Here is a 72,089-nt window from a genome sequence, read left to right as displayed (position 1 = left end):
CTTCATTCTTTCAAGACAGTTTCGTCCATGGCCAAGTCCCTTCTCCCCGCTAGGCTCAGGCTCAGTCTGGACCCCATAATAAACTCTACTTTTTGTAGGGGAAAATTGGACAGAATAGATTGTAAGTAACTGAACCGAAGGCGTGACAAACGTAACTATCCTTAAGAGTATTTTCCACCCCTCGATGAACAGTGCAAAGGCTCCAGTGAATACTCTCCCAAGATACAACAGGGATTTTCAAATTTGTTACACTCACGGTATTTGGGAAAGAAATGAGAGCAAGATACACAGTATGAACCCAACTACAGATTGAAGTAACAACAACGTAATAAAGATAGAAAAGAGCAATAGTAGTGATGGGAAGCAGCAAATGAAAGTATAGTAGTAAAGGAGCAGCAAACAGGAAGACGAGCATCAACAGAAGGAACGTAGTAATTAAATAAAACAAAAAATGGACTGTAAACAGAGAAGTAAATGAGAGAAAATGCTTTCTTTCATATTCTGCAAGTGCAACGAGGGCTGCTTTTTATAGGTGCATGAAGATGAACGTTGGGGGGAGGAAGACTCGGCCATAGGATAAGGCAGAGGACCAATTCTGTAGCACAAAAGATAAGCGAATAAAATAAATCGAAGCAAGTGTGAGAGACTTGGTCAGTCACAACCTGGTCTCTCTCATTTGAAATATCAGTATTTTACAACTATCCCTCACATATTTCAAATGAGTTCTAACTTGAGGAATGACTGTTACTGGGTTAAGTGTAACACTTCGAACTTGGTGTCTTTTGGACTATGAACCAAGTCTAGAAAGAATGAGACATAACTTACATGGTCATTGGTGAAACTTATAGTTTCTATGAATCAAGGAACATGCTTGTAAATTATGATTCTCACCAATCATATTACAGCCCTTCAATTCTTGCTACTCATCATGGTTTTGCGCTAATAGACCATACACGCGCCTGGTAATTCATGAGTGCTCTAGAAATTTAGCCACAATTTTATAGGAGCAGCCCCACTCCACACTCATATAGGTGAATCCATCAAGTGTATACTGCAATACTATACACCACCCATAAGAGATATGAAATTCATTAAGAGCTTAGCTCAACCCTCATCCATTGCAATTAATCTAAACTATTTACACCATAGGATATGACACCACAATCAATAATAGTGCTTCACCATAAGATCAACATATGATTTGTTATTACCCATATGAACCTAATTCATGGGATCTCCAATCACATAGGTTGCGTTACCATCACTGTTGATTTCTCTCAGTTGGCAATAGTCTTATTCCCCTTGATGTTTCATTTATTAATTTTCTACCCAATGGTTTAGTCAGAGGATCGGCCAAATTCACTTCTGACTTCACATAATCTATGGAAATAATTCCATCTTTAAGCAACCGCTTTATCACATTATGTCTCAATCAAATATGTTGATTTTTACCATTGAAAGTTTTGTTCTTTGCAATGGCTATTGCCACTTGGCAATCACAATGCATTGACACTGAAGGTGTTAGTTTTATTCCTAATGGAATATCCGTTAAGAAGTTTTTCAACCACTCAACCTCATTACTAGCCAAATTTAGAGCTATAAACTTTGATTCCATGGTGGATCTGGCAATAATGGTTTGCTTGGCTGATTTCCAAGACATTGCACCCCCACCAAAGGTGAACACATAACCACTAGTGGATTTTATCTCATCTAAATCAGAGATCCAGTTAGCATCACTCTATCCTTCTAATACAGCGGGAAATCCGCTATATAGAATACGATAATCCATGGTACCTCTCAAATATCTCATTAGTCTAAGTAAAGCAGACCAATGATCACAATTGGGACTTTGTGTATATCTACTCAGTCTACACACACAACATAAGCTATATCAGGTCTAGTAAAGTTCATCAAATGCATTAGACTCCCAATAATCTGAGCATATTTAGACTGAGGTACGCCATCACCTTTATTTTTAATTAAATGAGTATTAGCATCATAAGGAGTGCTCCCAATAATTTGAACATCAAAATGTCTAAATTTCTTTAGTAGCCTCTCTACGTAATGCTCTTGAGTCAGCATTAGGCTACTATTACATATTATGATTTTAACACCCAAAATTACATTAGCTTCTCCCATATCTTTCATATCAAACTTAGAAGCTAAAAGTTGCTTGGTTTCATTTATAATTTTAATGCAAGTCCCAAAAATAAGCATATATCAACATATAAACTAATAATCACATACTCATTATCAACACATTTTGTATACATACATTTATCTACTTCAACAGAAGAAAAACCATTTGAAATTAAAACAAAATCAAATTTTTCATGCCATTGTTTAGGAGCTTGCTGTAATCCATATAAGGACTTAAGCAGTTTACAAACCTTATTCTCTTCACCAAGAGTAACACAGCCTTCGGTCTGAATCATGTAAATCTCTTCTTCTAAATCACCATTTAGAAATACAATTTTAACACCCATCTAGTGAATAATAAGTTTATAAACAGAGGCTAAAGCAATTAAAACACAAATAGAAGAAATTCAGGTAACTGGTGTAAAAGTATCAAAATAATCAATATTTTATTTTTAAGTAAACCCTTTTGCAACCAATCTAGCTTTATATTTATCAATAGACCCATCAAGATTAAATTTTCTTTTAAATATCCACTTACATCCCATAGGTTTTTCCCCTAGAGGCAAATCAGTCAAAACCCAAGTTTGATTTTGTAAAATAGATTCAATCTCACTTTGAATATCATTTTTTCCAAAATTGATTTTTAGAAAAAGTTGCAGCATCAGAATAAGTTAAAGGATCATTATCAACAAAACATGTATAAAAGTCATTCCCAAAGAAAGACTATTTTCTTGGTCTTTTACTTCTTCTTAAATCATACTCAACATTTTCTAAATCAACCCTTTTTCTGAAGGTGAAGTAGAAATTGTATTAATTTTCAAAGGAAAAATATTTTCAAAAAATTTAGTATTTTTTATTTCAACAATAGTGTTGTATTACATCACTTTTCAATACTATAAATCTATATACAACACTATGATTAGCATAATCAATAAACAAACAATCTGATGTTTTAGAGCCTATTTTTCTTTTCTTAGGTTTGGGAAGCATAACCTTGGCAATACACCCCCATACTTTTAAATATCTCAAATTAAGATAGTAACCCTTCCATAACTCATAGGGCATCTTAGTAGTTTTCTTATAAGGAATTCTATTTTGTAAATGGCATGCAGATAAAATAACTTCACCCCAAAGATTATCAGGTGGATTAGAACTAATTAGCATAGCATTCATCATTTCTTTTAGTGTTCTATTTTTCATTTCAGTTATACCATTAGATTAATGGGAATAAGGAGGAGTAATTTCATGAATTATTCCTTCTTTCTCACTAAAATCATTTATCATTATGTATTCGCCCTCTCTATCTGATCTAACTCTTTTAATTTTTCTATTTAATTGATTTTCTACTTTTGTCTTATAAGAAAGAAACATGCTAAAGGCCTCGTCTTTGTTTATGAGAAAATACACCTTAATATACCTAGAGCAATCATCAATAAAGGTTATGTAATATCTCTTACCACCCCTAGTCATAGTTTGTTTCAAGTCTCCTAAATCAGTATGTATTAAATTTAATAGTTTTGATTCTCTTGCAACTGAAATACATGGTTTTCTAGTTAGCTTTGCTTCAACACAAATGTCACATTTATTCATGCATGAGTCACTAAATCCCGAAATTAATCCTAATGTTTGCATTTTCTTAATATATGTATTGCTAACATGTCCTAGTCTACCATGCCATAAATTAATAGAGTCAAGCATATAAGCAAAAGAAATAGCATTCTCATTAATTATTTCAGAAACATTAAGCACAAAAAGTGTAATACCCCATGTTTGTATGAGCTTGCCACGTAATTTCAATGAATTTAGAATACCGAAAAATTGGCTTAATAGCAATTATAAGTACCGAATCGACTATAGGGAATGCCTTGGAGTGAAATTGTCTAAAGAAAATGATATGGTTTCGATGAGCATTCCGAGATAGGATTTATGGTATCAAAAGAAATTGGATTGGGAACAGTTTTCGGTATAGCTAAAATGCAGCTGCTATTTAGGCTGCAAAATCGAATCATTGTAGGAGGCTCCCGAAAAATCAACGGAACCCTAGGGGGGCTCCAGTTTTTCGTAATAAGCAACCCTTCAGTGGTTTCCGGATGAAACGACAGCCCGGTGAGGGCACTACCATGGGGCGAATCATCCTTTTTAGCTAAGTTTTGAGTTATACTATGATATGTACCCAACACATAGACTGCATCCATGACATGATTATGAAATGCATAAATACACATTGATATCATTGATCACACGCATTTGAGGCCGTAGGGAGTACAAACTGGCATCGCTACTTTACCAAGGGTGCACCCATACACCCCGGCTTCGAAAGAGATGGCCGCAAAAATGGTAGGTAGCATGAGGGGTGCAGTTGACACCTACGAGGTAAGATATTGCATACACATATGACATAGCATTATGTACCCTTACTTAGATGATTCATCATCTAACTTGGGTTTTACCCCTGGAATATTCAAACGTTCCAGGTGGAGATTGTAGCAGATTCGAGGATAAATGAGGCATGAAATGGCACTTAGTAGGGTGCATGAAGAATGAAATGTATGTTATGTAGCCTATGTATTTAAGTTCTGTTACTTTGAATTCTGAACGTTTTGAGGAATGTTGAATTTATTTATGATTAATGTTAAGATATCAGGTTTCGATCTTTGCTTCTGCATTTAATGTGTATAATGATTCTCTTTCGAAATTAATGTATGGGAATTCTGGGATGGATTCGAGGAATGATGTGGTTTAGCTTTAGTGTTTGAAAAAAAAATTATTATCCCGGAATTGTCCCAAGTTATAACACGCTCAGGAAAGCAGGGCGTTACAAAAAGACCCTGACTACAATAGCCTTCGCATACAAACATATTATTTTTTGTTATTACAATCTTTTCAGATTTAAATGACATTTTAACCCCAACCTTGCTTAACAGAGAAATAGAAACCAGGTTAGCTCTAATGTTTGGAACATGAAGCACATCAATGAGAGCTAGAGTTTTGCCATATGTGAGTTTGAGAAGAATCTTCGCTTTTCCAAGAATTGGAGTAGTCCTTGAATCACCAAGGTAGATTGTTTCTTCTCCTTCTCCTACTAGAATGTAAGAGAAAAACACATTTTTATTTGCACAAATATGCCTAGTAACCCCAGAGTCTACCACCCAATCTTTCACATTGGCAACAATGTTTGCTTGAGAAATGATTCCGGCAATAGTATCATCTGCTTCAACCAAATTTGCTTTTGGTTGGGCAGATTTATCATTTCTCACTCTCTTCCTACATTGAGGTGCATGGTGCCCTGGTTTTCAACAAACAAAGCAATAACCTTTCTTTTTCTTAAAATTAGGGTTAGACATTCTTGGCTTATAATTAGTTTTATTTTTGTATTCATGCTTTTTGATGGGATTTTGAGATTTACTTTGTACCAAGTTAGCCTTGTACATCATATCCTTTGCTTTTGTGGATTGTAGCTCTTTGCAGTTTGTATCTTCAATGATGATGTGTACGACTAGGTCTTCGAGTGATAGTTGTTTATGCTTGTGCTTGAGTTGGTTCTTGTAGTCGTTCCATGATTCTGGTAATTTTTCAATGAGCAGGCCGGCAACAAATTCTTCTTGTAACATGATATTTTCAGCTTTTAAATCTTCCAAGAGCTTATGGTATTTGTTTATTTGAACTTTGATCTCCTTGTCATCCACCATTTCCCATCGATAGAATTTTCCAATCACAAACTTTTGTTTGCCCACATATTTGGTTGTATACTTAGCATTCATGGACTGCCAAATTTCCTTTGCTTCCTTATAGGGACAGTAGACATCAAATAATTCATTAAACAATGTACTAATTATCGTGTGCCTACATAACTTATTTGCATACGTCCAATGATCCACTAACTTGGCATTAACACTTTCATTAGGCTTGGATCCACTAAGTGCATATGCCACACCCTGTACATCAAGGATTGAGTATACCCGTTCTTGCCATCTTTTGAAGTTTTTTCCATCGAATAGCTTAATCTTGGACATGTCGAAAAATGGCTTTGCATATTACATGGAAGGAAGAACAAGTGGGGCAATGGGCAACAATGACCCAGCAGCATGGTTGCCGATATGGTTAATGGCATAGTAGATCATAACAGGTTGGTAGGCAGCAACATTGTTGGGCGCAACAACACCAGCAACCGGATGGTGGACAGCAGCTGTAGTACTGGTAAAGGCAACGGCATGAGCGATTGCGATAACGTTGGCGGTATGGGCAGTATCAGTGACTGAACGGTTGATGGTGGCAATGTGGGAAGAAATGTCCATTAAAATACTCTTAAGATTCTAGGGGAAAATTATACATAATGGATTGTAAGTAACTGAACCCGAGGTGTGACAAACTTCACTATCCTTAAGAGTATTTTCCACCCCTCAATGAACAGTGCAAAGGCTCCAATGGATACTCTCTCAGGATACAACAGGTACTTTCAAATCCGCTACACTCACGATATTTGGGAAAGAAATGAGAGCAAGATACACAGTATGAACCCAGCAACAGATTGAAGCAATAGTAACTTAATAAAGATGGAAAAGAGCAATAGTAGTGATGGGAAGCAGCAAATGAAAGTATAACAGTAAGGGACCAACAAACAGGAAGTCGGGCATCAACAGAGGGAACACAGTAATTAAATAAAACAAAAAATGGACTGTAAACAGAGAAGTAAATGAGAGAAGATGCCTTCTTTCATATTCTGCAAGTGCAGCGAGGGCTGCTTTTTATAGGCGCATGAATGTGAACGTTGGGGGAAGGAAGACTCGGCCATAGGATAAGGCAGAAGACCCATTCCGCAGTACAAAAGATAAGCGAATAAAATAAACCGAAGCAAGCGTGGGAGACTTGGTCAGCCACGACCTGGTCTTTCTCATTTGAAATATCAATATTTTACAACACTTTCCCTATACGCTTCCATGGATGCTCTACTCCTTTTCTTTTTCCTTTGTTTTTTTTTTTTTATTGTGAGAATCCTGCAGCTATTACTCTTTGGGTATTCACTGAGTAAATTCACCAAGGACGTGAAATAGCCCACGAATCACGAAAATATGTGCATGGGCTCGACCACAAGCAGGTTTGATCCCTGCATCTTCTAGCTTACACTCACATTCACATATGTACCGATACGCGGTAGTTTTCTATGAATTTGTGGTTTTAGTGTTCTGGCTTTCTTTGATCTTGGCTAGGTTATGATTTAATTTCTTTTACTGAGTTTTTGATCTGGGTGTCTATTATTGCTATTTTCCTATCTTTCCCCTTCAATTATGATGCATGTGGGCATTGTTTTCTACTGTGTGATTTTTTGGCTCAATTTTTGCTTAAGTTTGGTAGACTTGAACTCTCAACTTGCTTCTATCTCTCCTCCTTTCTTTCTGTTTTTGCTGATGGTTGTGTTTGGGCCGCGACATCTCTATTTTTCTCTCTGCCTTTCTCTCTGAATTTGAAATTTAGAATTGTTTTTTTATTAAATCATGGATGATTCAATTCTAAAAGAAATAAAAACCTCTTTTTTTTATGATGTTCAAATGTTATTTTTAGTGTAAAACTTTATTTAAATAATGATATCAAAGTAGGAAGCTTAATTCAAAATTTAATATTTTTATCTTTAAGTGTTGAATCTTTGATACTTAAAAAAAGGTTCGGTAAAGCCAAATAAGCAGAGGAAATAGCTTTTTATATGCTTTTAGCTTAAATTGAACTCTAGGAACGTGTGTGGAAGCTACCTTTGTATTTGAGATTGGCTTATAGAAATAGGAGAGCTTTGTTTTTCCTTTTGGTCACTTCGGTGTTTGAGTTTGATGATCATATATATGATTATTGCTATGAGGAAGATGTTCAAATGATCAAATGGTATCCAAATATAGTTAAAAATAAATAAATAAAATGCATCTAATAGATTCACATAAGGAAGTGCACAAGGTAGGTAGGGGGAACACGAGAGAGAAACACTATCAAGTATCAATGTATGTTATTTGATTGCTAATTTGCTATTATTGATGTATACGATAGCTTCCATAAGCTGACCTTGGTCCAGTGGCTTAGCCAATTGGAAATCCATCCCAGCCTGTCTTATCCTCTTTGTTTCCTCAACTTCAAGTGTTGTATGTGCAGTTAATGCTATGATCGGTATATGGACGTTGTAGTACTTCTCTTCCTCCCGTATCCGTATCATTCTGCACATTAGAATGAATGAATGTCAAGTGCATGCACATTCCCAACTCAGTTGTTGATGTATGTATGCACGCGTTTGTACCAAATCAATAAATCATCTTTAATCAGCATGATTCAATTGGTAGAATAAGAATAATTCTACTAGAATTAGTCAAGCCATTGAAATGCAACACAACAAATACGAGTATGTAAATATATTATAATTCTTCTAATATATTTGATTTGTTTGGAATTGTAGAATATAGGGTAGTATGTATTGTTTGATATTAAATTTTCAATTTAATTTGTTCAAATTGTAGAGCACTTACTGATGTGATCTATTACATAGATTTATAAAACGTTAACAAGTATACAATAACTTTAATTTCTATTTTTTGTTCAGTGTTTACAATTTTTTTTTTTTTACTTGTTCTTATATTTTAATTTACAATATTGGTGAACATTATAAATCTTATATGTTTGTTTCTTATTTGAGTTTTGTAAAGCATTTAATATAAGCAAAATTGTTACAAGTTCTTCACAAATTTCAACATATAATACATATAAATTATAACTGCATTTTAATCTTAATATTATTTACATCGTGCCTTTAGACACGAGTATACACTAGTAATATATATATTACATATACATATCATCATTATTTGTATAATATGTATTTAAACTATAGTGGGACAATATCTCCAAAAAACCCCCATTCTTTTAGCATAGTTCTTTCCTCTTCATTTTCTTTTGTTGCATGTTCCCCTTTTTCTCCAACAGGCAGCAAACATCCATTATTCATCTATTCTTCTTCTTTTCTTCTCCTATTGGCATTGGGCAGGGACCAACTAACAGCCTCCTCCTCTTCACTGGTTCTGATACATTGTACACTGTTTGTTGTCCATCATCTTCTCTTTTTTAACCAACTAGCGTGCATGCCATCTATGTGCCTGTTACTGTCCGCTTTCTTCTGTGAAGGCGACTGCCATCCATTCGCCTTCTCTCCAATCGATTTGCCTTCTCCAACCGATGCTTGCAACCAACTCAACCCATTCGCTGCTTACGACCACCTGGAACTTTGAGTTAAGCCTTTTAATGATCGAGTTGAGCCCTAGTCAAGCTTGAGCCAAACTTTAAGGCTCGAGCCCTATACAATTTTTTACTGAGTCGAGCCTAAGCTTAGTGAAACTCGACTTGGATCGGCTCAATTGCATTCTTAGTTGGAAGTTGCAGATGCATGGGCTAGGCATGTGATGCGTATGATAAGCCATAAACCCTACTCTTCCCTCCCCTCCCTCCCCCTTCCCCAAAAATAAATAAATAAGTACATATCAAATGTTTATACATAAATGGGAAGTGTGATTTAACTTGTTGTTAAAATTATAATAATTATAATAACAAGACGTGAATTTTTTGTGCTTAGATTTAAAATCGAACTCAAATAATCATACTAAAAACCTCAAAGATAAGTGAGTGGTTTTCTCCTAAAGCACTTATTATTATTATTATTATTATTATTATTTGTTACTTGTATATGTGTGGACATGCTCATAATGTGAAATTTGTATGCTTGGCATTCACTCGACCACTTACATTTAATGGAGAATGACATATAAGGTGAGTTGTCATTTTATTTAGATAAAAAGGTTGAGAAAAAAATTATTTTGACTTTTAGTATTAACCTATCTTGATATGATCATGAATATAGGTACATGTTATACTTGCCATGCATGAAAATTTCTTTTTAGAACCTTTACTAAATATTTCAATTTTTAATTTAAAATATTCAACATTATTAATTACTCTAAACAATGGCAAGGGAAAGGACCAAGTGTATTACTATAGTTGTCAGTTTGAAAGACTTTTATGGCATCTTAGTGGATAAGGGCAACTTAGTCCTTTGCCAACTCCAAATGATTTTTTATTGAGAAATTTTATTTACAATCATACTTTTTCTCTTCGTAGCCACTTCTGAATCTACCTAAAATAGCCTTAAATGAAAATCTAGTTTTACTCTCCATTCAATTCTTCAATGGTCAACCACCCACCATTACACAACTATCTATCTTTGCACTTTCTTCTAACCAGCCAAACTCTGTAATTCATTCCGTGTTATTTCATGTCCACCATCACAAAGCCATTTTCTCTTCACCATAGCAAAGAGGTCACTTATTCCCTGTTGTTTCACGCCTACCATTACTCAACTATTTTCTCCTTAGTATATTAGTCAGTCAAAGTTTAGCCATTAATGGCTACATTCAAACGTTGACAACATGGGCAGAATTTGACGAGGAAGAGAATAACTACTCAAAAAAATAACATTACAAATCATTTGACAGACAAGTGAGTACACAAGTTATAATACTATCTAATATCGTCGTCGTAAGAGACTTGCAAGTTGGGGAAGTTGGAGTTCCCCAAACTCTAGGGTTCGATGAACTCCGAGTTCTTGAACCCTAGGATTCGGGAAACTCCAAGTTTCTCGAACTCAACCCTGGAGTTCAAGAAACTTGTCTCATGGAATATTTTTTTTTAATTTCTATTTTATTAGCTTGTTGTTCTTTTATATCAGGATGATAATGAAATCACTTTTACAATTGACCATTCATTTGATATTATTCAATAGTTTACTACTAATGAGGTAAGAGAGATTCTTAAATTTTTTTTTGAAATTATTATTTTAATAGGAGAAAAAATATATCTAAATCTTTTCTTTTATCAGTATTTTGATAGTAGAGAAGAACTTATTGGATTTTAACACTCGGCCTTCATTTTTATTGATCTCTATTAACATTTTAACACACCAAAATTAAATAATTGCGTAATCTTCATTCCCCATTAACATGAAAAAGGCCAAGTTTTTTTCTTTTCAATTTGTCATTATTGCAAAACCACATTGCCTCACTTAGCTCAAACTTCTTTTTAATTTATATGGATAGAGGCAGGAGGAGAAGGATAGAGAGAGAGAATTCGATACTGTTCTGCACCTTATGCTAAAAAAAACATGATAATGCTATTCGGCCAGAAGTAGTGCCCGAAGAAGTGCCATCCTAGAAGGAAATTACAATTTCACCCATACTCCAATTGACACAAATGCCCCTGTTCTAATTTCAGTATTCCCTCCCTTCGACGCTCAGTCTCTCACTCTCTTCTCCCTTCTCTCACTTTCTTTCTCTATGTTCTCTTGTTCTACCCTATCCATTGCAAAATATCTCACTCTTCTCACTATCTTCTCCCTCACTTGCTCCCTCTTGTTCTCTCTAGCTTGACCTTCCCCATGGCTGAAAGACAAATCGGTCGTAGTGCGAGCCTTCTTCTCGGATCGAAGAAGGGTCGTCGTCTTCCACCCGTGTGACTTCATCTCCGGCCCTCTCTCGGTCTCTTTCACTCTGAGGCACTCTCACGTCTCCATTAGCTCAGATCTACAAGGAGGGAGGTAAGTCTTTTAGACATTTTAGTCATCAGCACATCTACGCGTTTTTTGGGTTTGGCCGAGACTTTAATGTTAGATCTAGGGAGATTGGGCCGTTGGATCTTGCTGATTTTTGGGTATGTTGGTTGATGGGCCCTTGGCTATCGGGTGGTCACCTCTGATTGCCAGAAACCACCGGTGATGGTGGCCGATGGTGGCTGTCAGTGTATTTTTAAATTTGGCCAAAAATTAAAAATCAGATCTACTAAAATCTAACCGTTAAATATGTCCTATTTTTTTGTATGTTATCTCTCTTGACTTAGTGTTTGTGATGGTAGGCTATGATCGTAGTAAGCTTCAACCGGCAGTGGTCGGCGGCGGCATTGGTGGCGGCGGATACATACATACATATTTTTACATATTCTGTTTTGTAATTATTTTAATTTATATTGTAAATATTGATATTGATATTTAATTATGAATTTGTATTTAATTTGTGATATTTGAATATTGTGAAAGTTAAAATTAAATTGATTTGTATTTGTTCTGTAAATTTTTGAATTAAAATTATTAAGTTTATTGAAGAATTGAATGGTAAGTAGTTTTTGTTAATTTTATTTGAAATTATTAATGTGTAGATATATTTTAAATTTATATTAAATAAATTTTAATATTGAATTTGTATTGAATTGGTGGTATTTGTTTTGTGAATTTTTAAATTAAAATTATTAAGTTTAGTTAAGAATTGAATGGTAAGTGGTTATTATTAATTTTATTTGAATTTAGATATTTATTAATGTTTATATATATTTTAAATTTATATTAAATAAAATTTAAAAAAAAAATCAAAATAATTTCATGTGATGCATAGAGATTGAGTTGTACCTTTTTAATTTTTTTTAACCAAATGGAGAAACACCACGGGAAGTACTAATTGTTCAAAAATTTGTTCATTTGAGTTTAGTTTTATTTTAATTTATCAAACAAATTATGCATTTCTCTTAATTGAAATTTTCATTCTTTTAAAAATTGTATTTAGTACTAAGATTCAAAAATCATAGATATATATATAATGAGTATTATTAAATCATAAAAAATATAAAATGAAAGACTTTTTGTAAATAATAGACTTACCAACTCATTCCCCACTTTGATGGTAGAGTAAATGAAAAAAATATTCTTTACAAATACCTCTTTTGTTTTGGTAAATGAAAAAAAAAATTAATTAAAAACATCTTTTTCTTGATTTAAAGAGAATTGGGAATTATTTTTAAAATAAAAAAAAAGATGAATCCAATTGGTGGATGTGAATATGAATTGAGCCAAGTTAAGTGATTTTTTTTTTTTTTGTACGAGTAAAGAATTTAAAAAAAATGTATAATACATTAAGTGTTTATTTACTATATATAATTACATCATTTACATAAAAACGTTTCAACTGTTAATTTTCAGATTAATAAAAATTTAAATTTAACTTCATACACATTAATAAATATAAATTTAAATTTGATATTAAGCTAATTTTAAAATATATATACAAATTAATAAATATTTAAATTTAAATAAAATTAACAATAACTACATAGCATTCAATTCAAATATTCACAAAACAAATACAAACTAACTGAATTTATTAACATTTAAATTTAAACCAATTCAATTTAATTTTAACCTTCACAATATTTAAATATCACCAATTCAATACAAATTCAATATTAACTTCAACATCTTCAACACAAATTCATAATTAAATATTAACATTTACAATATAAATTAAAATAATTACAAAAGAGAAAAGAAAATATATGTATATATGTAACAGTCGCCACCAACGCCTCCGATGACCACCGTCGGCCGAAGTTTCTCACGATCAGAGCCTACCATCAGAAATACCAAGTCAAGAGCATTAGCATACAAAAAAATGGGACAAATTTAATGGTTAGATTTTAGTAGATCTGAGTTTTAATTTTCGGCCAAACTTAAAAATATACTGCCAGCCACCACCGGCCACCGTAGCCGGTGGTTTCCGGCGATCAGAGATAACCACCCGATACCCAAGGGCCTATCAACTAACATACCCAAAAACCAGCAAGATCAAACGGCCGAAACTCCGTAGATCTAAGTTTAAAGTTTCGGTCGAACCTAAAACCCATTTAAACACACTGCCAGTCACCACCGGCCACCATGGCCGGTGGTTTCCGGCGATCCGAGGCAACCACCCAACACTTTTATGCCCATTGACAAACATACCCAAAAACCAACAAGATCCAACAGCCAAATCTCGATAGATCTAAGTTTAAATCTTCGGCCAAACCCAACACTCACATATACCTTTGCTGAAAATTATTTTTTGTAAAACTAGAGACATACCTCATTGTAGATCGGACAAGGATCGAGCCAAGGGATGCTGGAGATACTGTAACAGGGGCTGGAGAGCAAGAGATGGTCGTAATGAGCCCAAGGGAGACCGGAGGCTCGGTCGAACGCACAAGAGAGAAAGAGAGAGAGAGAGAGATGGCCTTAACAAGAGGAATGGAGGAACAAGCCTCTTAGAAGGAGAGCATGGGTTAGGCAGAGAATATGAGAGAGAGAGAGAGAGAGGGGGAGGTTGTGAGAGAGAGAAAAAAGAGAATGAGAAGAGAGTGAGAGATTGGGACAAATCTCGGGGAAAAGTTGGGATGGGTCAGGCAGAGAGAGAGAAAATAATTTGAAATTTGAAATTTCAGCCACCCTCACTTCATTGAAAATATCGCGATATTTTGGAAGTAATTTCGCGATATCTATGGGGTGGCATTTCTTCGGGCATCTGGCCGAATAGCATTATCCAAACAAAAATGGGTTTACATACACAAACCAACCAGTCTAGCCCCCGGGGTCCTATGCTCTATTCTATGTACGAGCAGCCTTACAGGTCCCATGTTAGATTCGGTCCTTCGGAGCTACTAAAGATTTAACTGTGAAAGCAGACATGGCATGTTATTTGTATTTCATGACAACAGCTTCAAGAATGCCATCTGATCTGAATCTGGGTGAAAAAAGCCTTGGATCAACTGGTCCCGGTAGCCTGAAAGAAAGTGTGAAGGGCCATGGGGGACATTGTTGCTGAAATTTCATTTCATAGACACGAGAATGTCTTGCAACAATTCTTTCCCCAGTTGATGTCACACCTCGTATATGGACCTTCCCATCACGTTCAATCTCACAGCTGAACTGACCTGTTAGAACAAATTTCGCAATTTCTAGATCAGCTAGATGTTGTCAATTGCTACGACAAATGTTCATGTCCATGTCAAACAAACCAGGAAAAATCTAAGCATGAAAGCACCGCAAAGAAGTTCTCTATTGACATAAATTGAGTATTTTTTTGTTTTTTGAGAAGTGCATTTATATTCTAGATCTGAAAAATAACGGCATTCTTGCTATTTTACCATGGGAATCATCTGAAACCAAGTGTGTTTAATGAAAACTATATTGCTTTATAGTTTTGAAGTAGCAATTATAGAGAACTAATTGACACAAGCTGAGACATATCTCTTTATTATTCTTCTATAAATACCATCCAGATAATTAGCCGATCGATCATCAAAAAATACTTACATTTGGTTACCAATATGGCTTCCAACTTGGATTCCCAAGAACTCAAACAGATATATGAATGCATGTGAGCATGCAGAAGGGTCAAGAGAATTCCTTTCACTGGAATCTCTTAAACATGCAGCTGCACTCCAGGCAAAAATATAGGATAATGTGCTTAAGGTTGGTGAAACATGCGAGATAGCACAAAGTCACATGTAAATATTTCTACAAGCAGATACAAGACACGTACGTAGGATAATCTTCTGTTTTGGATTCCTTATATTGGACAGAGGGAACATGTATTTTCATACTCGGATTTAATAGAACCTTTCTAAGCCAGTTACTATGTTGTCACGTATGCAGTATGAAGAATTTCAATTTTGAAGCCCAAATAATTTGAGGGAATTGTCTTCCTGTTATGCAGGGGGGGGTAAGGAGGATTAAATTGTAGAAACTTAATATTATCTGACACAGAATACAAGGGAGAGAAACACACCAAGATCCTTCCTGACCCCAGGGAGGGCAACTTAGAAAAAAAATATGCAGATTTGCTCGCGCCAATATCCACAGCTCCAACAGCTGGTCCACTTCCCCCCATTCTATCTGTTCCAGTCAAGACAATGAAAGCCTTCGAATTCAACACTTCGGAATTTGGAACTGGTAAAAGGGGCATCATGAAAGGCCCATCCAGGGTTCGGAGGCTTCAAAAGCCGGCGTTCGCACGCCTCTGACGCCTCCAAACCCCGGCGTTGAAACACCTCCGACATTGCTCAATTTTAAAATCCATTACCGAAAACTCCGGCAAGAGAGCCAGGTGACTCCGACGACAGAGCGAGAGAGGGCAACGGCAACAGAGGACAAGAGGTGTGTGTGCGCGAGGTATGGGCTGTGGCCGTGCATGATGGATATGTGGGCGACCTTAGTTTTGAAATATAAATGATTACAAAGAGCAATGAAAATGGGTGTCAATAATAATTATAAAATTTTTATTGCCCGTGACTGCGAAGAGTAAAAAGTATGACTATAAATAAAATTTTTCTTTCTCATTCTCGCAATATGTTCGTTATATGAGATATTCGTCTCATGTTATGATTCATCATCTAAATTGTTTTTTTTTTCAAAAAACTAAAAATAGGTTCCACGTTTGTGCTTCTTAGTTTATGTACTTATTAACTTCATTTAGATATTCCTAGGGATGTAAATGAATCAGTAATTAATTATTAACTTCATTTATATATACCTATTTAATTAATTAAATATATTCAAATAATCCTTATGCTCATATCCCTCAATTGTGAATTTTCATATTTAGTTAATTTTATATGGGGTAAATCTAATCATCAAACTTGTGGGTAATGGAGTTGGCTGGATGAACTTGGCCTTCTTCTATATATGCTGTTGCTTAGGGCATATGGGAAGACAGAAGAAAATAGGATTTTTTTTATTTTTATTTTTGGAATGATTATTTCATATAAATATTGAAATGAGTATAGCCTCTACTGCCCAAAAACCTGAGGCTGTGTTTGGGAGAGAGTAATAGCATGGAGCCAAATAGAGTGGAAGGGAATGTTAATTGCTTTTTTCCTTAATTGGTGGGGGAGAGCTGCAGAAATGGATGGATTGGAAAAGAATGTGAAACAATTAATTAATCATCATCTTTTAATAGAAGGATAGGTAGGTAGGTAGGAAATTTTGTAAGTTAATGTTATCATCAGCACACAATTTAAATTTTACATTCATTTGCTTGCTATATATGTCACAATTGGGAGGTGACAAAGACAATTTTGCAACTTCTGGATGGGAGTGTGGGTTGGGTTGAGGGTGAAGGAATACTACAAGTTGCTTGGAAGGAACAACTTCAGTGATGCTGCCTGCTTCGGCTTAATTTTTTTGGCATTTAGTAGTACATTGATCTTGAAATTATTAGAATTATTGTTCTTGTATGGTTCTTTATTGTTCGTGTCCTTAATTTTGATAAATGAGGTAAATTACAGATGGATCTTTGACCCTTACCTAGACCAAGTATCGAACTTGTAACCTTTTGATATTAATCCCAACATATCACTTATCCATCATTTAACCTTTGTCTGTTGTTTAACTTATGACTTAAAGACAAGAGCACATTAATTTTGAAATTAAACAAGCCAGCGAGAAAGAATGATGTACATAAAGACTTTATTTTTGTTACTGAATATGGAATTGCACATTGGATTATACGCACTTATAGACTATTAAAATATTATTTATGCCTCATCTCTTTAGGAGCAGATTTAGGAGAGACAGCATGGGCTGGAGCCCTTCTCCAAATTTAACTCTCCTCCAGATCTGTCTTGTAGATCTAGTCCATTTGAGAAAAAGATAACTGAAGTGACCTATGAATATGAGGGTTAACCCTCCCCAAGCCCGTTTCTTATCTCTCTTTTAATTATGCATCTTATTGTCTCACATCGCCTTGATTAAGAAATATTTTTATTATTTTAATTATATTATATAATATAATTTAAAGTGTAACTCAAAAAAGTACAAATAATATATATATATTGTTATTTAAATGAAAACGTGAATGAAATGAAAAGATCGTTAATTTTCGCCGGGTGGAGCGGCGAGGACAGCGGGCGCATGAAGTGTGCAAGAAACAGCTATTCACGAGGCGACACGTGCCCCTTTAGATTCATACAAGCTTCACGTAGAATCTTGCAAAACACATGGTCGTCCTCTTGCCATCTCATTCTCACCCAATTCCAATCCAAACATTCTTTCCCTCACAATTTCCCATGAAAAAAAAAAAAACCCACAAAATAAAAATCTGTTGTTTTCTTCCCATTTTGTCCCTTCTTTCCACAACTTCGAGCTAAAGCTGGTTTCCGATTCTTCCTCTTCCCTGCTGCAATGGCTCAATTGCTCTCTCCCGTTTGCACGGACGCCCTCAAATTCCAAAACCCATTACGGAGTTTCTTCTGCTCCAGAAGTCGATGGCGGATGCTGGCCAACAAGGGTTTCAGCTCCAGCACGCCCGGTCGTGGAGGAAGGCGAAGAGGCTTTGGCACAGTGAAGGTTGCCACTGGGGGTTCGGCGCAGTTGCAGGATGTTGCCGATGATTACTATGCGGTTTTGGGTCTGGTACTATTCGAACTTTTTGTTGTCAGTTCTGTTGTCGTGAACTTGGGTTCGTTGGTATCTGCTTTTCTTGGATAGATCGATCATAATCACATTATCCTGCAATATGCACTCTGTGTTTGTCATATTGGCTGTTGAGTTTTTTACTGTGCCTTTTGTTATGGATTGTGCAAGGAGACAGACCCTATTATGGTATAGACATAGATCTTTATACACTCGCATGTTTATTTTTATATATGGGTAACTAAATGCCTTTGCAACTACCCAATGTAATTAGTGTGCCCTTGTGATTAAAGGTGCTTAAGATATATATGCTCAAAATCAATTAGTCATTGTAGAGCTGTCCTCTTGTTGTGTGTGTATATATATTTCGGGATGCAGTTTGATGGGAGAGAATAATGGAACATGAATGGATGTTTTGTATGAAAGGATAGGGTTTGTGTAGTGCCTGTATTGGGAGGATGTTGTGGTGAAAGGGCTAGGTTTTGCATTCACTACTGATGTTTTTGCCAGTGGATGTATGAATGCTCATGGGACATATTGTGATGGAAGTCCATCAGAACAACTTAGAAAAGAAGTATTGATAACTTCCCCATTGGGCAAGTTAAGCTTCTTTTGAATCAAGAGAGTCGACTTCCCTTTTTATGCAATATAATATTTTGACGACTCCTACTTCATTCTCATATTTACTGTAGTACTTGAGTCATCACTAAAGTCAAATTCTTCTTTCTTTGTTTGGCCTATCTTACCAGCTTCCAGATGCTTCACAAGGGCAGATTAAAAAAGCTTATTACAATTGCATGAAATCTTGCCATCCTGACTTGAGTGGTAATGATGCAGAGACGACAAATTTCTGTATGTTCATCAATGAGGTTTATGCGGTGAGTTGCCTCCTGCAATTGAAATGCTTGGAAATTGGAGAATTTCAATGCAAGTTTTTCCCAAAGCATCTTTTGTAAATGGACTGTTGCAGTGTAGGTTCTCAGCGACCCCGTGCAGCGAAGGGTTTACGATGAAATTCAAGGTTATGCTTTGACTGCAATCAATCCTTTCTTGGATGATTCCTCCCCAAAAGATCATGCATTTGTGGATGAGTTTAGCTGCATAGGTACATTTCAAAGTTAGCATTTTGAGTTATACTCGTTCCTCTGATTGTAAAAATTTTGCTTATCAGGTAACTGCATTTTATATTTAAGGAAAAATGAAGAACTTATACAAGAGCATAATTGTCAGACAACACCACCCATAGGATTTTCTGGAAATATTAAAACCTATTCAGAGATTGTGGTTTCTGCATTCAACTTTCTCCCATGAAAACTGTGGGAAATGACTTCTGAAGATTATGGATGATTTCATAAATGTAACAGAGGAGGTGATTGAGAAGTCATAATATTCCCGTTAATTTGGGTGTCATTTCTTGAATGTTGTAGAAGATTTTATAATAAATGACTTTCATGTGAGTGTTTGAGAACAGGATAATAATTCTTTTCATTTGAATGCTACCTTTGGATCTTCATATGATTTTCTAAGTGTGTCAAAAGACTCAAAACTTCACTAGAAGATCCTTCATGATCTTGAAAAAATGGAAGTTCTAGAACTTCTGTGACCTATAAACAGTGATGCATTTGACATGCAGTATATATTTTTCTTCAGGCTGCAAAAATTGTGCCAATGTAGCACCAGACGTATTTGGCATTGAGGAAGACTTTGGAAGAGCTAGGGTCTATAGTCAATGTGGGAACCCTGAATTAGTTCAGCAAGCAATTGATAGTTGGTAAGTTCCAGGTCCATGGCTACGACTATTACATGTTAAAAATGCTTTACGCAGACATTGTTCAGAAAAGAAGGCATTTACTTATATCATTGAATATTAATTTTTTGTCCAGGGAAAACCAAAATTGAGATGGTTCTGTATCTTATTTCATAAAATTGTTCCTGTATAAATAATCCCATTCCATGCACGTAAAAGTGCAAGTTTAAATCTCTGTCGTATCATGCGGAAATGCTGGCTTTTGCACCCTAACAGGAATGAGCCTTATAGAAGTTTATGACTTCCTTATGCTGCCTGCAACGTTTAGCTCATATATGGTCTGTAGATGAGTTCTTATATGAAGAACTAGTAATCACGGAATTAGTTGCTTTTTAAATGGTCGAAGGGGGATGTCTTCTGACACAAGTTTTTTTCATTTCAGCCCAGTTGACTGCATCCATTGGACTTCTGCTGCCCAACTATCTTTGCTTGAAGATGAAATGCGGAGGGTAGAAAGAGTAAATGTAAGGAACATGGATCATGGATTTGAAGTTTGTGTTACTATTGGCTTTTCGAATCTGATATTTTGATACTCAAATCTCCTAATTGCATACTGAAATTCACAAGTTGTTGGGTTGTAGTTATCTATTTGCAAGTAGCATCTTTATTGAATGTCTAAAACAAGGATTTTACCAGGGATAATTTTCTAGAAGGGGTCAGTCCAGGAAACCGCTCCTGAAATTTGAGTATTTTGGGCATGGTACTGTCTTGGTTTCACTGGTTTCATATACATAACTAGAAATTTGATTTGCCAGTTACATCTTCCAATAGTGGAGATCAGTTTTCCCACTCATATTAGACTTATGGAGATAATTTCTTAAGACACCTGAAGGAAACCACAATACCCCCCCCCCTTCTCTCTCTCTCTCTCTCTCTCTCTCTCTCAATCCATGAGATACATCGCATATTTCTCTTTTATCAAAAACACAATACAAGTTATCCAAGTGGTATGCGCAACAATTTTGTTTCATTAGTGAGCTTCATTCAAAATGAAGATTAAGGTCTCAGAAAATTTGATGGTTTCCACAATGACAACCAGGTGGCATTGATGCTTTCTGGAATGGGATCTGCTTCATTGGATGTTTTTAGAATGGTAAGAATTCAATTCATTATTGTTTCCTGTACATTCCCCTGTTGTGGCAAAGTGACATGGCCTACCCGTCTCTTGTGATGGACAGTGTTCATTGTCAGGAGAGTTTGACTCTTTCATGGAATTGACACCATACATTTCTCTGTACCCCCAATGACATGTTTGTGACTGCTTCTGTTCAGTTGATGGTAACATGGTTTATTTGAGAGGTTGATCATTCTTAATTTCCTTGATAATCTTCCAACATGTAGTACTGCTGGATTTTTTTTATTTGGATATGATAGGTTCTCTCATTTCTTCATAAAAATGAAATATCTTCTGGTAAAAGATGATATCTATTTGAGGGGCCTAAAAGGCTGCTGCTGATTTGGTAGTAGACTGAAATTGGTACAGTTATTCAGGCACAAATTCTTCTTATTGTGGACACTTTTTCTAGATTTTGATGGCATCAGAAAGAGCTTTCAATATTTCTCTCTTGGCACTTTTCTGTTACTCAATAACATTTCAAATTACCCTTGCAAGATTCCTTTTGTCACAACTGTTGGTCCCTTAGGAAATGGCCACTTAAGAGGAGGGGTGAATTGAGTGACAAAAATTTTTACCGAATTTTTAGTAAAAATTCTTGAAGAATGACTTTATAAAAAATATGTTTGTATAAGTATATATATAGATGAGATTGTTTGATATTTGAATAGATTATGCCACAAGATAAACAAGTGATGAAAAGATGAGACAAGACAAGATTTATAGTGGTTTGGTGTTCCACACACACCTACTCCACTTTCCTAAGGTTTAACCACCCTTGGAGTTCCACTAAATCCAAACACACCAAGACTTTCACCCTAATTCACCTTGAAAACTAGATACACACCTAGATTTATGATGGTTCTAGGCACCCAACCAATTCACAACAAAGAGTTTAATGAATGCAAATTTTGTCCACACTTGGACATAAATAAAACAACACTTGATGAACAATAATACAAGGCAAGGCAATAAAACAGAAATTAACAATGAACCTCAGTTCAATGGAGAGGATCGGATTTGACTTTGTGAAATCTTTTTCTCCACTTGCCTTGTGGCTATTGATGATTTGTCAATGTAGCTTTGAGAGAGCCTTTTGAGAGCAAGATTTCTGTTTTGATATTCAGAAGAGCAAAAAACTTGTCTTCATCTCGTGCTTATCATATTTATAGGCATCTTTGAAAGACCTGCATAACGTTCAAAAATCTGACTGTTAGATTTGGCCAGTCGATTGTCCTAAAGTCATAGTTGACTATCACTTGAACTGGAGTTGACTTCCAGGGAGCGAGAGTCGACTTCCATCAAGTGGTAGTCGACTATCCAAGAGAGGCTCTCAGTTTTGTCAACTCTACATAAACAAGCTCTCAGTTATGTCGACTGTGGCTTTGCCAAAGTCGACTGTCATATTAGGAGTCGACTCTTGATCCAGATTTTAGAAAAACCTATATATTTATATCCTTGATTTGCTTGAAAATAATTTCTATGGAAAATAACACTTTTGATAACAAGTATAATATGAGAAATATTTTATTATTTGAACGGAAATAATTAAGGATTACAATTAATACATATTTTCAAAATATTGTTTTTGTTAATCATCAAAACTTGGTTAGAGATCAAATGGAGCAAGTTGGCTCAACAACAACCAGTCCCACATCAGTAGTTTATTAAGCAGGTTTTCAATGTACTACTTGGTCCCATGATCCAAAGAGACACATTCAACTAGCACATTTGGGTGAGGACCAGTGGTGTTGCAAGTGGTATCAGTCAACCTAGGACCACCATCAAGTGGGTGCAAGCCAAGAAAATATTTGAAACTGACTTGGGTCAGATTGAGATATAAGATTTCTAACCTGGTGGACACTAGGAATTAAAAAATGAAAGTTTGTCACGACCCAATCTTCTATTGATAGTCTACCAGGGAGGTTTTGGGTGTATTACTTTACTTGGTCCCATGAACTTGAGTCACCTTCATTTAGCACTTTTGAGTAAGGACCTATGGTGTTAACACCTTTATAGATCTATTTCTAGAAAAATGGGTTTGTCACAAGTTACTAAGTTCTTCAGGTGGTTCTAAAGAGGTTGGTCAAGTAGCTAATTAGTGGTGTTGGATTTCATACAGATTGGTGTGGTTATTAGGCAATATTATGGACTCAAAAGAGTTTCTATCAGGAGATCTTGCATATGATAATCATTAAGTTTTTGTATTTATGTTCTAAGAAAATCTATAAAAATAAAGATAGCTAAAATATTAGTTACTGAAATCTTTTAGTTTTTTGTCTGTTTGGTTTCAATTCTAATCAAATTACTCCAAATGCGGCAGGCAAACTCTCGATGGGAAAAAAGACAAGCAAAAATCTTGGTAAGATCTTTTGATATGCAGCATATGCTCACTTAACTTCTTCTACATTGTCACTTTTTTTCTATTCATTCCTTTCTCTCTCCCCACCCCCCATTTTTATTGCGGATCCTTATTACACATTCAGTTATCTTTTTTTTTTTTTTGGCTTCTCAGTTTTGTTCTTGTTTTTACAAAAAGCTTTTCAAAATAACATTATTTACTTGTTAGCAACAGATTTCTAAGCTATATTGCTTAGGATTCCATACATCAATTTGAAGAAAATTTTATCTCCTGAAAAAGCCACTAGATATTTAAGCAATCTGGTAATCAGCCAGATACTTGTAACATTGACAAAAGAAATTCTGTTAAATCACTCAAAGTTCTTAATGTGGGTATCCTTTTCGATGCTTTATGGATATAATGAATTATCATGGTACTGAATCTGCATAGATGACTTAGTGCTTCTATTTGGCCATGCTGGTGAATCCATCATACTTGACTAATAGATGTGAACAAATAGTTGCCCAATCCTTGAGATGAAAGACAAGGTTTGAATCTTTTGATTAAAAGAAATCCATAAAACTATTTCATATCAAAATAAAAGGATATTCCTAATAGAAATCCATAAAGCTATTTCAAAAGGATATTCCTAAGAGAAAATCTTAATGCTCTCTATTGAGAGTAAAAAGTTAACCCTTTATCTAATAGTTTAAGGTTTTAAATGGGGATGGTAGTTAACAATTTAACATGGGGTCAGAGCAGGAAAAACTCTTGCATTCAAACCTCACCACTAACCCAATATTTAAATTGTTACACGAACTTGGACAAATTATGCAATAAAGCCTTGGCACCCATGTTGAGAGTAATAATAATCATATAAAGGAAAAAGTTAACCCTCTATCTAACAGCTTAAATTTTTAGATGAGATGGTTAACAATTCAACACTCTCAACCAACATGACAAAACCTGCTCTCCAACCTGCTAGATCATTAATCAGGCTTGCACAGTTATTTGCCTTGGGGTCCAAACAGCTCTAAAACTTCAGAAGGTAGAACAAGTGACAAGGAAGAAAACATGCAAAAGTAAGTGAATCTCTTAATTAAGCTGCAGAAAGTTGAGACCAAAATATTCTCTCTGAAAATAGTGGTCTTTAAACTCTTAACACATATGACATTTAGCATTTCTATTCTATAACCATTATTGATAAAATCTCAATGAACGAAACATAGTGTGATAAGATTTGGGGCCTGTACTGTGAGAATCATGAGCCAGAAGCTTATTATAGTTGCTTTATAACTTGGGTAAATAATGATTATGTAGTGAGGAAGTAAAATTTTCCTGAATGGGTTACCAATCTGGAAGGCAAGAAATGATGTCATTTCAGCTGGATTGCAGATCTTACACCTAGGATTGTATTTTATTTTTCTGCTTTGATCTTTGCATATTTTCTCTAATGGTGCTCATATTTGTTTTGACCAATGGCTCTCATATTTTATCCAGGAGAAAGCTAAAATAAGGATGATGAATCAGAAAGATACTGATAAAGCTGAATCTTATTGGGACAATCTCTGGGGCAAGCCCAGAAACTATCAAAAATCAGGTAAGAGGGTTAAGTGGTTTCTATATTAATACCAGATCATATACACGGCAGTGGTTGTTTAAAAATGTCTGGTAGATTCTCTTTAACTAAAGATCTACATGATGGTTGCAGAAGAGGAAGTGAAAGAGAGAGCAAGAAGAGCTGCTACCGCAGCTCGAAGATGGAGGGAATACTCAAGAAGGGGTGTTGATAAACCTCCCACATTTAAGTTACCGGAGGCCTTGTTGGACAAGGAAGATTGAGCAGTACATTTTTATAATCTTGATGTCTATTGTCAAGTGTAATTGGAATATGTGAAATTTCTTTTCTTGATAAAAAAAAAATGATAAATCATTTATCATATAATACTTGTAAAATTTATATTGATGTTACAACTGTATGATAGAACTAGTATATGTACATGAAATTAATAAATTAGAAAAAATAAATTAGAGAACTTGTTAGATATTCAATATAATATCTAGTTATGTTACTGCATGAATTAATTTTGTTTATCGTTTTGATTTCCTGGGTATCACAACTTGATGTGTAATTAATTGATGGAATATGATAATTATCTTTGTTCACTCTTATTTCATGAAACTTCTTCATAATGGTATTAAAATTTTATCTGGCAGGTATCCTATACAAAAGTTTATCATTTTTTTTTTTTGCACATATTTGTGTTGTTAATGCGACTTTTAGAACTCAATTAACATTATGAATATCATGTAATTGACTCTAACTTGGTTAGCATTAGAGACAGATGATGGCGTTTTCTTAAGAATTTTCTAAAAGGAAGGTGGCTGCTACCATCAACTTCTACGGGGTCAAATTTCTCACATACTACCCTATTAATTGTAACTCATTAAGTTCCTATAAAGTTGCAATCCCAGTTGTTTTGTTTGCATTTAATTAGAGCTTGGTTGACGAGGGGATTTGACAAAGTCAATGCTTTTCCTAACGTCTTCACGTTGTTCAAAGAATTTGTTTTGAGTTAACTGGATTTCAAAGTCTCTGATTTGGTGGTGCTAGGCAGGTTTGAACGCTTACATTACATGATATGTTTCTTCCTATCTTTTTTCATGTGAGTAAATAGAGAACAGCAGTTAGGATGTAGACCAGGAACAACCAAGCAAGGCCCCGATTATCATGTGGGACACTGTGGAAGGGCTAAGGCTCGGGTTGTATTGGTTAAGTTGTTCACTACTTGACCCATTTTTACTAAAAGGAAGCTGAGTTATAGTGAAAATTTCTCTCTTCATGAATTTCTGTAGAATATCACAACTATGATTACGGTATAAATAGTAACATAAATAGCATCCAATATTTGATAAACCAGTCACGCACAATTTGAAGTAGTATACGTAGAAACTTGTGTACCGGGAGAGAACATAGATTGATTCAAAAATCTCAGATCAAATGGCTCTAAGGTGACAATAATAACAGGGCCCGAGAGCTCACTAGCATATAGGCATCCTCCTGGAAGAAGCCATCTTGCTCACTAGACACCAATTACGAACTATCTCCTACACTTGTTCAGTACTGCCTTGATAAACCACCTCAAAAGAATATTCACCACTTTGAAGATTGATGAAGAAAAACACCCTCATTGATTAGCATACCTTAAATTATCAAGCTTCGCCTGTACTCAAATAGTTCATGTATTCTTGTCTTCAAGGTCCCTCTAGGATTCTAAGATTACTATAACTGATATATCCATTAGACTTCTTCTATGGAAAATAGGAAAGTTTGGCTGATTCTCCAACCTGGCATTCTATTATTCTTTAGTCGACTTGAATGCCCTGAGAGTCTAAGACAATGACATTTTCTTACAAAGGTTGTGAGATCACTCCAAGCACATGAAAGGATTGCAGCAGCTGTCATGACAAGGGAATTCTCCTTGATGAGGAGAATTAGGATTTGGTTTTAGGAAAGAAAGAAAGAAAGAACGAGAGAGAGAGAGAGAAAGAGAGAGAGAGAAGATAATGGAGAGAAGAGTGAACAGAAAGATTTGGGAGAGAACTGAGAGATAGAATGAATTGAGAATTTTATTATGAATTCATTGATGCCCCTTTATTGAGATGGAAAGACCCTTATATAGGCCCATCCTCATAGGTCGTTCAATTGTTACAACCACCTTCAATCGTATCAACTACTACTAATAGCTTCTAGTTACACTACCCTCTACTTGTTACAATCTCTAACTTCCTTAACCACCGTAGGGTCCTGACAATATCCCCCGGTTCAGTACTTTCTTGTCCCCAAGAAATTGAGACGCCAACCCACTATTTTTCTTTTCTTCCAATTTGCAACATTAATTAACCCGGGCTACTAACTGGCACTAGCATTGCCCACTCTGTTGTTGGATCTCCTCTTTTCTTCTATAGATTGTATAGAGAACAACTGCACAGCGTCTTCTGCCCCCACTTCTTCCTTACTTGGAACGTCATCCGACGTATGAATTTCTCCCTTTCCTTCCAACATTAGCAGCTCGTTTTTACACTGATGGCCCAGTAGGTACTGATCCCCACATTTGTAACACTGGCTAAGTCGTCTCCACTGCTCAAAGATCCCGGATCAGCTTTCGAATGATGTGTTGATACAGTATGCCTCAGTACCTGCTGTTGAGGTGGAAGGATGAGGTGGAAAGAAAAGTGTGAACATGCTGTTTTTGGAGTTTCTAACCAAGTCTTATGATTTCTATTATGTTTTTTATTGTATTTTGACAGTTGTTATTTTCTAGCATTTCAGTTTCTTAGTTCATGGGATCATGGTAGTTTCAGTTTCTTAGTTCATGAGATCATGGGATCATGATAGTTTTTATTGCTTTGGTTGTTACGTTTGAATGTATTTAAGCACATGTTGATTCAATTAAAATGTAGACAGATTTGTAGAGATTTTCTGGTCTTCTTTCTCAACTTATGTCCACTTCAGACTTAAAGGTTAAGTTGTTGCTATTTTATGTTAAAGGTCTATGCCAACAAATTGGTATCAGAGCATTCTTCTTAAGGGATTGTGAGAGTTTGAGGGTACACCACACACTCAAAAACTAAACCAACCTTGTTACACCCATTATGGATTCTGATTCACCTTTCACAACCGCTACTCCTCCAATGTTTGAAGGTGTGAATTATCAGGTATGGGCAGTTAGAATAAAGGCATATCTTGAAGCTTATGATCTTTGGGAAGCTGTAGAAGAGGACTATGTGGTTCCTCCCTTGCCTAACAACCCAACTCTTGCTCAAATCAAGAATTACAAGGAAAAAAGGCAAAGGAAATCAAAAGCAAAGGCATGTTTGTTTACAGCTGTATCATCAGCAATCTTTACCAAAATTATGACCTTGAAATCAGCAAAGGAGATCTGGGACTTTCTCAAGAAAGAGTATGAAGGCAATGAGAGAGTCAAAGTGATGCAAGTGCTGGATCTGAGAAGGGAGTTCGAAATGTAGAGGATGAAGGAGTCAGATACTGTGAAGGAGTATTCAGAAAAACTTCTCAGCATTGTGAATAGGGTAAGATTGCTTGGAACTAAATTTCCTGATTCTAGAATAGTTTAGAAAATTCTTGTTACTGTCCCAGAAAGATTTGAATCAACAATTTCCTCTCTGGAAAATTCCAAAGATCTATCAAGTATCACCTTGGCAGAATTGTTAAATGCATTACAGGCTCAAAAGCGAAGAAGGATTATGATGTAGGAAGGTTCAGTTGAAGGTGCTTTGTAAGCAAAATTGGAGATTAATCAAGGTTGCAAAGGGAAGAGAAAGAAAGAAAAAAAGAATTATGTTGATCAGATTGAGGCCACAAAAAACACCAGCAATAATGGAGGTGACAACAAACCAGGCTATCCTCCATGTCAATATTGTGGAAAAAGAAGTCATTCACATTTCAAGTGTTAGAGAAAGTCAAATATTAGATGCAACAAATGCAACCAGCTAGGTCACATTGCAAAAATCTGCAGAAACAATAAACAACAGTAGCAAAGTGATGCCTTAACAGCTGATCAGCAGGAGGAGGAACAGTCATTTGCAGCAACCTGTTTTGCTACCAGCAACTCAAGTGACAACTGGTTAATTGACAGCGGATGCACCAATCATATGACATACAATGAGAAATTATTCAAGGAGCTCGATAGAACTGTTGCCTCCAAAGTCAAAATTGGCAATGGAGAATTCATTGTTGTCAAAGGAAGAGGGACAGTTGCAATGGAAAGCAGTTCAGGTACTAAAATTATAACTGATGTTCTTTATGTACTTGAAATTACTCAAAACTTGTTGAGTGTTGGGCAGTTGCTTGAAAAGGGATATAAAGTTTTGTTTGAGGACAAATTATGTCTGATCAAAGATACAGTGGGACAGGGCTTGTTCAAAGTGAAAATGAGAGGCAAAAGCTTCTCATTAGATTTGATGGAGGCAGAGCAAGCTGTCTTTCTTAGTTCAAACAACAATGTAGAGCTTCGGCACAAAAGGAAGGGACACTTCAATCCTAATGCACTGCTGCTAATGAGGAAAATGGATCTTATGCAAGGCTTACCATTGCTGAATGAACTGTTAATGTCAAGCTGCAAGGTGTGTCAATATGGCAAGCAAACTAGGCTGCCTTTCTCATAGATAGCTTGGAGAACAACAAAGAAGTTGCAGTTGATCCACATTGATCTCTATGGACCTCAATCAGAACCATCATTAAAAGGAAGTAAATATTACATTGTCTTTATTAATGATCTAACCAGAATGTGTTGGATTTATTTTTTAAGATTCAAATCAAAGGTTGCAGAAGTTTTTTGGAGATTCAAAGCTTGGATTGAAAATCAAAGTGGCTGCAAAATTCAAATTTTGAGATCTGATAACAGGAATGAGTATACATCAACTCAGTTTAATCAGTTTTTGTGAAAAAATTGGAATTGAACACCAACTCACTACCCCTTACACTTCATAGCAAAATGGGGTGAGTGAAAGGAAGAACAAAACAATAATGAAGATGGTTCGATATTTGCTACATGAGAAAGGACTTCCAAAAAACTTATGGGCAGAAGCTGCTAATACAACAGTGTTTTTGCTAAATAGGCTTCCTACAAAAGTTGTTAAAGGGAAAACTCCATTTGAAGCATGGTATGATTATAAACCTTCACTACAAAATTTAAATTTTTTTTTGTTGTATCTGCTTTACTCATGTGCCTCAGGTAAAGAGAGATAAACTTGATAGGAGAGCATAACCTGGCATTTTTATTGGTTACAGCAACATCTCTAAAGCTAATAGAATTTATCAACCTCAAACTAGTAAGATTCTAATAAGCAAAGATGTTCATTTTGTGGAAGAGTAACAATGGTGTTGGGAAGGACAAGAAGAAAAGCAAATTTCTAAGCAAATTATTGACTTTCCATTGGAGCAAAGTGAACAAGTTGATGAACTACCAGTTAGGGGAACCAGGCTGCTTGCTGATGTTTACTAGAGATGCAATGTTGCAGTGTTTGAACCAAAGGGATTTTGTGAAGCAAAAGAAGATCCAAAATGGGTAGATGCAATGCAAGAGGAGCTGAAAATGATTGAAAAAAATCAGACCTGGAAGCTAGTTAAAAGGCCTCAACACAAAAATGTTATCGGAGTCGAATGGGTATTTAGAACCAAATTGAATGCAGATGGTTCTATCAACAAGCACAAGGCCAGACTTGTAGTGAAGGGGTTTGCTCAAGTGTTTGGAGTTGACTTCTCAAAAACATTTGCTCTTATTGCACGACTTGACACCATCAGATTGCTCTTGGCATTGGCAACTCTAAAAAGGTGGAAAGTGTTTTAAATTGATGTAAAATCAGCATTTCTTAATGGTTATTTACAAGAGGAGATATATGTTGAGCAACTTGAGGGATTTACAATGCAAGGGGAGGAAGACAATGTTTATTTACTTGAGAAGGCCTTGTATGGATTAAAACAGGCTCTAAGAGCCTGGTATAGTAGAATTGATGAGCATTTGTTGAGTCTTGGTTTTGTAAAAAGTCTGAGTGAGTCAACTCTTTATGTTAAGCACTCTAATGCTGATACTCTGATTGTTTCTTTGTATGTGGATGATCTCTTAGTGACAGGAAGTAATGTCATGCTCATTGAGCAGTTCAAGCAGGAAATGATGAAACTCTTTGAAATGACAGACCTAGGAGTAACAACATATTTTCTTGGAATGGAGATGTGGCAAGATCAGCAAGGAATCTTCATTTGTCAAAGAAAATATGCTAAGGGGATTTTGAGGAAATTTCAAATAGAGGATTGCAAATCAATAAGTACTCCTATGAATCAAAAAGAGAAACTTCACAAGGAAGATGGTATAGACAAGGTTGATGAAGCTGTTTATAGGAGTCTCATAGGCTGCTTGATGTATCTCACTGCAACCAGACCAGACATACAACAAGCAATGAGTGTATTGTCAAGATTTCTACATTGTGCCAACAAGGAGCATTACAAGGCAGTCAAACGTGTGCTGAGATATGTCAAAGGGACTCTAGACTATGGAGTTTTGTTTAATCATGGTCAGGATTATTATTTCCATGGATTTTTTGATAATGATTGGGGTGGACCCATAGATGACATGAGAAGTACTTTAGGGCACTGTTTTACTCTTGGATCTGGTGTGTTCTCATAGAGCTCAAAGAAGCAAGAGATAGTTGCTTAGTCTACTGATGAAGCTGAATTCATAGCTACAACTGCAGCTGTAAATCAAGCACCATGGTTAAAGAAAGTATTAGCTGATTTATACATGGAGCAAAAGGAAAACGCTGAAGTGTTTGTGGATAATCAAGCAGCAATTTCAATCTCCAATAATCCATTTTTCATGGGAAGACCAAGCATTTCAACATCAAGCTTTATTTTCTCAAAGAAGTTCAGCAAAGTGGAGAAGTATGCTTGCTTTATTGCAAGACTTATGATCAATTAGCTGACATTTTTACTAAAGCTCTTCCTAGAAATAGATTTGAATTTCTGAGACAAAAATTTGAAGTATGCAACTATTGATGCAAGGAGTGTTGATACAATATCCCTCAATACCTGCTGCTTGTTTTATTGCAAGACTTATGATCAATTAGCTGACATTTTTACTAAAGTTCTTCCTAGAAATAGATTTGAATTTCTGAGACATAAATTAGGAGTATGCAGCTACTGATGCAAGAAGGAGTGTTGATACAGTATGCCTAAGTACCTGCTGTTGAGGTGGAAGGATGAGGTGGAAAAAAAAGTGTGCACATGTTGTTTTTGGAGTTTCTGATCAAGTCTTATGATTTATGTTATATTTTTTATTGTATTTTGTCAGTTGCTATTTTCTAGCATTTCAGTTTCTTAGTTCATGGGATCATGGTAGTTTTTATAGCTTTGGTTGTTACATTTGAATGTATTTAAGCACATGTTGATTCAATTAAAATGTAGACAAATTTGTAGAGATTTTCTAGTCTTCTTTCTCAACTTATGTCCGCTTCAGACTTAAAGTTTAAGTTGTTGCTATTTTGTATTAAAGGCCTACGCCAACACGATGGATTTCCCATTGTCGCAAATGGCACAGCCTTGCTCTTCATGTTTTAGCCAAGGTTCCCTGCTTCCCTATCATCACAGCTGGAGGCTATTTGATTGTCGCGAGTCAAAAGCTTTTGTTTCTTCATTAGGGCTTCCACCCACATCTCCTATAGCCTCCCCCCTTCAGCCACCTCCTTGATCGTTAGGGGTGTGCGCGATGCGATTTGGCCGATTTTCAGCACGCTAAACTATTGGTGCGGTTTTTCAATTAAACCAGACCGCAATCTAGTTTAGGTGCGGTTTACCGCGGTTCGAAATACTACTTAAAACCACTAAAAATGATATTTAAAAATGATAAATAAAGACACAAATATTGGTAAATAAAGATAACCAAAGGTAAATAAATAAGAACAAAAAATAAAGACAAAATAGTGTAAAAAATAAATAGGAGGGGGCTGTCGATTATTAGATTTTTATAATAATAATTTTTTTATTATTTTCTTGGGTGGTTCCGTTTTAAACCGAACCGCCAATTGTTCAAATCGCAAACCACGTGGTTTGGACAGAATCCAAACTATTTTCGACTGCAAAAAAAAAAAATCGACTGGTTCAATCTAGGCAATTTTCGTGGTGTACCGATTTTTTTGAACAACCTTATTGACCGTTTTCGGTCATTGCATCTTCACTGTTGACCTTAATTCGTCACTCAGCCCACTTATAAAACTTAACACGAAATAAGTTTCATTGAATCCCGAATTTAAGGTGCGCATTACCGACTTGAGTTCTTCGAATCCTTCTCTCGGTATTGTTACACTGTTCCAATCTGTTTCAGCTTGTTAAATTCATCCACAACGTCCTCCAAGTATCGATCTACACCCTCCACAAATTGTGACCAGTTGTTGCCTTCTTGTGACTCGTACCAATCTTGAAACCACGAGTCAACAACGTCATTCAGGTAGGCTGCTGCCAGTGTGAACTTCTGCTCATCCGGTGTTTGATAGAGGGTGAACAATTTTTCACACCTCCGAACCCACCATTGTGGGTTCTGTCCCTCAAACATCGGCACGTCCAGTTTGGGCATAGGAAACTAGGGAGAATACGATGGACCCACTGACCTCCTGCCGGCTCTCCCATGCTTGGTCTCCTCTGTCCCCAGCTTCTCTGCCTCCAAGCCCACATACGGCGGCCTCAACGACCCTCGCCCCACTCGCCCATGTCCGCCATCCTCGTTGCCCAGCGTCGCTGCCTCCATGCCCGTGGTTTCCGCGGTTCTGGTTGGCGCGACCCGTCCATTTCGTCTGCCTCGCCTGATTCCGGGTTCTTCCATCCCGGTTGTTTCCGCCTCCAATTCGGCCATGTCCGCGATCCTTGGACCCGACCCATATCCGGCCCTGACAGAACCGGCTCCGAACATTCTCTAGGAGGAAATTCGACCGATAACTTCACCGGGTGTTGACCCACGAACATAGCATGAAGCTTTGGATCTGATCCTTCATCTCCCGGAATTGATCGTCAACTCGGGACCCCCCTGAATTTGGCCGGAAACTTGATCTTTTACTTCCCGAATTTGGACGGAAACCTCCTCCCGCATGCTTGCCATCGCACGATCAAGCTTCCGATCTATAGCCTGTTCAATCTTCCGTTCGATCACACCATCGATGGCCGCCATCTTCCCTTAAACGTCTGTTACCGCCACACTGACTTGCTGAATTTGAAGCTCCATCTGCTTCGACCTTGTACCGTCCGCCATTGCCTTCACCAATTCGCCTTGGCTCAAGTCTCGAGCTCTGATACCAATTGTCAGGGTCTTGATCCTGAAAAGGGAATTCTCCTTGATGAGGAGAATTAGGGCCTGTTCTCTTTGCTGTTTTTAACCCATTTTGAGTTTTTAATTTTTCAAAACACTGAAAACGCGTTCTCTTTGTTATTTTCAAAAACACATTTTCAAAAATAACAAAAAAATTTACAAAGTAAACCCATTGTTTTGGGTGTTTTCAGTTAAAACACACTCAAAAACCCAAAACGCGAAAAACACACTGCCCCCCAACCCAATCTTGCATCTCCCTCTTTCTCTCTCTCTGTCGACTCGGCCAAACACCATAGGTCCGCAACTGCCCCCCGCCATCTTCTCCGTCACTGCCCTCCTCCCTTCCAGACTCATCTTCCTTCTTGCCATCGCAACGTCTGCCACCGCCATCGCCGCCACTGCAAGTCGTTCGTCTACGCCTGCCCCCCGCCATCTTCTTCGCCGCTATCCCCCTCTATTCCAGACTCTTCTTCCTTGTTGACCATCGCAACGCCAGCCACCACCATCACCGTCGCCTACGTCATCCATCGCAGCACCTTCCACCGTCGCCTACGTCGTCCATCGCTGTGCGTCGCATGTCGTTCGCTTACGCCGCTATCTATTCCAGATCCACCGCACCTCGCCGTTCTCTCTTCCAGATCCGCCATCCACGCCCGCCACGCCCAGATCCGCCATCGTCGATCGTCTCTTCCTCCTCCCCTTCTTCCATTTCTTACTTCTTTCTTCTACCCTTTCTTCTGTCCGCCACCGCCTCTCTCCACGCCCTAGTTTTTCCTTTAATTTTTTTTAATTATATATTTAAAATTTTAGATAAATTAATATTTTATTATTTTATGATTTATAATTTCTTTTTAATATTTATGTTATAGATAATTTAAATCTTAAAATTAATGTGAAATTTTAATTTGTAAGTAAAAATAAATTTATCATCAAATTAATAGTTGAGTTAAATAAAAAATAATTTTAGAAAATATTTTATAATTTTAATGTATTATATATAATTAGATTATTAGTTATTTCTTGTATTATATTTTAAATTTTTTTAATTAAATTTATAATTTATTAATAAGTATTTATAATTTTAAATTAAATTTATTAAATAAAATATTATGAAATAAATTTTCTCAAAATTTCAAAGTGAACACGTTTTCTAATTTTTTGTTTTAAGAAACAGTTTTTCAGAATGACAAAAAGAATACGTTTTGAGGAGAATTAGGGTTTGGTTTTAAGAAAAAAAGAAAGAAAGAACGAGAGAGAGAGAGAGAACAGAAAGAGAGAGAGAGAGAAGAATTAGAGAAAAGATAATGGAGAGAAGAGTAAACAAAGAGATAATGGAGAGAAGAGTAAACAGAGAGATCTGGGAGAGATAGAATGAATTGAGAATTTTATTACGAATTTATTGGTGCCCCTTTGTTGAGAGGGAAAGGCCCTTATATAGGCCCATCCTCATAGGCGGTTCAACTGTTACAACCACCTTCAACCGTATCAACCACTGCTAACAGCTTCTAGTTACACTATGCTCTACTTGTTACAACCTCTAACTTCCTCAACCACCGTAGGGTCCTGACAATCAGCAAGGCATTCTAGAAATTTGGAACTTAAGGCTCGTGAGAGGTTCTTTGAGCCTGCAAGGTGGACATCAAGGCTGCTAGATGATCACTAGCTGTGAGGTCCTCTACTTTCTCTTTTCCGAGTTTTGACATTCATGGCCTTTAGGTGCTTGTAAGGTCCACTCATACTTGACATTCTTGAAGACTTGTACCGTGACTTTGGAACAATCTGTAAGACAAAAAATCAAAGATAATCATTATTTTGTTTACAAAATCTGCAAACACTCAAAGATTCAAATATATAGAAATGATGATATTTCTTTACCTCTGTTCTTCTGTAGTTGCTTTCTAAGGGCATGAACGTTTGGACCAGGTGAATCAAGTTCCAGAAAAATAGTTCTCAGAGCAGAGGTCAATTGGTTGGGCCACGATAAATTGAGATTTGCATCAGTAGGTCATGGGTTCAATTCCTTGTCCTGCTTAGTGAGGCAAAGTCTTCACTTGTAATTTATCTCCTCAACCAAAGTCGAGGGCACGAGCGGGTGGGACCGCGCAAGAGTGGTCATCCCAAATTCCAGAAAAATAGATCTAGATTCAGATGTGTTTGCATATCCTTAACAGCAACCATTGTTTAGGTAAACTTACTCAAGCAACAGGATATGAATCACAATAGGAGTTTAACCTTGGTTTCTAGCCCCAAATAAATTGCTAGTTCAAATCTTTGCTACCGTTTGTTGCTGCAAAAATTATGAATTAGGACTGTGATGTAATCACATTTTTCAGTACTTGGTGCCAGAAAGGGAGGTCTTTAGGTTTTCTTCCACACTCAGGTAACAATTATATTACTCTGGCATATCACATTATCAGAAGCTCTTTCATACTTTCTCAATTCCACCTGTATGCAGCTACCAATGATGAGTTGTTTATTATTGCAGTTTAGTTTTTTAATTCATCAGTTTATCTTGCTGTCATGAATTAAAATACTAAATGGCAAGGACAACACACTGCTCTTTAACTCTTGGGATGTATGAAGGGACACATGAACTCTAAATTGGGTGTGTATCAAATGGGCCAATACCATTTTTTTTCTTTTTGTTGAGAATCTGTAGAGTAATATAAATGGACAATGGGTTATGACAGTAGAGGGTATAAGATGAGGTGGGTAAAGTGATGCAAATTATCAATGAAGGGAGGTTAGTGTAATTTCCATTGGATTATTGGCATTTTTTAAGCTGTTAAGCTAAGTTCAGTGGCGTGCTTTCACCCTCAGTTTAGTTTTCCTTTCTAGAAATACCTAGCTTTTAGAATAATAAGCGATGTTTCTTCATCTTTAGACCATAAATTTTGGTACTAGCTACACATTGATCCCCATTTTGGTGGCTCCAGAAAACCATTAATTTAGTGCAACTCTTATTTTTAAGAGCATGCACAAACTGTATTCACATTTAAACACAATCCTGCAAAGGAAATCAAAATTTCCTATCTGGCTGTCTCCATATTTACAGTTCTGAAATTCCCAAACAGACCATAACTTAAATTTCATCCAAACACAGGAGAAACATCATCTTCCTGATCTTACAGTTGATGCAACGCCATGAGCCCAAATTTTGAGATGATTTTTCATGTCTACTTCGTCATGGAAAGATTGAATTCTTGAATGTATCCATGGACTGCTCACCCTCATCCTGTCCAAACTGCCCCATGCTTCTGAGAGATATGGCCTTGAGATTTCATGATCTTTGATTTCTTCACCTTCTTCTCTTCCCAATCTCTGGAGTCCAGGAATGATAGAAACCAATTTCGAGTTCCTATCTTCTTCTGAGAACACGAAACCCAAGTCGATAAACCCTTTTAGCTCATCTAACTCGAGCTCAGACAAGCTCTTACTGGGGCCTCTTTTGGCCATATAGTTCCTCGTCTTCGTGGAACTCCTCTCGGCCACTTCTTCCTCTGCTTCTGTTCTGTAACTTGCTTCCACTTCTTTCCCGGAGACTATCTCTTGGAGCTTTGGTTTGAGAATGATTTCTGAGTTTGAAGATGGAGAATCGGAGCTAAAACTCGTTCCTGAGCCCAGAAACCTGTCACTTAGAGACCGGGCGTGCAGGGTTGTGGCTGGAAGAAGCTTTGCTTCTTTGTGTTGTTCATGAACTTCCGGAAATTGGTTGTTCATAGGAGTTGAGGAAGGTTCCTTTCGTGAAAAAATTCTTTGCTCAAACCATTTCGACTCAAAAAGCTTCAGAACTTCTTCAGCTTCCATCGTCTGTATTGGGAATCTTTAGGTCTTCAAGTATATCTCTTCAGCTGCCATCTGTAATGGCCGACTTAGTATTATATGATGCTGTTAATTCATTGTTTTATATTGGTTCTTTATAGAAAATTTTAATGAATGCTAATTGAGTTGCATTATTTGGTATAAAAATTCTGTTTCTGCTTTACCACCATTAGCTTACCAAAATGAAGTTGGTATATATATAGATGCTATTGGATTTTTATTATTAGCACAAACAAGTGCTTCAATTATTGGTGCTTATGTTGGCAAAAACAAATGAGCAAGTTGAAAGAAATCATAATTATTGGCTCCATCAACACTGGGAATTGAGATGGGATTGGTGTTTTGGAATTATTAAAACTTGGGTTGCTGGGGTTTGTACGCCACACATCAAAGCTTGAGATGGACTTGCTTTTGGCTCCATCTCAACACATGAAATTGCTTAGGATGAGGCAGCTCTTCAGAAAGCGCCATTTATTTGAGCCATTGGCTTGCTAGTTTGGTGGTGGTGCTTGTATCCTTATCTTTGGGAGAATGTGTGTTCAGTGTTTGTAAGTGATTTGACTTTGTTATCATTCTTTAGTAGATTATTTTTCTTACTTAAAGCAGTATTTAATAAGAATAATGTTAGAAATCATAATTGATAATAATGTGCATACTCATTAAAGAAGGTGTTAGACAAATGAGACAATAATATAAGATTTTCTTAATCTCCTCCAATGAGGAGGCGCCATATAACTGATGACATCATTATCAATTATGACTTTTAATATTATTTATTTAATAATGAAGATAGTTTTCTTTGAAAAATGGTGTTGATTTTCTACTATTACTTTGAAACAATTGAAGTGTATGTCGTCAATTTTTTAAAAGACACTTGAGCGTAGCAAAAGCGTCAATTTATCACTATGTAAACAACCCTGTCGAAATGTAATCTCCTAAGTATAGTTAAAATCATGATCTATCTACAAATAAATTTTTTTTTCGACTTTTTCAAGTTACTCTTTTAATTAAGAGAAAAAAAAATACCAATTAAAATGGTTCATCATTATAAAAGTGTTTGCATCATTTTAATAACACCTTAAATTTGAATATCTATTTACCTATCTATCTATTATACATATGTAAAGCTCAACCTTAAAGCATTTATAACTTATTAATTAATATATTTATATATAAAGTGCATTCTATCTATTTAAACAATTAATTACCCATTTATTTTATCTATAAATCTATTAAATGAACTTATGTGGACCTTTCAATAACAAAAATAAAAAAAAATGAAAGGGGACTCGTTGAATAAAATATTTATATTAATAAAAATCTTACAAGTTCTATTGAATTTATTTAAACCTTAAAATTTTCTTTAAATAGCAAAAGCTAAAAATAAAAGGAAAGAATAAATAAATTTATGTAGAATCATAAAATTTTAAAAACTCTATTAATGTAATTCCTTCCAATAATGAAAAAAGTGAAAATAAAATGACACTCAAAAATGAATTTATTTACATGCATAAAATTTTACAAATTATAGTGAATTTATTTAAACCCTGTATTTTTTAAATTATGAAAATGACAAAATGAAATAACATTCATTAAATGAATTTATTTATATTAATAAAATTTAGAAAATTCTATTAAAATTATTTAAACCTTACAGTTTCTCTTTAACAACAAAAATAAAAAATATTAATTCTATGGGCTCTCCCAGCTATATATAAATTTCATTTTTCTACCATTAATTACAATAAATAAAAAGGTAAATTTTGATAACAACAGTGAAAAAATCTGTTTATAATAAAAAATTCACTAATTGAGTTGTGGGGAAGATTCCTACCAATAATAATAATAATAATAATAATAATAATAAGACAATCCCCCTCAAAAATTGTAAAGACTTAAGTATTGTGGATGCCTCTCATTGATTATAATTAGAACTATATGGAAGGATAATTCACTTAGGTTTTTAAATGATAGTTAGGGATCATTACCAAATTTTTAAACAAAAAAAATTATTTAGGTAGCGTTTGTTAATTAAGATATAGACTGAAAAAAGTGAAATATGAAAAGTATTCTGAATAAAAATATTTTCTATTACATTTGTTAAATTTATTTGAAAATGAGTCTTGTGACTTTTTATCTTGAATTTTTTAAATAAATTTAAAAAATATAATAGAAAATATTTTTATTCTGAATGTTTTCCATATCTCACTTTTTTCGGTCTATATTTTAATTAACAAACACTATCTAAATAAATTACTTTTTATATAAATTTATCTCTTCCTCTATTCGGATAAATTATCTTAAACTTTATCTTAATACAATTTTATGTTATTTATTTTAACAAATGTTATCTTAGTATTATGATTTAATATTTTCCTTTAAGTAATTAATTAAACTTTACAAGATGCTTAAGCTAGCATTGATGAAAACTATATTAATTAAGAAAAAATTATAATAATTACCCTTGGGGATTAATGTAATGGTAAGCGTCGTAATTACAAAAATCAAATCTCACATTTTAGAAATATTAATAATTTCTCTTATCATTAAATAAAATAAAATAATCATTTTACCTTTTATTCTCTTTTGTCTTTCTTTCATTTTCTTTTATCTATTCTTTGATTTTAGAACAAAAAAGAACAACCAATGAGTATTTGGCAACTATTAGAGTTTTTAAAAGGATGAATTTATCTGACTTCATAATGAATAAACTCAGATGCCAACAAGGTTCATTGCAAAGGAGAGAGAGAGAGAAAGCAGATGTCGTGATTCCTACTACAATCATAACATCCAAAAGGCAAAAGAAGAAAGAAAAAAATAGAGAAAAAAAAAAAGAGTTTAAGAGGAGAAACACTTACAGAAAGAGAAAATTTGTAAATATAAAAACATTTTGGTCATTTTTTAGTGTTTAATTAGAGTTAATTAATAAAAAAATTATAACATAAAATTATATTTCAAGAGTATTCTATGTTTTCAACGTCAAAAATATTTCTTATAATTATCCTAAACCTCAAAAATAGGAATTTTCTGTTAATCAAACAGTACCCACATTCTTACCTCAGCAAAAAATAATAATAATAATCGCCACCACAAGTTACGGTTTGGTTTAGAGTTATATGTTTAAATAGAAAAAGTTAATTATTATTTAAGTTTATGATAAAAATCAATTAAATTCTTCTTTTTTATATATATGGTTTAAATAATCTATTTCTTGAACCTTGTTTATTTATTTTTTATGGGTGTTTATTGAATTTCTATTTATTTATTTTTTGTTAGGTTTTATTGAACCATTTAGCAACCATATATCTAAAGCATTCATGTCTGTCTTTTTTTTTCTTTGTTAATTTTTTATCTATTTTTTATTTTACTTGCCAGCTTATGCACGCTAAGTTTCATTAAGAAAACTAGACCTAATATTAATTTACACAAGTGAGGACTAAAATGTTAAAAATCTGTAACCACAGCAATACAACCAATTTCACCTCAGGATTAATAATTTTATAACATCCTGGCTTTGAAGATGTTCTCCTACAAGAGAGAGAGAGAGATTTGCATTAACTAGCTAACCATTAACCTAAAACTTTTGAGATCAAACATCATATAAAACAACAGCCATGAACCAAAAAAATCATATAAAGTTTGAAAGCTTGTTTGGGGACTCTCAGAATGGATTCGATTCCTGGGGAAGCAGGATCACTACCTTTAAAGTGACATCAGTGGTGCCAAAGCCTACCACCCTGGTCACTCAGGCATATCCCGCAATTTACTTTCTTAGTGTAACTCTAGAGATAGGGTAACTGAGGACGCCAGTAATTGAACGTAATTTAAAAAAAAAAAAACACATTAAACCAATAAGAAAAGGCAAATATAAACACTACTTTCCTACTAAATGCGGGAAACGTTTGGTGAACAAGGAGGAGGCCAATGCCATGGAATGATCCAAGCTTTGTGCTCATTTTGGCAGCTATGGATGTCATGTTTCATTCAACCAGAGAGTAAAATGGTGAAAAAAGCTGTGTCATGAACAATAATTGATCGCTGCATCCATGACTCTGGGTAGAACAATCATTTCTCCATAATCTCAAATTAAAAACAAGACTGTTTATGAAATACAAGCACTTTGTCTTCACATTCTACAAGCAGATTAGGGCCAGCTCTAGTTTAACCAGAGGCTCATAGAGAATACACCTTGCTGTGTTTTCATGGTTAGTAAATTGTATCATTAATGTACAAAGAAACAGGCAATCTAGCAGAAACAATCGCCACTCCCATTGAATGCCAACCCTAGCTCGAACAGCATCCAATTCTCTTCCAAGCAGACATGTCGTCTTTGACGTTAATAGTCTCTCCTTTAGATGGGACATTTGAAGCAGAAGCCTGCTGACCAGCCTCAACCGCTTTCTTACTCACAATGTGGTATATTTGATTAAGTACTTCTGTGAAGGCATTGTCCACATTGGTAGCTTCCAATGCTGAAGTCTCCATGAAATATAGGGACTCCCTCTCTGCTAATGCTTTGCCATCATCAGTTGGGACAGCCACAAGGTGTCGAAGATCTGATTTATTGCCAATGAGCATTACGACGATGTTGGGATCTGTATGATCCCGCAATTCCTTTAGCCACCTCCCTACGTTCTCAAATGTAGGACGCCGGGTGACATCATAAACAAGCAGAGCACCAACAGCACCCCTATAGTAAGCACTAGTAATGGCGCGATACCTATTAAAAAAATGATTAGGAAAAAAAATAGTCAATTCAATTGAAAATATTTGAAGTCACCTTAGCACATCTGGAAACCAATTTTGATTGTCAAATATGGGATTGATAATAAGTCTGTTTCATGCTGAATATGCAAATTAGATAACAAATCACCCTCCCTACTCTGGGAGGTTGAAGAATTTGGGGCATAAAAGGTCTTCCTCAATTCTGGGAGATTTCCACTACTATTCTTAAATACCAGCAGTCAAGAAGCTTCTGGTTGAAGATTGGAACTCTGGAAGCAGGGAAAAGAAGTACGGATGTCCTGTAATCGTGATATAACACTATCTTGCATAGAAGTCATGCTAGAGAAAGTGATTTAATGAAACGGTAATATATTGTTGATAGCTGTTGGTGCCTAGTTTCTTTAATTTTAGCACACTCGAAAGTGATGTTATAGCACCAAAATATTTGAAAAGACAAAAATACCATTCTTCCAGCAATGGTTCTCTGTGGAAGAAGGGTATTTTTATGTTTTCCAACATTACTTTTGAGTGTGTTGATATCATCACCAATAGTGATGTGCCTATCTACTTTCAGGCTTTGTAGACATACAATTTGAAAGTACGAGATCTGTTTTCCAGTAGGTCAAATATGAATGGTGAGTTCCACTGCTTCTTCAGGAGCTTATCCTGTGGCGGTGGTGAGTTAATCCTGATATATCTTATCAGGCTTGGCTTTAGGAAGTTCTGGACCATCAGTGTTCTATAAAGTGGGACACCAGGTCTGTGATGTTCATGGCAATAGAGCAGAGGGAAGGGTCACAATATCACTCTCTTCAGAGTGCACCTTATGTGATGTAAAATTCTGTTTGAGAAACTAATATAAAGCACTTCCAACCAAAACAAAAAAATGAATCCTTGGCTCCTAGTTTAATTGGGTTTTGGGAAAATCATAGCTTTACATTTACCCTTTAGGTTAAAGACAGAGTACAAAAGCTAATAACATTAGCAATGCAGAAATCAAGCAATAATTGCACAAGTGGTTGAAAAAAAAAATTCCATACAAAAGCATAGTAACTAAATTGCTTATTAAACAAAAAAACAAAAGAGGTGCTGCATCATTCCACCCAACATGTTCTTGCCATTGATTTGATGAAATCCAAGGAAATGAATAAAAGCTCCCAAAAATCTTGTACAAGAATAGAGTTTATGTTCATCTAAAACCAATAACTTTGATTTAAATCCACCAAACACCTAAACAAAATTGCAAAGTGAGTTCTTTGTGCCCAAGGAAGTGGGAGAAAAAACAAGAAAAAAAGAAAAGCACGATGAGATCTACGTGCACAAGGAAGTGCATACTCAAGAAGAACAATAACAGTATGAAGAAACATTAGAATCAGAAAATTATGCTTTCCCCACCCTCTCAGGAAGGATTAGCACTACAGTTAACAATGCAGAAAACAAACCCAACTCCTTGGGTAACACTTTGAACATGTCATAGGGGATTGAGGGACAAATCAAAAGATCAAACACTAAGATGAACTCAGAGTACAACTTTAGACAAGCAAAGTTTTAGGGTCCATTCAATTATGGTTCCAAGAACTGTTTCTGATTCCAAAACCATATAAACTTAAGAGAAAGTATTTATTGAACTGGTTCTAGAAATTGTTTTTACATAACCAAACTTAAAATACCCCAAACTAGAAATTGTTTTTACCAAGTCCAAAATCATTAACATACAAAAATGAAAGTACATGAAAGAGAGATGTTTTCCAAGTTTACAGAGTTTTTGGTTTCAAAAACAGCAGCAAAGAAAAAGAAATAAAAACCATAACCAAACTGGACCTTAGCTCCTCTTTCTTCCAAAAAAAATCCAGTAATTGGATGAATGTGCCAAATAACACAAATCAACTTATTCCATCAAAATGAAACTTAAAATGATTAGAGACTTCCAAAGGATAGCATCCCCAGCATAAAGGTTCCAAAATCAAGCCCATAAAAATTAGTGAGACCTATACTTAACAAGATGGATTGAACAACTCAAAAGAAATGATAGTAACTGAAAAAGAAAAAAAGAAAAAAAAAAAAAAAAAAGAGGAAAACAAAAGCTTCTTTAAGAATTTTTACCATTAATTTGATATATGTTAGCTGGATAATATGGCAAAGTCATCTGCATATTCATATCTTATAAGAGCAAATAATATTTTACAAATTTCGATTTTATTACGCAAGCTGCAGCAAGTCCACAATCATGTTTTCACTGAAGTTATGAGGTCCCGTGTGTGAGTTAAGCAAATATAAAAGACTGTTTGTTAGTCGAAGTCTCATGAGTTCCAAGTTTTGGGGTTATAACCTAGATCAATTCCAGAGGCCTAAATGCATGTGCTTTACAATCCTAATGAGTACCATATGAAGTGTTTCAAACCCCTCCCTGGGCATCACCACCTTATCTTCCTCAATCTACGTTTTTAGGCATGGCATTGGCCTCCCACAATTGACCTGAGACAGCATGAGATGCTCTTCCTTGGCCAATGTCAGATGTTTCAAAGGTAGTTTGAGGGGTGGGTTATTTGGCATTCCCCGGTGGCAAATCTCTCTGTTGTCTAAGTGTGTTTCCCTCACATAGTCCTTTGAAAGTCAACAACTGATCCCTACAGTTGACTTTCCCTTCACTAGGCAAGAAGGTGCCATAAAGTGGTCCATAACCCACAGTCAACTGTCTCCCTGACAATAGATCCTTCAGCCAGCAGCCAACCCTTCAGTCAATTGTTCCTTCCCCACAGCCGAGGTTCTTTGGTCTCTGTTCTGGACAATCAATCCAACAGTCAACATTCCTTCAACACAACCTCCCATTCTCCCCTTAACACTTGGGCAGCCACTTCAGGAAACAAAGAAGACATCTCAGACCTAGAAGCCTCTCCCATGTTCTCACATCTTCTAAATTGCTTGAGAATTGGCTGGAACTATTGGCGGTCCTAAGCTCTCTTAGTTAGGTCTTAATCACATTATTACTTCAAATATTACTCTACAAAACCATAACCAATTTTCACAAAATTCATATCAAAATCTCCCATTTTTCTCTATAACATATCCAAGATGGAGATTAATACTTACCCATTTAATCCCCCAAAATTAAGCTTAAATTTAGTTGCTTACCTGAGACAATCCTCATGCTTTTCAACAATTGATGCAATAGCCAGCTCCTGGATGACTGTTGGCTCCAGCAAGGCATTCCCTCACACAGCTAAGCTCCTACAGTCAATTTATGGCAGGCCACCACCCCCACCAATGATCAGCCGTCAGAGCTCCTACAGTTGATTTATGGCAGGCTGCCATCCTCACCAATGATCAGACAACTCCCTAAGTCAACTTTCTGTGGACTAGCGCCTTCCCGTGTCCTACTTTTCCTCTTTAGGTCCTAAAATGAGTTGTAGGGTGTCACACTATATCTGTCTATGTCCTCCATCAAATCAAGAGTGAGACAGGAAGTCAGTTTACAAACTTGAAATTCATAGCAGGGCTCCAGGCCCAAGGAAACCAAGTTGAGATTCCTAGGAAGTTTTCCTCCTCCACAACCAATTTTCATTTACTAGCCCTTCAGCTACTGCTTCCAAAACTCTAACAGTAATCAAAACTCCATTCCTAAAACTTTTATCTACACCACAAGCCCCAAAATTAGTTTTCCTTCAAAAATTCAAAATAAATAAATAAAAGAAGATGTAAAATCTGCCAGTCTTCTAAGTTCTTCACAACCTTGGATAAGCATGAATTACAGCAACATTATTCTAAGCTTTATCGCTCTCCACCAGTCTGGGGTTAGAGCAAATACATCAGTCCTACATTGGGTGCTCCAATGAGAATTCAAAAAGCACCATATTCCACCTTGCTTGTCAGATATACCAAGAACTTCTCGATTCACTAAACACAAATTCTGCCCTACATATGCCATAAAAGGAGCTCAAAACTTAAAATTTGACCAAGTAGTCCTGAAGTTTCCCTAACAACATCCTATCTAAGATGTAATTTTCTCTTGAACCAATCTGTCCATAAACCAGGGAAACTTCCACATTTTGTCCCAAGGCAAGCCTCAGATCCCTCTAATCAATCTGATGAAAGAGCTCTATGTGGAAATCCCAAAACAAACAAAAAAAAAAAGAAGAGAAATTGATTATAATCTTTTAGTTAAAATCTAAACATGTGTCATGATCCTAGGGCTTATCCTAGGATCAGTTTGGGAATCGGAAGAATCCGATCCTGCTACAGCCAAGAATAGAAGGAAATTAAGGAGGAATTTGAGAGAATGAGGGAGAGATTAGAAGAAGTGTTAGGGGGATTAGAAGAACAGAAAAGAGGGAGATGAAGATCAAGAAAGGGGAGAGAATTTGGAAGAGGAGAAAAACAGATTTCAATTCATTAATTTCTTAGATAACAAAACAAACCATTACAGCAATCTTTTATAGGCATATTTGCCTTCTAAAAGCCTAGCACATGCTCCCATGTACTTCTAACCACTTGCTAAAATATTCTTAACAAACTATTTTATCCTATTACAATACAGGGTCATGACAATTCTCCCCTCCTTAAGAGAGTTTTTGTCCCCAAGAACTTGTCGCAAATAGCCGTTGCTCTTCGTCCAATTCCAACCTTCTCTATGCGGATCATCCTCCTTTCTTTCTTTCTACTTCTAGGTCTCTTCTTCTTCATTCTTAAGTTTTCAAGATTAATTCCAAGTATAAATTGGCCCAAAATTTCATTAGGAAAAACTTCATTACCCTCCACTACAAGGAGAGCAGATCTACAACCGTAGTTACTGTTATTGTACCCCCATTCAACCCACAGCCATGCTCTGCTGCAAAAATATCAACAACAGCCTCAAAATGCAGCAATGGGGACTTGTAGACTTGCTTTGAATGCTCATAACAAGGTTGTTTGTGAGGATTAACATTAGGAGCTACTGCAATCTCAATTCCAGCCAACGATTTCTCAATGATTGACACTTGGCCAAGTGTCTCAGCACTAATAAGAGTGCTTGAGAGGTTGTCAATTGATTGAGTGCCTTCCTCCAATTCCTTTTCCTCACTTTTTTCTTCCTCCTCCTCTTCTTCCTCTTCCCCTTCTTCCTTAAAGTTGGACTGCTCTTGTTGCAAAATCCCAAAAACATCACCATCGAGAACTTCTTTTCCCTTTTATTGGCTGCAATTCCCCTCTATTTGGACTTCTTTTTCAGCAATATCAGATGATCCCTCTGCATTGGTTGCCCTATCAATCTATTCATTACAGGTTCCCTTTGAAGGATGTAATTCATGACCAATATCCTCTTTGATGCTACCAACATCCTTCTTGATATTGTTGCTTAATTCAAAATACCCAAGCACATACTCGAAAGTCAACGATGAATCAGTTTCCCACCTTCTTGTCTTCTCCTTCGGCTTCTCTATTTTAAGAAACTCCTCTTTGTTAAAACTTCCATGATAGTCATCAAAGTATTCGATGAGAAAACTGTAATGATACTCCTTAGATAGTATCATTGCAAACTCTTGCAACTTTTCACGTATCATTTGGCCGAATTCTTTGCTCTCTTCATGTATTACACTTCTTGTTTCCTTGTCAACTTGGTTGATCCCTTTTTCCTGTTCCCTGTTGCTGCCAACTGAAAATGCAACCTTCTTTGGCTGCCATGGAGGCTCCATTCCAGCTGCAAGTGAAGCATTCTGCTCCATGTATGCTCTGCCTCCCCTAGCTTCACTAGTAGGATACCCCACTGAAAATGCAGCACTGGTTCAATGCAATTTAGGTTGCTCTCTTGCTTGAAAATTAGCCACTGAAAATGCAACATCATTCGACTGCATTTGAGTCCACATCTCCTTTTGTTATCTGCTTCACAGCAAGCACCTAGGATAAATGATTGTCTCTCAACCCTCAACGGTCTTCAATTTCTTAGCAAGATGAGCCACATGCCTTCCAATTCAATGCTTATGTCAGCGGTCACCAAAGAAACTGTTGTAAACTCACCTATGTCAGCCTCAATTCAGCAAAATAATTGGACCCCATATCCTCTTCTTTCTCTCTAATTTTCCTTGTTTTATTCTTTGAATCTCATCAAGTCAAGGGAAACAACTTGCTTAGCAACTTGAATCTACCTTTGTCACCGTCATAAATCAGCTGGTGTGGCCTCAATGGATCTTCAACGGATCTGCTCCAATTCACTCTTCTCGCCCAATCATCGACAGTCTTCACAATTCACCAGGAATCCTCGGTGCCATTCCTTCTCGCCTCAGTCACTTCGGCTTCAATAACCCACCGAATTTTACTCGCCTGAAGCACCGACAATCACCAGGCCCATAGGAATTAGATGCGCTGAATTGCCTTGGCTTTAGCAGCTTCGATGGGAATTGCTGCTCGATCAATCAAAGCCCAATTCCTCCTTGCACAAGTCGCCACCAAATCACCGTCCACAGGTTCCCAGCCCAATTGCGCTCGCCTCTGGTATTTCCGAAATCTGGTAGCAACTACAATGGGTTCAAGAAATCACCCAGATCCACTTCTTACTGTCTGGGTCGAAATCACTGACCAATCAAAGCAGCAGTACCCCACAGAACTCCGATCGGAATTTCTCGATCAAAACCGCAACACCCAGCCGCGCCTACAGGAAGCTTATTGGTCTAGTAGCAACTCTCTGGGTCATCCACTTCACCTCCGACAGACTCATGCTCGCCTCAACAATCGCACTTCAGTGGTCGTAGACCACCCTTCCTTCGTTGCCTTCCAGCAGAACCCCACTACACAACCGCGATCTCTTGGAACTTCTACACCAGTTGCGACTTCCTGGCTCGCCTGCTGCCAGGCCTCATATTCTCGCCTCAAACGCCTTCCAACTTGAAAATTAGCAGTCTAGGGTGTCGAAACTCACCAGCAAAGAAGTCGGAGGAATCCGTCTCTTCGAAAGGAATCCGCGTACAATTTCGAGTCGAAATTGCTTGCTCTCCTTCGATCGAAAATTAGTAGCCTATAATGATCGTCAGAACTCACCGATAATCACCGTCGGAACTCGAATCAAAACCACAGCCAAAGATGGACTGCTCTGATATCATTTGTCATGATCCTAGGGCCTAACCTAGGATCAGTTTGGAAATCGGAAGAATCCGATCCTGCTACGGCCAGGAACAGAAGGAAATTAAGGAGGAATTTGAGAGAATGAGGGAGAGATTAGAAGAAGTGTTAGGGGGATTAGAAGAACAGAAAAGAGGGAGATGAAGATCAAGAAAGGGGAGAGAATTTGGAAGAGGAGAAAAACAAATTTCAATTCATTAATTTTTTGGATAACAAAACAAACCATTACAGCAATCTTTTATAGGCATATTTGCCTTCGAATAGCCTAGCACATGCTCCCATGTGCTTCTAACCACTTGCTAAAATATCCCTAACAAACTATTTTATCCTATTACAATAATACCCTTTTATTGTTCATAGGGTCATGACAACATGGTTCAAGTTAGTGTACCCTCCATAACATTATAATCTTCTGTGACTTTCATTTCTATTCATGAATGGCACTAATTTTTTGCATGGTACCCTTGCCTATAGATTGTGACCTTTGAGTTCAACATATGTTCAAGTTACACAATTTCTAACACAAACTTCCTATTATTTTCAAGGTGGCACATGCAAGAATGTAATGTTATGGAGGGTCATCATCCCACCTGTGGCCTCCTAGACATGACGTCTAAGCTTGCAAGGAACCAACTCATTGCAATTCCATTGACTATTATAGAATTCTAGAAGTGAGCATTACGTAGGAGCAAAAAATCACAAAATGGGCCATATATCAAGATCCTCATATTATTATATTCCATCCTACATTCTCCATGGTAGAAGCTCTCCCACCGAAGGATATTTCCACCAGATGATTCATTCATAAAATGTATATGCAAATACAAACACACATAAAACTATCAATAGAGGGGAGGTCTGTAGACTTCCCTTGCTTTATTCAGCAGTTTTTAGACTTTTCACATAGAAAATAACAATCAATAGATAGATAACATCCTGAACACTAAAACAAAAATTTTGAAACTAATCACTTCTCCATTTTGTCAATTAGAGAATTTGTGAGCCATTTTACCTCACTCTTGTTAATTAAGTTCCCAGCCTTTAGTGTTTTGAATTTATTAGGAACTCTAATGCTGATGTGTAGTTATTTAAACCACTAAAGAAACTACATCACCAAGTCCCCAGCCTAGAATTTATGCCATACCCAGCACTCCAACAAAAATTTATCTCCCATCTCCATTTTTCCCCAGCCTCCATTATCATTCAACTCAAATCTATCATTGATTTCACTATTGCATGAGCAATATGACATTAATCAACACGTAATTTGATAAAATTGTGCAAGGTGAAGTGGTATCTTTTTCTTGGTTACAGACAAATTATTGGTTTTGGAACCCCAAACCAAAGGTTTGGATACATGCTAATCAGCAAAGCTGTTGACCCAGATCCAGTAAGAAGTCTCTGCTACAGTTTTAAGTAATTATTTCTTAAAAAAGAAATTAACTATCAGAAGGATGCCAACATGTTCAAGACTGGAAAGTGTTCAACATCATGATTAGTAGATGATGCTTGACTAGTTGAACCCCATGTAAAGTACAAAAAGTTTAATGTCTACCAGAAATCTTATTTAAGAATAGTTTCTTTAGGTTATTTTCCTGGACAGAGGACCCTCTTCAATTCCAACGTGTTATAACTAGAAAAGGTTCTCACATGTTCTTTGTTTTGACACAAGAAAGTTGGCCATGTTTAGAAGAATCCTAAGAAATAAGGAAACCTATAAAAATGGTGCATCGCCCAAAATAGTGGACACTAACCCTTGTTAGACAGATGTGTCAAACGTAAGTCCAAAGTGTCCAAATATATATATTTTTTTTTTCTTTACGGAAATAAACAAGTTTCAAGCATGGTGGGGCCACAAGCCCATCACCTGACACAAATGACTTCACATATTCAAGGTCAGTGAAAATAAAATGGGATGCAGAGTGCAGACTAAAATATTTGTGGCTTTATATTGACTAATTCCTCTCCCTTAAATTTTATAACCTTAGGAATTCCAAAAACCTTCCAAATTCTTCTTGAATGAAGGATTTAAAGCAGATGTAGAGCTTGTGTTTACACTTCTTTTCAGCCATGAAAATGCAAAATATAACAGTTAACTAAAACAACAACAGGCCGAGCCTTTTCTTTCAAGGTGGGGTGGACTACATTAATTATGGCTTGCCAATCACATCTCTCTTGACCATATATTCTATAAGACTATTATATCATATCTCATGCCTAAGAGTGCCCTACCCAGTTTTCTTTAGAAAATATAATATTTCCTATTTTGATGAAATGGAGAATATATGTTGTGTGCGAATTATTATTTTTAAATTCTCATTTAGGTAGCCATATTTTGTTGCATTAGCATACCATATCTGCATTAATGCTTCTTAACATAAAGCTAATTTTTATATAAAAGATTACAAAAACCTAAAAAGCCTAGAAAATCTTGTACCTTCTCTCTCAAACCAACAACATATTGAAGAAGAATATTAGGGATGAGACATGAAAAAATAAAAATAAAAAGGAAAAACAACACGAGCAATACAGAAGCAGAACTAAATGTCTTCCTGAAAAAGAAATTACTCTTTGAATTCAGGTGGCGTTGATGCTTTGAATCAAAGAATGAAAAGTGCTTATCATCCTGAACATAGAAATCAATTTTATTTTTCAATCCATGAACCAGTTCCAATATATTGTCAGTAATCCACTTTGTTCTCTTTCTCATGCATAAATAGTCATTGAAACCGCCAAGGTGGCAAATCTAATATGAAGGGAACAAGAAACAAGAAAACAACTAAGCAAAAATCTAATCTACAAGAAGAAAAAAGCGCTCTGGAAAAGAAACAGGGATCTCCAAGAACCAAGATAACAGCAAGTAAAATCTTTCCCTTTGCATAAAGCTTTGACTCTTTAAACACTTGAAAGCTCTTAAGTTCCTCTCACATCAAATGACACGTGAAACAAAAAGGACTCAACCTCCAATGACCATGCAACATCCCACTCGAACAAGGAAGCTCCAAGAATTCAGAAAGACAATCACTAAGATCAATGTCAGTTACTGAGCACTAAAAGTGAGGAAAATCTGCTTCAAATATCTCTAATTACTTCAAATATCAACGTAAATAGATGATCCACTAACTCTCCATTCAGCATTAAGAAAAAGGGAAATGCTTGTAAACACTTCTGAAGGGAATCAAACTAAAAATTATTGGATACTTATAAATATGTTAGCAAACTAAAGCTGAAAGCTACAAAAATGTTCATTCAAACTGAACAATTAAATAATTGAGCATTTCTTTAAGTCTACGCATCATTTTACAAGTGCATAAGTTGTTGTGGGCTCCAGTAAAATATAATTTATCGCATTACTAAAATTAGTAAAAATTGCGAGATTGTTCTTTTCATGTTTTAGTTTTCAATTTTGTTGTTTCGAATTTTCTTTACAAAATTTTTTCTTGTTTTCGAAAATGCATTTTTGAAAATATGAAAATAAACACATTTTCACTGTTTTAAAAAATTAAAAACTAAAAATGATTTGAAAATAGCAAAGAGAACAAAACCTACAATATCGATAGGAAACATCTAATGGTTTCTGAAGTTTATGAGATCCTTCCTAAAAACATGTTTTAATAAGTAGAAGTGTTAGACACTCAAATAAAATGTCTAAATAGGTAATCAGGAAAATGGGGTCATGAAGAAATGCCAGATCAAAGCAATTGTAGAAATTGAGGAAATGATGCACCAAATATTTGAGAAAAGAGGGTATTTATAGCATAAACGTAAGAGAATAAGTGTATTTAATTATTGTTAACAGTAAAATAATAATAAAAAAAAAGTAAAATTACCCATCTCTCTATAGTTTAAACTCTTAGATGAGTTTTCAATCAATATTTAACATGGTACAAAGCAAGCAGCAGTGGAGTTCAATTCGAATCTTAAGGTCAATGCAATATTTAAATATTGATCACCAATTATACTATGAAGTATTCTTGATGATTGTCGAAACAACTCATTGTTTCAGAATTTTCACCTTTTTAGTGAGTTTTGCTAATCTCATTGCTTTTCTATTCTGTATTCTTCTTTTTTTGCAAATCTAATTTCATTGCTTTTCGTTGGAAATATTCAGTACAGGCATTTTGATAATAATAAAAAAAAAGAAATGATATCTTGTTCCATGTCATTAGGCAGATAGCTCAAATGAACAATTACCAAACCCCTTTTTCTCAAATTATCATAGGTAAAAAATAAACCCTAAAATGCAGTTCAAAAAAAGAAAGCCACTTTATGAAGGAGCTTTATAGTCCCCAAAAGTTTCCAAAGCCTTATAGTACTACCAACAATGACAATATATCAAGCCTGAAACCCCATTAGGTGAGGTTGGCCATATTACCTCTAGCTTGCCTGTCAACTCTATCTATGGCCATATCTTTTGTAAGGTGACTATAATAAAATATAAAATGCTTAAAAGTACCCCTCCAAATTTTTCATGGTCTACCTCTCTCTCTCTCTTTTGTTAAGAGCTTTTACTCCATCTACTCTACTTCTAGGAGCATCTATCAGTCTTCTTATCACATGACGAAACCATCTTAATCGTGTCTCACGCATCTTATCTTTAATAGGAGCCACTTCGACCTTATAACATTTAACATCATTTTTTTTATTCTATCATTTTTTTGTATGGCTACACATCCATTATACCATCATCATCTCTTTTGCACTCATATTTTATACATGGTGGTGTTTACCACCCAGCATTCCATACCATACAATAAGTAGTCTATAGCCATCCAATAAAGTTCTCCTTTTAACTTAATTGGGATTTTACTATTACATAAAATGCCAAGCCCACTTTCCCATTTTAATCATCATGCCTTAATTCTTCGAGTGAAACCCTCAATAATTTTCTCATCTTTTTGTACAATTGATTCAAAACATGTGGGTTTTCTTTTTCCTTAAAATGACTTGATCTTCAAGCCTCACCATAACATCATCCACACTTGTATTTTAACTAAACTTATATTTTATATATTTAAAGAGGAGTGCATAGAAAAAATTCAATATACCTAACAAACATCAATGCCATCTCTCTTCCCTTTATCCACTAAATAATAAGAACAAAGGAGTTTCGATAAGTTGTTGCAGAATTCAATTCCAAACCAAGAACATTATGCTTGAATTGCAAGAACCAAACCAAACAACCAGATCAGGAAAAAAACACATGTTGATGCCTTTCTATTACAAGCCCAACTAAAAGGCATTAGGACCAAAGTCTCATTCAAAGTCCTAATAAAACCTCCCAATGCCCAATATTAGAAAATAAACTAATAGGAACCCACCTACATACTAAAGAGCATCTCTTCCAAAGGCAGTCCCTCACAATGACAACCCTTGAAAGCCAGCTATCTAAAAGAATTTTATAAAAAACTCACTTTTTAAAGCCTAAACCACTCACCACTGTCAACCCAACTAGGAAGATTATCCCACCTAGTTAACAAAATGAAATTGAAACTCACTATTTGGACCACTCCAAAAGATATAGTTTTGCAATTTTTGAAGACTTACTACCAGAACAGAAATCTAATAAGTGAGATGAACTAAGTCACAATACAAGATAAAAATAAAAAGTAATTCTACCTCTTTTGACAAGTTACTAACGTTTCCATGACGTGAGACCAGGCACAATGCTCTAAATAATCCCATCACAAACTGCTCTAACCTTAAACCTAGCTCCTAAAGTGAGACCAAGATAAGTCCAGCTATCAAAGGAATGGAATGAAACCTGCATTCTGATAACTTATCTACACACTGAAAATTGGATACATGCTCAACCAGAATAATAATGCACTTAAGGATATTGATCCCGACACTAGAAGCAGCCCCAAAAAACAAAATAATACCCCTAGCTTCCCAACACAACCACACTCACATCACAAAAAATAAAATGAAATAAAATGGACTGCACATAGTAGATGAGATACCTTTAAATTTGAATCGGCCATAAGCCTAGCATTGAGGCCAGCAATGCAACCTAAATTATCCAATATAGCAAAGAAACGACTGGAAACTTCCATCGCTGCAATAAAAATAAAGGAGATAAATGGCCATCTTGTCTTAGATCTCTAGTGCTAGAGAAAAACCTCTAGGTATTCCATCTGTAAACATAGAGAACCTACCAAACAAGAGAAAACCTCTACTTCCAAAAGCTTTCTTTGTAAAACAAACAAGAGAAAACCCCAATATACCGAAGAATACGGATCACTGCATATCCCACAATCTGACTGTGCCTATGATTTTGATACAATACACCCCGACTAGGGGTAGCCTTAATATACCGAAGAATACGGATCACTGCATTCCAGTAACTGTCACAAGGTGAATCCAAGAATTGACTTACCACACTCACAGCAAATGAAATATCATAACGAGTGACTGTGAGGTAATTAGTGGCGGGGGCTAGGGTTAGGTTAGGGTTTGTGCTCTAATACCATGTTATATGTATAAAATAAACTGTATGTATTCTTCACAAGTGTACAGTACAAGCATATATATATACATACATGTATTTAAAAAATAAATACACTAATACCCCCTTACTTATCTTATTTAACAAAATCTTATGAACTCTTAACAACCAAACCATCAGGACAAATCTTTAAGATGAATAGCCCCTCCTTCTTCAGGAATAAGAGCAATAAAAGAAGTATTAAGGCATTTTTTTCAAAAATGCTAGAGTATGAACAACTACAGCAAGAGGAAAACAATCTACTGGTTTCAGTTCATGACCCAACAAATTAGAAGAGTGAGCACACCATTGAATAATCCACTTTTCAGCAGATTTGACAACCTTATCAACACATATAGACACCCCTCCAGCAGATTCAACCCTACCCACGATAATCCTCCTCTTTATGTTTTTCCTACCATAAGCACCAATAGAACACGCAGGAGAAAAATGCAAGGACATAATCAATAAGGGGCCCAAGAAAGCTATTCAAAATATTTATGGATTTTTAAAATCCAAAGGATATTTCTTGAGAATTGGTCAAATCTTATATATAGGGAAAGCAAGAATCCGAAGAGAGGTATTATTAAGCTACAAAAGTAATGTTCGCCAAAGAAGCCCTGTAAATAGTTGGGTTCAGATTGAAAAACCTCAGATTCAATGATTATTCCATCGATCATCTCTATAAAAAGATTTCTTCGAGGTGTTCATGATACACAAACCAATGCTTGGTGGACTTTATTGGACGGAATTAAAGGATCCTAAGCTAAAGAGACTTCAAAGCTAAGAAGGAGTGTAGAGGATGAGGATAAAGGAAAAGATAACTCACGGTTGAAGATTAAATCAGTTAGATAATCCTAGACTTTTCATGTTGTAAATCTTGTTGTAAAGTTTAAATTTATTTCCTAAGTTTTAGGAGATAGTTTATCCTATTTTCTAGGAGATAATCCTAAATCTTTTCCTACTTTATAGGAGAAAAAGTAGGACACAACCTATATGTATTTTTCATGTGTTTTAAGGAATTTATTTTAAGCCTCCAATTATTTTTAGGCTTGTTTCATGGTATCAGAGCAAGGTTCTGATTACTCATAGCATTGGAATCAAGGTTGTGCACGAGAATATGGTCGAAGCTCACCAAAACCCTACCCTAACCGAAGCATCAGCCACAAGCTCTCCAAACATTCTTAGGCCTCCGTCTGCTACAACAAATCTTTCCACCAATCCAATTGATCGCCATCCTCTGCAGGTTACTCGCCACAAATTGAATGGGAGTAATTTCAAATAATGGTTTCAATCCGTGATGCTGGTAATCAAAGGAAGGGAAAATATAGATATCTAACTGGTTCTATTCCTCCTCCACCAACCACAGCAGCCACTTATGGTGTTTGGGAGGCAAAAAACTCCACCATAATGGCCTGGCTGAAAAATTCGATGGAGCCTAAAATAGGTAGGACTTACCTATTCTACAAGACTGCAAAAGAAATATGAGATTCAGTCCAAGAGATGTACTCCGACTTGAAAAATTCATCCCAATGCTTTGAGATTAGGTTGGCCATCAGAACAACCAGACAAGGTACTCTAAATGTCACTGATTACTTTAATCTTTTGGTTGAACTATGGCATGAAATAGATCTATTCTACACTGTTGATTGGGATTGCAAAGAAGACAGTGCTACATACAGCAAGATGATTGAAAAAAGATTGTGTGTTTGACTTTTACATGGACTTAACTTTGATTTGGATGAAGTTAGAGGAAGGATCTTAGGTACGAAGCCTCTACCATCACTCAAGGAAGTTTTTTCAGAAGTAAAGAGGGAAGAAAGCCGACGTAAGGTTATGCTCAATCAGAAAGCCGGCGTAAGTTAGATGGTGTGGCTGAAAGGAAAAATAGACATTGTCACGACCCAAGGGTAATTAGAAGGGCTATGCTGTATTTCTTTTACTTTAATTGTTGCATCTATATTCTAGCTATCAATTCTATTAGAATTAGGAAAGTCACATGTGAGACCTTAGGAAAAAGACAAAATAGTTTGTTATAACTACTGGAGGGGGAATGATCTGCTGCATCCACACCCACACCAAGCACCTATATGTATTCATCCCATTCCATGGGAGAAGGCATGCAAAAAAATAGAATACAACATTATCCTATTCTCTCTCTCTCTCACTCTCTCATCTCACTCAATTCTCTTTTCTCCCTCTGTTCATTCTATTCTTCTCTAAATTCTCCCTCCATTTTTCCAATTTCCAATCCAACCCTAGGTTCATGACAAATGGTATCAAAGCAGTCCATCCTTGGCTGTGGTTTTGATTCGAGTTGAAGATCGGTGAAATTACTTCTGGCAATTGAGGAGGCTTGAGGCAATTCTATTGATTCCAACTAGACAGAGTCACATAGCAGATCAAGGCAAATTGGGCAATTGTTCCCTAGAGGCTGGATCCAAGTTGTTGCATAAAAGGCAACTCAGCCTAGACAATTCTAGTGGCCTGGTGAATTCAACAGAATCGGAGTTCTAACAATTGAACAAGCCATCTTTCAGAAATGATCTAGGCAAAGCGTTGGAATTTCGTCAAATCCTATTAACTATTCAACTAGCAGGGTCGGCGACCCAGGCCAATTCAAGGAGCTACCATCTACTGGTGATCCTCGGCCAGTCGTTAGGATTGCAGTGAATAAGGAGTCCGTCGAATGTGTTGACGTAGACAGCTAGAGGGTTGCGACTATCCAAGGCGAGCGTGAGTCCGTCGCAAGTGAAGCGGACGGCCCAGAGAGTTGCAACCAGATCAAAAGACTAGTCTGACCAGACCGATAAGCTTCCTGTAGGCACGGTTGAATGTTGCAGTTTTGATCGAGAATTCCAACCGGAGTTTTGTGAGGTGTTGTCGCTTGATAGGTCAACAAGTCTAACCCAAACATTGAGAAGCGAATCTGGGCAACTTTTAAATCCATCGCAGTAGCCATCAAATTTCAGATATACCAGGCGAGAGCAAATCCAAGGCCGTCGACTCCTTCCGCTTGAGTTAATTGAGTGGCCCTTCTTTGGTTGCTTCACCCTTCTCCCTCCATTCCCAAAGCAAAGCACTCAAACGAGCTTCCCTACTAGAGCTACTTCAATGAGGAGTACTGTTGTGACGCCCCAACGTTGAAGGTTGCTGAGCCGGGAAAATTTTGCAAGATCAGTAATGGCGGGAGCAACATGGATGAAGAACCTTGAGTCCTAGGTGCAACAATTCCACTCGACAATCACTAATCTGCAGGCTCGAGTGGAATTACTGGAGATTGGATCCAATCGTACCCATGAAGCAATCATGGCAATGGATCGGAAGTTGGATTCCTCACTAGGGGGCTTGGAGAGAAGGATGAATGGAATCATAGATGAAAATTTGATGGTCATGTTCTCTCGCCAAAATCAGTCATCTATGAATGGGTTGACTTCAAATATTCCAAAAAGTACTGGGAGGTCTCTTGCCACATCATTCTTTGTTCAATTTGGTGTTGCATTCCCTATTTTTCATCATGCAGGAACCATTCAAGGAGTTCAACAACCTGTTGGGAGCCTTTCTAGTGGTCGTTTAGTCTATTGCATTGACGGATGAATAGATGGTTGAAGACGATGTGGCAGTAAGTCATGATGCTGTTACGGTTGAGAGAAAAGAAAAGAGGAAAAAGCCTAGAAGGATAAAGAATGAAAGAATCATTAAACTGATAGAGAAAGCTGAAATTGGATGAATAAGAACGGCTCAATGTAATAAGTTTCTTGGGGACAAGAAACCTTTCAAGGAGAGGGGATTGTCACGACCCAAGGGTAATTAGAATGGCTATGTTGTATTTCTTTTACTTTAATTGTTGCATCTATATTCCAGCTATCAATTCTGTTAAAATTAGGAAGGCCACATATGAGGCCTTAGGAAAAAGACAAAATAGTTTGTTGTAACTACTGGAGGGGGAATGATCTATTGCATCCACACCCACACCAAGCACCTATATGTATTCATCCCATTCCCTGGGAGAAGGCATGCAAAAAAATAGAATACAACATTATCCTATTCTCTCTCTCTCTCTTTCTCTCACTCTCTCGTCTCACTCAATTCTCTTTTCTCCCTCTATTCATTCTATTCTTCCATATTCTTCTCTAAATTCTCCCTTCATTCTTCCAATTTCCAATCCAACCCTAGGCTAAACCCTAGGTTCATGACAGACATCTCTTAGAAGTGACTCAAACTATGATGTTTACTACCAATATTCCTTATTCCTATTGGGGAGAGGTTGTTCTCACAGCTGCATATTTGATTAATTGTTTTCCCTCTAAAACCTTGAGTTTTAGAACCCCTCTTGATGTTCTTTGTGACCTCTACCCAAATACTATTTTCTTAAATTCTCTTACTCCTAAGATATTTGGTTGTGTTGTGTATGTACACAACAACAATATCTCTCAAACCAAATTGGATCCCAAGGCCATCAAATGTATCTTTATCGGGTACTCTCACTCCCAAAAGAGATATAAGTGTTATTGTCCCAACACTAGAAAAATCCTTGTGTCCACTGATGTCACTTTTTGTGAAGACCTATCTTTCTACCAGCCTCCAATCCCCTTTCTTGAGGCTCAAAGGTCATCAGGAACTCCTATTCCCTCATTTCCTTCCCTTGATCCTAATCTGCCAGTATGCTCTCAAGGGGGAGCATCAATTCCTGACAACATAGTGGCAGATCCTATTCCTTCTAATCCCTCTAATCTTGGTTATTTATCTCCCTCTAAGCCAGAAACTACAGCCCCTTCTCCTAGTCCTGTTGTTTCCTCTCTTGATCCTAGTCCTTGTTCAGCAACTTACAACCCACTATTTATGTACTCAAGATGACCTAAAGGCCATTCTCAATCTCAGCATGGTCATCCATCACTTCCAAAGGTTGGTCAACTAGAGGACAACACTGGAGAGTAAAGCACAGAAGTTCACAGCATTGATAGTGGTGCTGCAAGAAAGGATGACCTGGATTGGGCTATGCCTATTGCTCTACGGAAAGGGGTAAAATCATGTGTCAAGTATCCTATGTCTAATCACATGACTTATGCTAAATTATCCCCTCAGTTCAAAGGGTTTGTTGCAAAAATTGACAGCATTAGAATTCCAAAAAATGTCCAAGAAGCTATGAATGACCCTAAGTGGAAGGCTGCAGTTATGGAGGAGATGAATGCCTTGGTTAAAAACAATACTTAGGATATTGTAAAACTACCTTCAAACAAAAAGGTAGTAGGATGTAGAAGGGTTTTTTCTATGATGCATAATGCACATGGAAAATACAGATACAAGGCTAGATTGTTGGCCCAAGGGTTTACACAAACCTATGGGATTGACTACGAGGAGACTTTTACTCCTGTGGCCAAACTTAATTCCATTCGGGTATTACTCTCCCTTGTTGTTAATTTAGACTGGCCATTGTTTCAATTTAATATCAAAAATGCATTTCTAAATGGTGAGTTGGATGAGGAGATATACATGAAGATGCCTCCAAGTTTTGAACAAGGAGTTGGTTGTGACGGTGTGTGCAAGCTCAAGAGGTCTCTATACGGATTAAAGCAGTCTCCAAGGGACTAGTTCAAGAAATTTAGCATGACCTTAAACCGAGTGGGATATAACCAAGAGCAAGCCGACCATACCTTGTTTATAAAACACACGACAAGAGGAAAGAAAGTTATACTAATTGTTTATGTATTGTGACAAGGGATGATTTACAGGAAATTGAAAGCTTGAAACAACAATTGAGGGCAGAATTTGAGGTAAAAGACCTAGGAATTATGAGGTATTTCCTAGGAATTGAGGTAGCTAGGAGCAAGGAAGGTTTATTCATTTCATAACGAAAATATACCCTAGATCTACTAAAAGATACAGTAATGCCGGCATGCAGGCCTACTGGGACTCCCTTAGAAAAGGGATGAAAAATTGATGAGAAAGGGGATGATACCCCCATAGATAAGGAGAGATACCAGAGATTGGTTGGAAGACTAATATATTTGTCGCTTACTAGGTCGGACATAGCCTATGTAGTAAGTATAGTAAGTCAATATATGTATTCTCCTACTCAAAGACACTTGAAAGCTGTGTTTCATGTCTTGAGATATCTCAAAGGAACACCTAGGAAAGGCTTATTGTTCAAGAAGACTGAGTAAAGAGGAATTGAAGGCTTTGTGGATGCAGATTGGGCAGGATCTCATGAGGATAATAGATCAATCTCGGGCTATTGCACTAAGTTTTGGGAAAATGCAGTTACATGAAGGAGCAAGAAGCAATTAGTGATGGCCCATAGCAGTGCTGAAGCTAAATTTCGAGCCATAACTCAAGGAATTTGTAAGGTAATCCAGATAGAAAGGCTAATGGAAGACATGGGAATACCCTTAACTCTACCAATAAGGGTTTATAGTGATAGCAAATCAGCATCAGCATTGTGAAAAATCCGGTTCAACATGACTGGATGAAACATGTGAGGATAGACCGAAGTTTTATAAAAAGGGAGATCAAAGAAGGTGGGATCAGTTTGTCTTATATTCCTACCACTGATCAAATAGCTAATGTATTCACAAAAGCAGCTGCAAGACCAGGGTTTGAACCATTATTTAGAAAGCTGGGAATGACTTGCATCTATTCTCCAGCTTGAGGGGGAGTGTTAGACGGAATTAGAGGATCCTAACCTAAAGAGACTTCAAAGCTAAGAAGGAGTGTAGAAGATGTGGATAAAGGAAGAGATAACTCACGGTTGAAGATTAAATCAATTAAATAATCTTAGAGTTTCCATGTTGTAAATCTTGTTGGAAAGTTTAAATTTATTTCCTAAGTTTTAGGAGATAGTTTATCCTATTTTCTAGGAGATAGATATCCTAAATCTTCCCCAACTTTATAGGAGAAAAAGTAGGACACAACCTGTATATATTTTTCATGTGTGTTTTATGGAGCTTATTTTAAGCCTCCCATTATTTTTAGGCCTGTTTCAGACTCCATGAGTGCATGGAAAACAGAGAGTTGGTGTCAATGCACTAAAGAATAGGATCAAGTATTCACAGAGATAGATGAGGATTCAGCCATATTCTTAGAATTGTAAGTGAACTTGCTAACATTCTTGTCACGATGCAAACTCGATTGGTCCACGCATCGGACCCCAGAGTTTTCACAACTGTTGTGTTTGAGAGGAGAGTTTTTCTCGTAAAAATCCTTGGCCTCATTTACAGTCCTTGTATTCTGACATATTTTATGGATGCATATATGCACGAGGGAGCTTATACCGACGCGCCACGCTCTATAACTCACTTCACTCTTAAGGCAAAAGCTACTACCACAGTGGGTAAGCCTTTCAGTTTCAGCTTCCCTACCATGGGCCTATTGTTGTTCCTGAGGAACAAGGAATGACTAAAAAGATGCTAACTGAATCCAATCCTCATTTTTGTTCATACAGAAACACTAAAATTTCCGCAAAAGTTGATTCCTTCAAACCCACAGAATTTCACATCAAAGTTGCCAAATCTTTACAGACAACCGCTTGCTTCTCCTCACCCAAAGACCCCACTAAAACTGAAAGAAAAACATGAGAAAGCCAAAGGACTCGAGATCATAATTCATAAATTGGAAGGTAATCTCAGAAGCCCACATAGAATTAAGCCCGTATCAGAAAAAAGAAACAAAAATAGAAATCATGACCTTTCTTGGCCGGCGGTGTCCCAAATTTGAGCCTTGATGACCTTGCCATCGATGGTGAGGCTTTTGGTAGCGAACTCGACGCCGATAGTGGACTTGGACTCGAGATTGAACTCGTTCTTGGTGAACCTGGAGAGAAGGTTGGATTTACCCACTCCAGAATCGCCGATCAAAACCAACTTGAACAAGTAATCGTATTCATCTTCGCCTCTGTATCCGGCCATCACTGCTGCTCTCCTCCCGTGGTGCTGTTGCTGCGTTTGCGCTTTGGCCCTTTCGAAAATTGAAAGTGGAAATGGTGGGGCTCCTCGCTACGAGGCTGGCTAGATTCTTGGATTGATGGAGGAGGAGGACCTCGGAATGACGAAATTACCCCTCGTTGTATCATTTTGAAGACAAGGGCACCAAAATTTTACCGCCCACAAAATATTTAACAAAATGGGAAGAAATATTTTTGGTTAAAATAAGTAAAATAAAATTATATTAAAATATTTTTTAAATTAAGATATAAAATAATTAAGATAAGATTAAAAAATATTTTAATTTTTTTTTTAAATTATTTGTCAAATTTTATAGAATATATTAAAAGATATATATGTTATTTTTTTTTATTTGTAAAATTTAAAATATATATATTCGAATGAAAAAGAAATAAGTATATTTGAAAAATATTATATAAAAAATTAAAAGTGACTTTTTTTTAAATGATCATTAGATAAGTTTAACAACTATATTAAATTTTTGGTATGAAACGTCAATTAATAAGTTTTGGTATGAACTAAAGAAGAATATATATTATTGTTTTATCTTAACAATTTTAAAATCTAAAGTCCCAACTTCAAATAACTAAAAGAAATATTGTTGATATGGCTGCCTAACAAGTACCAATAAAATGGACATGTGACCACAAAAAGGGTATTTCACAAAGCACGGTGCCATTCATTAAATCTTGTAAACTGGGGGTGTGTTAGTGTAGTAGAAGCCCCAGCCACTTCCTATTTATATAAATAGTTGAATTAAATGCTTTCATATTGCAGTTTGTGTGTGTGAGTCAAAAGTTGGTAGAATTTAGAGGAGAGGAGATACCTAGAAGCTATGACTTAGAGATGTCTACAGTTTAATGGAACCAACTGACAGAGATTGTCACTTTGATGTCTTTGCTTTCAATCTTCATCCTTTTTTGTGTGTTATTATTCTTTTATTATTACAAATAAAATTAAACATTACATAACTTATTATTTGATTGAAAATACAATTGATATTGTTAATATAATTAAAATGTTATTAGAAGGGATATAATTGACATTGTTAATAAAATTAAAATATTATTGAAAAGAGTTAAGAAATATTTATCATATAATAATGACTAACATGACTTCGAATGTGAAAGTATAATGGTTTATTTGATAATTTCAAAAGCATTGCAATCAAATTAGCTCTAAAACAAAAAGTATAATAACTTATTTGATACTTCAATTTTGTATATATAAATTTCTTATATCTAATATATATTGACAAAATAAACCTTGAACCTACAAATATTTTAGGTGAAGTATCAAATTATTCTTTCAAAAGAGTTGGTGGCCAAAACTCAAGCCTAAATTGACTCTCTTAATTTTTAATATGATTAAATAAACTTTCATACTTCTAGACTCAAGATCGAAAGCCATTGAAGTATAAAAATGTTACAAAAGGATAATCCTCGACCAAACACTCAAAGCGAAAGACACATAATATTCAATACTGAAAGCATGCAGATAATCAAGAATAAATCAAACACACAAACACCAAAGATTTACCGTGGTTCACCCGTTAATGAGGGCTACATCCACGTTGAACTCCAGCAAAGAAAGCTCACTCCACTATCGGATCAAAACGATTACAACCTCGGTTTACACAGATTAACTCTCAACCCTCACTGTACAAAAACGATTCTCACCTTTTGAATCGGCCCCATAACCACAGAAACTAAAGGTCAGAGGCCAAACCCTAGAGAGAAAATATACATAAACTATACAGAGAGAGAAGAAAATACAGAGAATAAACAGATCAAACCAAGCAAGAGGAAGGTAATCGGAGGCTGTGCGCGCTGCTGATCTCGAGGCCACTGTAGAAGATATATAGAAGGATGCAACGGTGGCGATCGGGATGAATAAAGGCACAGCAGAGCATCAACGATCGGGCACACAGCAAGCAATGCGACAATGAAGTACGTCAAGCAAAACGGCACAGCTGGTTGCCGTTTCAACCATCCACTCAGAGGCCCAAAACGCTACCGTTTTGGGCGGCTCTGAGGGTTGCTGAAAAGACCCTCCAGCCCCTATGCCAAACGCAGCGATATTGAAGCTTCATCAAAGTACAACAAAAAATAATACGCTAATAACCCAAATCAATGTTGAAAAATTGTGGTGTTATAATGATAAATAAAAATAATACGTCAATAACCCAAATCAATGTTGAAAAATTGTGGTGTTGTAATGACAAATATGTTACAGTAACTTGAAGATTCTAAGGCACGAAAATTGACTTTCCTTAAAACTTTGTTTGTTTTAAAATATAATGTACAAGGGATCCAAACAAGATTCAAAAATATAATGGAATAAAATGTAATGTTTGTTAGTGAATGTGCAATTTCTGACAACAGACCCAAACACAATGAATTTGTAATAAACACAAGAGATTTTGTATTATAATTCTACAATAAAAGAATACAAATAATTAATCTTTGAATGCACGAAAATTATGAAGTTTTACGTAGAAATAATAAAGAGAGAAAAATAATATGAATTCTCAAGTGTTTTTGATTAAAAAATATATCAATTTATTTATAGATAATATTACAACCATTCACCAAAAGTTACAATAATTCATACGTGTTACGATCTTTCACTAAATGTTACAACTATTCATATATGTTACAAATTAAAATCCTTCACCAAAAGTTATAATTAATTTATTTTGAAAATATCTCCAACAATCAAATTCCAAATCGAACTTTCAATCGTAATTAAAGAGTCGTTTACAATTGAAGAACCTTATCTTGCTCAAACATACCATAATAACTCTAATAACAAAATATATGTATGATGTGATTAGAGTTTATGATTTGGGATGGTTAAGATTTAATTTAATATAAATACTCTTAGATGTGAAGAACATCCATTTTAAACACAAATACGATCACAAATATAAAAATATACGAATTTATTTAATCATTGTAAAAGTAGACGGGTCAGTTTGATTTTAAACTATAGTATATAAACTAATTTAGCACTTGACCCAAATAGTTTATTCTCTTACCCTCTTGCCTTCTTTTTTTGGTAGTATTGCGATAATTAGCAAATTGTATTTTGATGAATTTAATCAGTTTGTGGTTTGAGTGGAGCAAATATCATTGCAAGGCCTTTGAAAATTTTGAGCCTAAATGGTAAAATGGGGCCAACTGCATAAAAGTTTATTATTAGCAAGTGTAGAGCCTTTTCGAAAGGCCCATTTAAAACATAAAAATGGTTGGCCCAACTCCGTAAGGCTGGCCTTATGAGAAAAGGCCCACACCAGGCCTATTATGGCCCATTATTTTGATAGAGTTTAATTAAAATTTGGGAACATTATAAAAATATATTGAAAATTTTTCCTTGTCTCAATTTTATCAAAAAAAAAAAAAAATTAAATTTTTTAATAATATACCAAACTTTTTAATTTTTTCAATAATATACCGAATTTGTATTGAATTTTCTGAACCAACTAAACTATCAGCTAAGTTACATATTATAGAATTTCATTAATGTGGTTTTGCATTTTTACTTTTATTTTTTTATTAATATAATTTAATTAAGATTATATCACTTAATTTATTTTAATTAAAGTTCAATTAACTTTGTTAGTAACAAAAAAGGTGTTTGAGCAAAAGAATAAATCACAAAAATGTTCGAGATATTTTTAATTCACAATCGTCTTTCTGCAAATAATCTAAACCACACAAGTTCCTAAAGAAATTTATCCTATTATAAAATTAAAACTAAATAAAGAGTTTGGTATATTATTGAAAAACTATAAGTTCATTAGAAACTTGAAAACTAATACAAAATTCAATACCTTGTTGAAAAATTGAAATTCATTATAAGATTGTGTTATTGGGTAGGTAAAACAATATATTTTTAATAATGGGTGAGTGTCCGTCCAAATCTTGAATCTTTGGGGGCACTTGCGAAAGATGAAGTGGTTAGAAATGCTAGTTGTCTCCGCACAAGCCCTCCAATGTTCAAGTTAGTTTCTCTCTGAGAAATAATACAATAATAATAAAAGCATAGTTAAACTAGAATTCTGAGCATACATCAACTGAATAGATTTTTTCCTATTTATAGAGGGTGAAATTGATAGGTGGAGGAATACCCATATTTCTCTGGATTACCTCTTATGGATTTTCAGGTGAACATATCACATTAGAAGTAAGTTTGACTCATTTTTCATAATCTCGTGGCATGAACCACATCTGAGGGTTTGAGAGTCTCTTAGAATGGTCTCTCGTTGTCCGAAGAGAGACTTTCAAGATCAAGTGACCCATGAGAAACTCGTGGAAGGATCTCCAAAAGATACTGAGAGAGGTTACTCAATTTTTTTGAGGAATTTCTTTAGGGTAAACTCAATAGGCTTTTTAAAATAACTTCACCTGGGGAACTTGCGAGTCTCCTATTGAGGGTCACCTAAAGTTACACAGGAGATTCTTAAAAGGTCTTTTGGAGACTAACTTTCTTAAGAAAGTCTCTCGATAAGCTATGGGCATCTTCCTTTTGGGCATTTTCTTTTTTGGACCTTTTTTCTTGGGCTCAAGCCCGTTTCTAAGTTACAACAAGTGCTCCATAATCTTTTTTCCCAATGTCCTAGGAGAAAGAGTAATCGCTTAATCACTTAGTACTTCATTGGGAGACTACTCTCCCAAATTTCTGAGAAACTGTTATCTCGAGTTCCTAGGGGACAACACTCTCATGGGGCTTCATTTATTCTTAAAGTAATAGAACCCTGTCTTATTTAGATTGTATGGCTTGGATCTCTTGACTTTTCATCTCCCATAGTCTTATACAATTTGGATCTTCCAACCTTTCATCTCTTGTGGTCTTTCCTATAAAAGGGACCATTGGCTAGCTCATTTATATTTTTCACCTCTAGACTTCTTGACAAATCTTCTCAAGAGACATATTTGCAACTATCTCGAAAAGCTTAAAACCTAATCACTCACAACACGTTCCTGTCACTCTCTTGGGATATATGATATTCACTATTCAGTCACTCTTGAAGTTCATTATCTCTGAGTCTTTCTTTCTCCACTGATAGTCTCCTAGAGCTTATAATCAATCTCCTGCAGAGCTTTAACGCACTCAATCAGAGACCTTCAAGGTATGCACTTGGAGACCTTTCTTGAAAACTTATGGCTAGAACTAAGAACCTCGAGAGGGTGCCTTTTCCTTAAAGAACTAGGATCTTTCTAGGAAGGAGCTCCAAACTCGAGAAAAGAGACTTAGTGAGAATTCAGGAGTCATTTCCTTTTCCTCATAATTTCACATAAGACTACCCAATCAAGAAGAGATATGCATTGCTAAGTTTGCTAGGAACTATATAGAGATCCATGAGGCAACTCTCATCTTAAGACTTCGTTTCCCGATTCTTGAGTTTTTTTATGCAAGTTCTAAGAGTGAACCACATCATTCCTGCCCTACTTCATCCTAATGGTTAGGCACAATTAATTGATTTTTCTCTCTTATGCCATTAGAGGAGTGTGGTTCCTTCAATTAGGTTGTTTAGATGTTTCTATGATCTAAGAAGAGTGAATTAACGAGCTAGTTTCTTCAGTCTTCAAAGGTTGGCTAGACTTGGAAAGTTATTTTTATACTTACTTAACAAAGTCGATAACTTTGAGTCTAGATGGTTTGTGGTTGAGCCCTCGTAGAGCTAGAACACCCCATTTTAATAGTGTTGGGATAGTGAAAGGGAGATCCAAGTGGAAAGGCTCCCCAAACCCAAGCAAGCTTGTGCTTTGTATAACTAGGCCATAGAAAGATTGATGTCTTAGGGACCATGCCATCTGCATGATATTTTGACTCCTAAGAACATCTTAGCTCTAAGATGGGGTGTCTTTCTCGAGGATGAGTCGGGACCATCTTGTTCCTTGCCTGTGCCAAGGACACCCCCATGTGGTGACGCATTTCTAACCGAATGGATGGTGGGAGACTAGGATGGCCTCACTAGGGATTTCACTAGGGCCTCATCTTCGCACACCTACATGACCCCATAGGAGAAGTCATCTCTTAAGGGTATATTCCTTGCATCTTAATTAGCTTTCTTTGTCAAAGTAATTCAAATTATTGACCTTTTTTTTATTGTGTCCTTATAGCAATAAATCTTATGTAGGCTGACGATTGGATAAGACGGGAAGGTGAAACATGAACGAGGAGATAGATGAGCCACCTCACGCCCTCAAGCATCTTCGACTTCATCAAGTAGAAATGAGCACTTATGTCATTCCCCGATTAAAGCACACAATCTCCCTCTTTGGGGCCTTCTATAGTTGAACTCTTTATTCTAGAGCCTTCGTAGGTGCCACATCCCGAGGCAACTCCTCCTCCATCTTCCCAAGCTAAGAGGGCTGAGAGCCTTCACCATGCTTCCAATCCTCCACACCATGAGGATGAAAAGGCCACATCCTGCCTCAACCTCGATAAACACCATAGTAGATAATTGCACCCTTCATTCCATTCCTTAAGGATAGGCAAACACTTGTAGTGAAGGCACACTTGTGAGCCCCTCCTATCATTCCAGAGATCAGGGAGCCCAATAGCCAGTCTATGATACTTCCAAGCAAGCGTAGGGTACGAGAAGATCACTTTGAAGTTTATCTTGGGGGTGATTGATTCAAATTTTGTGGTTGAATCAGGGGTTAGGGCTCGTCTCATTTATTCCACCCTTCTACCTTGAGATGAGCATTGATTCTTTAGGAATGTTCCTCGAGTTATTGATGGTTATGAGAGATAGTTGATTGAGGTAAACACCCATGAATTCTTTTTATTTGTTTTAGGGATTTCTTTTCATATTTAGTTTTTCTTAATCTTGTCATCACGGGCTCCAATGGATGGTAGTCACCAATGCTCAAGAGCAAGCCTATGATCAACACATAGAAGTAGAGATGGAGCACTGGAGAAGAGAAAGAGATAGGGGATATAGACACATAACACCAGTAGAGTCAATGTTGACGATTGGAGCAAGAGGCAAAGGAGTTCCCAACTATTTGATGCCGTAATACTCGAGAAATTCTAAAGGACTCAAGGGTAAATTATCTTGGGGGCAAAAATGGAATTTAAGGATAAATGAAGGGTAGAACGGTAATTTATTACTGTATAGATGACCGAATCAAATGCCGGGAGTGTCCTGGAGGTGAGATGCTAAAGGAAAATGATGTGACATTAACAAGCACCCCGAGATAGGATTTATAGTGCCAAAAGAAATCGGATCGGGAACAGTTTTCGGTACAACAAAATGGCAGTTCCCAATTAAGCTGTAATACCGAATTGTTATAGACTACTTCCGAAAAGTCAATGGAAGCTTGAGGGGGCTTTGATTTTTCATAAGAAATAACCTTTCAGCGGTTTCAGGAAGAAACGAAGAAGTTTAGGGCGAAAACGAAGATTCGGGCCTAAGTGCAGTTTTCTAAAATTACCAGAGGGAGGTCGAAACAATGGTT

General features: G+C 36.1%; 3 protein-coding genes and 1 non-coding gene across 4 annotated transcripts; 1 reads left to right on the top strand and 3 right to left on the bottom strand.

The window, feature by feature from the left end:
* The first annotated feature begins 18,054 nt into the window (after nucleotides 1–18,054).
* On the top strand, nucleotides 18,055–25,755 carry LOC127792626 (chaperone protein dnaJ C76, chloroplastic). Its single transcript, XM_052323210.1, has 9 exons — nucleotides 18,055–18,421; nucleotides 19,171–19,299; nucleotides 19,397–19,526; nucleotides 20,072–20,192; nucleotides 20,611–20,692; nucleotides 21,268–21,321; nucleotides 23,666–23,704; nucleotides 25,184–25,283; nucleotides 25,395–25,755. The coding sequence occupies exons 1-9, from the start codon at nucleotides 18,191–18,193 to the stop codon at nucleotides 25,523–25,525; spliced, it is 1,017 nt and encodes a 338-aa protein (XP_052179170.1). The 5' UTR covers nucleotides 18,055–18,190; the 3' UTR covers nucleotides 25,526–25,755.
* An 11,913-nt stretch (nucleotides 25,756–37,668) lies between these two features.
* LOC127791610 (uncharacterized) lies at nucleotides 37,669–38,364 on the bottom strand. Its single transcript, XM_052321594.1, has one exon. The coding sequence runs from the start codon at nucleotides 38,362–38,364 to the stop codon at nucleotides 37,669–37,671; it is 696 nt and encodes a 231-aa protein (XP_052177554.1).
* Nucleotides 38,365–42,432: 4,068 nt separating this feature from the next.
* Nucleotides 42,433–64,701, bottom strand: LOC127792019 (ras-related protein Rab11D). Its single transcript, XM_052322300.1, has 2 exons — nucleotides 64,361–64,701; nucleotides 42,433–43,099 (listed from the first exon to the last, which is right to left on the bottom strand). The coding sequence occupies exons 1-2, from the start codon at nucleotides 64,579–64,581 to the stop codon at nucleotides 42,664–42,666; spliced, it is 657 nt and encodes a 218-aa protein (XP_052178260.1). The 5' UTR covers nucleotides 64,582–64,701; the 3' UTR covers nucleotides 42,433–42,663.
* On the bottom strand, nucleotides 60,120–60,200 carry LOC127792739 (small nucleolar RNA snoR35). The gene has a single exon (XR_008021207.1). It is a non-coding gene; the product is annotated as a small nucleolar RNA snoR35 (small nucleolar RNA).
* Nucleotides 64,702–72,089: the final 7,388 nt, after the last annotated feature.

The sequence above is a fragment of the Diospyros lotus genome, chromosome 15 (assembly GCF_014633365.1).
Source record: "Diospyros lotus cultivar Yz01 chromosome 15, ASM1463336v1, whole genome shotgun sequence".
Taxonomy (NCBI): domain Eukaryota; kingdom Viridiplantae; phylum Streptophyta; class Magnoliopsida; order Ericales; family Ebenaceae; genus Diospyros; species Diospyros lotus.
This window is presented reverse-complemented; position numbering and strand designations above follow the sequence as displayed.

Bases quoted from the DNA above. Each gene is read 5' to 3' on its own strand.
- LOC127791610 (XM_052321594.1), bottom strand. From the start codon at position 38,364: ATGGAAGCTGAAGAAGTTCTGAAGCTTTTTGAGTCGAAATGGTTTGAG.
- LOC127792019 (XM_052322300.1), bottom strand. From the start codon at position 64,581: ATGGCCGGATACAGAGGCGAAGATGAATACGATTACTTGTTCAAGTTG. The intron at 43,100-64,360 runs GTCATGATTTCT...TTTTTTTAATAG, and splicing joins GACACCGCCGGCCAAGAAAG to GTATCGCGCCATTACTAGTG.
- LOC127792626 (XM_052323210.1), top strand. From the start codon at position 18,191: ATGGCTCAATTGCTCTCTCCCGTTTGCACGGACGCCCTCAAATTCCAA. The intron at 20,693-21,267 runs GTAAGGAACATG...AATGACAACCAG, and splicing joins GGAGGGTAGAAAGAGTAAAT to GTGGCATTGATGCTTTCTGG. The intron at 25,284-25,394 runs GTAAGAGGGTTA...TGATGGTTGCAG, and splicing joins CAGAAACTATCAAAAATCAG to AAGAGGAAGTGAAAGAGAGA.